The sequence below is a fragment of the Arachis ipaensis genome, chromosome B6, assembly GCF_059453495.1.
Source record: "Arachis ipaensis isolate K30076 ecotype BB chromosome B6, ASM5945349v1, whole genome shotgun sequence".
NCBI classification, from domain to species: Eukaryota; Viridiplantae; Streptophyta; class Magnoliopsida; order Fabales; family Fabaceae; genus Arachis; species Arachis ipaensis.
In genome coordinates this window covers 150,981,251-151,053,339 of record NC_142441.1, presented here as the reverse complement: position 1 = coordinate 151,053,339, position 72,089 = coordinate 150,981,251, and the positions used below count along the sequence as shown (strand labels likewise).

Sequence of the window (72,089 nt, the reverse complement as noted above, 5' to 3'; positions counted from 1 at the left end):
TTAGCCACTAATAAACCATCAACAGGTGTTTTGAATTTGATTTTATATAATGGATAATGTTCCGTTTAGTACTATACAGTTGATTCACCTTAATAACGTGTTTGGTTCATTATGCAGAAAGCTATTTTGAATTTGATTTTACATAATGGATAATATTCTGTTCATTTAGTACTATACAGTTGTTTCACCTTAATAACGTGTTCGGTTCATTATGCAAACCAGGTGTGTTGTGGATGAACAATTTGTCCCAAAGGTCGGGATGACTTTCAAGACACTAGAAGAAGGTGAAAAGTTCTACAAAAATTATTCCAAACTTGCTGATTTTTCTACCAAAATAAGGAACAGGACTCGGAAGGGAGACGAGATTAAGAATCAACTAATCGTATGCAACAGAGAGGCGATGTGGAAATCGAAGATATCTCCAATTCTAAATAGTCACTTTTTTGTGTTAGTCTTTATTGAATAGTCACTTTTTTGTGTTTGATATTAGCTTTATGAAATTCTTTATTGAATACTCACTTTTTTGTTTATTGAATAATTAAATTATTCTGTTATGTCAAAGAGTTTAGGTGTTTCTAAAATTAAATATTGATAGCAATATTTTTTTAAAATTTAGCTCTCTGCTATATTGATATATGAATTTTTTCGGTTCATCCAATGTATTAATTTTGGTTCATTTATTTTTTTGAGGCTCTTAATGTTTGATAAATACATTGATTTCATTCACTGTGAACTTGAAACAAAACAGCAGCCAGACAGTTTCAACAGATATATACATTAACATTTCAGACCGACAGGACAAGGACTAATCAATCTTAAATCAGATATATACATTAACATTAGATTTGCAATAACATTACATTAATATTCACATATATACATTGAAAGAAGTAGTATTTGCTTTTTTAAACAAGTTAAACAAAATAATCCTAATTACAATCAGTCAAACAAATTATATCCTATTTACTATCTATATCCCCACTTGTGAAATTACAATAAGGGTTGGAGATGACAGCAGATGGCTTTGGGAGTCTTATTGCTTCAGATGCTCGAATTACTTGGTCTCTGATTTTGGTGATAAATATATTTAATGTGTGCATATGCTTACGTTATAGCGCGGTTTTTCCTTCTTTGTCACCATTGTCTTCTTTATTTTTGCTGTAAGGACAAAAAAATTTGGCCAATACTTCACTCAATACACCGATAAGCACAAGCATGCATGTTTTAATCAAGTGAATTAAATTGGTCAACCCAACTGAACCGAACACCATTCATGTGCTGAATAAAATGTGATAAACATTTAATCATCAAGAAAAACTTTTCTGCATGCAAAAGAACTTAACTGAACACATAACAATAAAGTGAATCAAAATGACCAACACTACTAAACCGAACATTAATCATGTGCTAAATAAAACGTGATAAACATTCTATCATCAAGTAAATCATTTCTACATGCAAAAGGACTCAACTAAATACACTAACAATCAAATGAATGAAAATAACCAACTCCACCAAACTGAATTTCATTGATGTTCTGAATAAAATTTGATAAATATTAAATCAGCAAGAAAAATATTTCTGCATGCCAAAGAATTCAACTGAACACACCAACAATCAGGTGAATCAAATGACAAACACCAGTGAACCGAACACCAATCATGTACTGAATAAAACATGATAAACATTCAATCATCAAGTAAATCATTTCTGCATGCAAAAGGACTCAACTAAACACACTAACATTCAAATGAATGAAAATGAGCAACTCCACTGAACAAAAAGAAAATAAGAACACATTTCCATTCCTATGCCCTAGTTACGCCAAAAATTGGAATCAGATTAAATCAATCTACTAAACGAAGTAACTCAATTCAGTAAACCTAAAATGCAACTAGGAGAAATGCGAGATTGCAATATTTTAAATGAACAGTAGTTTTTATCATAGATTTCGCAGTCTCTGTTCTTGTTTTCATTCGTTTTTTCTTTTTCCTTTCGAAATCTTCTCGTGATTCTTTTCCAATAACGGTTTTCGCAGAGAACACGAGTGAAATTTGAGAAATTTTGAGAGAGATTCGAAGTTCTTGAATAGCAGTTTCAATGTTGAAGAAGGAACATTGTTTCATATTCAATGCGCGAATGAATATATTAACGTTTTCTGTGCTCTGGGCGCGTGTAATACACGCTTATTTAATGGTAGGGGTGGCAAAACGGGTTGAACCCGTCGGGTCGACCCGCTAAACCTGCTAAAAAGGTCGGGTCGGGCTAGAATTTGGAGCCCGCCAAATTCAAAAAATCCACCAAACCCGCACCGCCAAATTGGCGGGTTTTGGCGGGACAGGGCGGGCCGGTCCGCCGGGCCGATGATTTTTATTTTTTTATTTTTATTAAATAAAAGAGTGATTACTATTATAAAATTAATAATTATAGAATTTTCAAACACATTTTTTTATTTTTGTTTTTATTCTTCTTTTAGTTATTAACTTTATTTATTTTATTTTACAATTTTCGATATTTGTTCGAATTATGTGACTTATTTTTTAAAATAAAGATAGTTCTATTGACAAATATTATTTTGAACAATTTTATTGAGGTTAAAAATTAAAAAAAAAAGATAATAAAAAAATTATATTATAATTTGACTATTTTTTATTTGTATTTGATTTTTTAATTATTATTTTTTAGTTAATTTTAATGAATTTTATTTAAAAAAAAAAAAGAGCCAAGCGGGCTAACCCGCCGACCCGCCAATCCGCCATAAAGCGGGACGGACTAGCATTTTAAACCCATTTTAGTTGGCGGACGGGCCGGTCTGTCCCGTTTATGGGGCGAGCCTAAGCAGAGCGGGACTGGTTGGGGTGACCTGCTTTACCACCCCTATTTAATGGTATTGGATTTTTTTGGTATTGGATAAGCTTGGATGGACTTGGATAAAAAATTATATAGATGTGTAGCATGACTGTTATGTGTTTATGTTATAGTTTTTTATTTGTTAGTTATAATTTCTGTGAGTTAGGTTAATTATAATTATAATTATACTTTATATTTGTTAATTTATATTTATCTGTGATTTTTGTAATTTATGTGGTTTTGTAACGTCTGTAATTTAATTTTTGTGATTTTCTACAAATTGTTCTTTATAATTTGATTTATGTGATTTATTGTGAATTGTTGTGTATATGTGATTATAGTTTTATTGTTCTGTGACTCTATAGAATGTCTCTTCTAATTTATGTGATATTAAATGTTTGTTGCTGTTAATATTTTTGGAAACTATTAACACGATGTTTATAATGACAACAAAGGATTATTTAGTTTTTTTTAGTTTTAATTTTTTTTATTTTTTATTTTTAAAAAATTTGCGAATATTTGTGGATTTCCGGTCCCCGACAAATACAAAATTCCTGTTATCTGTTGCGAAAATAGGACAAGAACGAAATTAAATATAGAGATGATCTCATCTTTGTGGATATCCATTGCCATTCCTATTTAAAATTAGTAAAAAATATTTATATCTAAACCAACATTATATTTTTTATTATTTTATTAATATCTTATAATTTAAATTAAAAGATAATAACAATATTTTTAATATACTATTATATTGGTCAACTAAAGCTATAAATATCAACCTTTCTTTTTCCAAAGTTAGAATCAGACTCAAAGAGCTGCAGGTATTATTTCTGTGCATGCTGCTTCCTTGAATGGTATAATAGTACTTGAGATTGAGACTGATCTTTTAATGTTATTTATTTCATATACTATTAATGGCCTGATATATAGTATGTGCTGGATTGGATAAATGTGTCAAATGTAATTTTTGACTTGTAAAAGACCCCTTTGATTGGAATAATGTACATATCTAAATGATATTGGGTTTAATTTATATTCCTCGTAAAAGATTCAAGGTTTGATGTCTAGACTTGAGGAACCACTATGGGTTTGGTTCCAAAATTCATTGATTAAGGAACCACAATGGGTTTGATCAAGTGTTGTTGTGTTGTTAAAGTGTAATAAAAAACAAAAGAATTTTCTTTTTTTTTTTGTTGGTACTGCGCGGGCTGTCCCGCCACTATTGTCCTTATAATTATTAAAATTTAATAAATAAAATAAAATTTTAAAATTTATATAATTATTATTATATACATAATATAAATTAAAATAAAATTTTAAACATGATATAATTTATTAATTATTTTATTAATTATTTTACATATATTATATATATTATATATTAAAATTATATATATTATATATATATCGAAGTGGTTATTACCTAAACTCAGTCTCGTCCTGTCCCGAGTGGGTAAGGACGGGTGGATACCGAGTTCGGATAGTGTTACCATGGGCCAATGTAGGAAAAATAAATAAATAAAATATTTAAAATAAAATATTAATGTTGATTCGGTCTAATTTAGGTAAATAATTTAAATAAAATCTTTTAAAAAAAGAACTTAAAATATAAGGATTTTTATTAATAGTAGTTTATAAATAAATTATTTTATTTTTGAATTATTAGTTATAGAAGTACTTGTTTTAAAATTATAGCGTTTGGATAAATAACTCAAATAAATACAATTTTTTTATACAAGACAATAAATATTAAAATAAGGATGATAACAAATACCTTCTTATAAAATTCTAATTCACAATAATTTTTATGACAATGTTAAAAAAATTATTGTGTAGTTAGTGCTTGGTGTTTTATTATGTATGATATAATAGGCAAAAATTAAAAATAAATATAAAATATGTGTCATGCATGTTTTGTTGTTGTTTTTTTATGAAATTGCCATTTTTTTTTTTGCTTAATATGCATCCCTTATGTTCAAATAATTAAAACGGTAGCATATATTATGCAGTGACGTGGAATTATGTATGAGTTGCTAGGTTTTTCTATATTTTCAGTTTTGAAGGATAGATACTGTGAATGAAATAATCAATATGCTGATTTGATCCTCAAAAACACATTTGTCAATATATGTTAAGCCTCAACTTTTTTTTTGGTACTAAAAATAGGGAGACTTGAATTTGCAAACTCTTAGATGATTATGGAAAGATTATACTATTTGAGCTATAATTCATTGGCATGTTAACCCTCAACTTAAATTAAGTTAATCTTTGTTTATATATATATAAACACTAAAAATTAATTATTAAAATAATTATTTATATAATATATATATTAAAAATAATTTAAATAATATATGTATATAAATAAATATATATTAATTAATTTAGTAACTAATTTTTCTAATATATATATAAAAAATGATTTTGGTAGGGAACTAAATAGAAAGATAATCAACTAGAGCTAATTAATTGAAAAATAAAAAATCTATTATAAAAAAAAACTTTTCACTAAATTTTTTAAATTTTAAAACTAAAAATACAAAGAATTGACTTATGGTGACTTAGATCGTAGTTAATTCTCTAAATTAAAAAAAAAATCAAAAAAAAAAACCACGAGAAACAAAAACATGGCCCATGCGCCCCCCTCCCCCTCTTATTCAGCACCAAGGAGTGCCTTCAAATAAAAATGTTTAGTCACTATGGTCTGGTAGAGCACAGGATTAGACGAAGGTTTGAGCTAAGGCCAATATTCACATATATTATTCACATATAGATTACTAATCTACATGGTATACAGCGACTAAACATGTTTGGTGGTGAACAAATATTTTATTCAAACAAAAACCAGCCGAACGCACGTAAATTTTATCATTATCTCTCACATTCTTTTTATTTTTTGTACATCCTTATTATGTATCAGAATCTACAGGTTGAGCCAAAGCTATGGCCTTAGAAATGCAAATACAATAGATAATAACAAGGTTTTTTCTTATGTATATAAATAAAAAACAGAATGATTGAGCTCCCAAAACTAGTTTATGTGTGTGGTTTGCTTTCTACTGAAACACTGAAGGACTTTTTAAATGGTTTAATTTATTTATGATTAAAATATATGTAATAATCAGCTATTCATTCTCCATTAACGAGGTCTAACACAAGTGATAATTGTTTGGATTATTTTAAGTCCAATCTTTGGAGGCAGCAAAACAACGTGTGTGCAATAGTTTTCATAACTAGGATTAGTAGTAGTTGGCTTCTGATCTTTGGATAAATGATGGTTTATACCTTTTAAAGAGCAGAAAACACAATCATTCCGCTGAAAAATAACAATCACAACTATTACAAAATGTACATGCTTGTGTATAATGTTAGGAAATTATTTGATTTTCTAACTTATTTGTGGACAATATATATATTAATTATAATCACAAATTATGCTATTTCAAATTAAATGACTTATATAATGGTGATCTCATTTATTGTTATAAATGCTAAATTGAATAAGTCATTATTACTTTTGATTTGGAATTAAATGAGAATAAAACCGGATATTATCTTTTTGTTCCTTAGATAATTATCTTTTTTGGATTTTAGATATATTATCTTTTGGGCTTTAGATACTATTTTATTTGGGTTTAAGGGTTTAATGGGTGCCATGCTCAAATATAAATAAACCTTCAGGTTTCGGTCCCCAATATACCAAAAGCCGCCTTCGTTACTCTTTCTCCATCAAAAGAGTTGCAGTTCAGCCTCCTAGGAATACAGAAGGCTTTGGTTGAGGAAGATCAAAAAACCACAAGATCCAAACTCTTCCAATCGTATGATTTATGTTTATGAATTCAGGTACGCTTCCGCATTATGATATATATATATTTTTGGTGATTCAATATGGATGATCTAAGTTATTGAAATTAATTTATTCCAACAAGTGGTATCAGAGCCATCCATGATTTAGTCATAAAAAATATCAGCGTTATATTATTTTATTTGGATCGATATATGTATGTGTGTCATATATAATTGGTATTGATCCACGAGCACAAAGATTATTTGTTTTAACGCAAACGCCCTGGATTGCAATTATTTGTATATATACGTGTAACATCATATATATATTATTGCGTGCTTATAACAAGCATATTTTGGTTACCTTCTTTTATATGATATGGCATTCATAATATTTATGTTCATTGTGACCGTATATGAACTCTTGGCATTTGGTTTCAAAATATATATGTTATCATATCCAATTTTGATATAATAATAATTGATTTATTTTTAAAATATTAATAGAGTATTATTATGATTGTTTTAATTTTAATTCTCTGTGCTATTAATTTAATACAAATTAATAGATTATCCTTTTGGGATATAAGGATTATTATACCCATCTGTTTTATAAAGATTTGGTTTTGAAATAGATTGATTGAACATTATGCGCCTCTTTTGTGAAAATTAATTTATTCAAAACATTAGGAATATGATGATATGTAATTCATGCGAATATTGGTCAGCCCAAAGGAAGGTCTATATTTGGCCGAATTACATACACATATTGATAGTAAATACATGTTTGGGTATAACCAATTAAGAATAAAGTAATACTTATTATTTATGCGAACAATAATCGGCCCAAAGGAAGTTTATTGTTTGGCCAAATAATAAGCATTGCACACTTCTGTTTATTTTCTATTAATTATGCGGTTAATAATCGGCCCAAAGGAAGGTTATTGTTTGGCCAATTAATAGAAAATATATGCGGTAATAAATAGGTTGCGAAGTTTAAGTTTCCATGTGCACATTAAGTCGGTCCAAAGAAAGACTTAATGTGTGACAGGAATTTTGACAATATTTGATTACTGCAATGAGAGTATCACTTACAGTTAATTTTTCTATCCAAAGATTGAAAATTAATGTTGTGCTGGATATCTCAATATGGATTTTTTACCCATTAATTAACTAATATTTACTGCATGTTCTTTTTGTTCTAATCTAGAAACTATGGCTTTAGCTACCAATGTTTCTGCGCAAATTAGCAGTATTCCTATGCTGAATGGTACAAACTTTAAAGTTTGGAAGGATACCGTGGAGATTGTCCTCGGTTGTATGGATCTGGATATAGCACTTCGAGAGGAGAAACCCACTTCCACTTCGGAAAATCTCAATGAGATTAAAATAGAGAAGTGGGAGAGATCCAATCGAATGAGCATTATGATCATGAAACGCTCAATTCCTGAGGCGTTTCGGGGCTCAATTACTGAGGATAAAGATGCCAAACAGTTCCTAAAGGATGTTGAGAAATTCTTTACTAAGAAATTCAGTGCTCACATGGCTTTATCTTCTCAGTATAAAAGAAAGCGTGATACTACTGCGGATGCGCCTTCTCAACAGAAAAAAGGCTAAGAAACAGGATCAAGTTTCAACCTGTTTCTTCTGTAAGAAGGTGGGACACATGAAGAATGATTGTACTAAATATGCCACTTTGCGTGTAAAGAAGGGTATAATTCTTACTTTCGTTTGTTCTGAGGCTAGTTTAAGTTATGCACCTGTTGATACTTGGTGGGTAGATTCTGCTGCTACTACTCATGTAAGTGTCACTATGCAGGGTTGCCTGTTGAGCCGACCGCCAAGTGATGCTGAAAGATACATCTACGTGGCAGACGACAATATAGTTGCAGTCAAAGCTATAGGAACCTTTAGATTATGTTCCACGAGTGGATTTTACTTGGATTTATTAGAGACATTTTATGTACCGTCATTTAGACGAAATTTGGTTTCTGTTTCTCGTTTGGACAAATCAGGTTATTTTTGTTCATTCGGAGACAATAAAGTCAGTCTCTTTTACAATTCGAATAATATTTGCTCTGGTCATTTGGTGGATAATCTATATAGGCTTAACTTAAATTCCTATAATAATGAAATACTGCAAACGGGTACAAAACAAAAACTGAATGAGAATTCGGCATCATTATGGCACAAACACCTAGGCCACATCTCTAAACAGAGAATTCAGAGGCTCGTGTCGGATGGAATTATCGAACCCCTAAATTTGGCGGACTTTGAAGTCTGCATTGAGTGCATAAAGGGGAAAAGGACAAACGAAAGGAAATTAGGTGCCGAGAGAGCTAAAGATGTCTTAGAACTAATACATACCGATATATGTGGCCCATTCCCTACTGTCTCTTGGAATGGACAACGGTACTTTATTACGTTCATAGATGATTACTCTCGTTACGGGTATCTATATTTAATTCATGAAAAGTTCCAAACCTTGGATGTTTTCAAGTCTTTCAAAGCTGAAGTTGAACTTCAACTTGGAAAGAAAATTAAAGCTGTCAAATCTGATCGTGGTGGTGAATACTACGGAAGATATGACAGTTCAGGAGAGCAACGTCCTGGGCCCTTTGCTCTTTTCCTAGAGGAGTGTGGTATTGTTCCGCAATACACTATGCCAGGCAAACCTAGCATGAATGGTGTTGCAGAGCGAAGGAACCGAACTCTTAAGGACATGGTGAGAAGTATGATTAGTCATTCTTCCTTGCCTGAATCACTCTGGGGAGAAGCCTTAAAGACCGCAGTGTACATCCTTAATAGGGTGCCAAGCAAAGCAGTTAACAAAACCCCATATGAAATTTGGACTGGGAAAAGGCCTAGTATAAAGCATATGCATATTTGGGGATGTCCAGCTGAGGCGCGACCTTATAGGCCGCATGAAAGAAAATTGGACTCAAGGACAATTAGTTGCTACTTTGTTGGTTACGCTGAGCGTTCACGGGGGTACAAGTTTTACAATCCTGCATCAAGGTCTATTTTTGAGACGGGAAATGCGAGATTTCTTGAGGATGTTGAGTTTGGAGGGGAAGGAAATATTAGGAATGTTGCTTTTGATGAGGATTCTATAACTGACAATGATCAGGACCTTGTGCCTATTATTGTTCAAGATACAGTTATTGTACAAAAGCACAATGAGAATCCTGTTGTAAATCCAGCTACAGTACAAGAGAACAATGAGAATATTGTTATTGCTCAAGATACTGCTACAGTACAGAAAAATAATGAGAATCCTCCTCAAACCCAACCCATACAGCAAGCTCAACAACCTCAAGAAGTGCCATTAAGGAGATCCATAAGAGAAAGGAGAAGTGCAATTTCGGATGAATATATTGTCTATCTCCAAGAACATGAGGATGGCATTGGTTTGACAGAAAATGATCCAATCAATTTTCTTCAAGTCATGCAAAGTTCTAACTCTGAAAAGTGGATCGATGCCATGAAAGAAGAGATGAAGTCTATGAAAGACAATGAGGTTTGGGATCTCGTGGAATTACCTGAGGGTGTGAAACCAATTGGTTGTAAATGGATATTTAAAACCAAAAGGGATTCCAAGGGTAATGTCGAGAGATATAAAGCTCGTCTAGTCGCTAAAAGCTTTACTAAAAAAGAAGGCATATACTATAAAGATACTTTCTCTCCAGTATCATCGAAAGACTCTTTTAGAACCATAATGGCACTAGTAGCTCATTTTGACTTGGAGCTACATCAGATGGATGTAAAGACAGCGTTTCTCAATGGTGACATTGATAAAACGATGTATATGGTACAACCAGAAAATTTTGTATTAGGTGATTCAAAATCTATGGTTTGTAAGTTAAAGAAATCCATCTATGGTCTCAAACAAGCTTCCCGTCAATGGTATCACAAGTTTCATCAAGTCATTACCTCATATAGTTTTGAGGTGAATATCATAGATGAGTGTGTATACCGCAAGTTCAGTGGGATTAAATATATCTTTTTGGTCTTATATGTTGATGACATTCTACTTGCCAGCAACGATATAGGCTTGTTGCATGAAACTAAGAAATTTCTATCGAACAAATTCGAAATGAAAGATCTTGGTGATGCCTCTTTTGTATTAGGAATCGAGATACTAAGAGATTGTTCTCAAGGTATTCTTGGATTATCACAAAAGAACTATATCGAAAAGATTTTAAGTAGATATGGCATGGAAAATTGTAGACCAATGGACACACCCGTAGCTAAAGGAGACAAGTTCAGTCTCAAACAATGCCCTAAAAATAATCTTGAGAGGACAACAATGTATGATAAGCCTTATGCATCAGCACTAGGGAGTTTAATGTATGCTCAAGTCTGCACACGTCCTGATATATCATTTATAGTGGGAGTGTTGGGTAGATACTTGAGCAATCCAGGCATGGATCATTGGATAGCTGTTAAACGCGTAATGCGTTATCTGAAGAGAACAAAGGATTACATGCTCACTTATCGGAGATCAGAAAATTTGGAGATCATTGGGTATTCTGATTCCGATTTTGCGGGATGCCAAGATAGTAGACGCTCAACTTCAGGCTGTATCTTCACTTTGGCTAGAGGATCTATTGCATGGAAGTCTAACAAACAGACTCTTGTAGATTCCTCAACAATGGAGGCAGAATATGTTGCTTGCTTTGAGGCAACCAAACATGGCATATGGTTGCGAAACTTTGTCACTGAGCTTCGTATAGTAGATGACATTGAAAAGCCATTAAAGATATTCTGTGACAACAAGTCAGCAGTATTATACTCCAACAACAATAAGAGCTTGGCAAAATCGAAGCATATAGACATCAAGTTCTTAGTTGTTAAGGAGAAAATTCAAGAAAAACAGATTTCCATAGAACATATAGGAACAGAGTATATGCTAGCAGACCCATTAACCAAGGGATTGATCCCTAAAATCTTTCATGAGCACACTGCTCGGATGGGTGTCAATAGTTGTGATGTCTTGGTTTAATTTATTTATGATTAAAATATATGTAATAATCAGCTATTCATTCTCCATTCACGAGGTCTAACACAAGTGATAATTGTTTGAATTATTTTAAGTCCAATCTTTGGAGGCAGGAAAACAACGTGTGTGCAATAGTTTTCATAACTAGGATTAGTAGTTGGTTTTTGATCTTTGGATAAATGATGGTTTATACCTTTTAAAGAGCAGAAAACACAATCATTCCGCTGAAAAATAACAATCACAACTATTACAAAATGTACATGCTTGTGTATAAAGCCAACAAATTGAGTTTCTTAATTAAATTATGTTTTTTTCACTAACTAAGCCTTAATTTGATATTTGTTTGTCTTCCTAAAGAAAATATTTAATTTCTCATGCTGTACAATTCAATTAAATGCCAGTGCCATTTTTTTTCTTAATATGCTGAACAAGGTGGTTCGAATACATTTTTTACATTAGACAAGTATTAGAGTTTATATAAATATCTCTCTCTCTCCTACTCAAGTTTATTACTTTTCCTTTCTCTTCTCACTTGTGCTAGATACCTTACACCACATGTTAAATTTCTTTTTTTGGTATTTTATTAAATCTGTTCTTGAGAAAAAAATATTTTGCCTTGGGCTAAGCCCAAAATACCCTACCCAAATTTTAAATTTCAACTCACACGAACTCAAAGTCCCATTCTGAAATGGTTAGGTGATTGGGCCTAGAGCAAAGTTGATAAAAACTTTGTGGCTCCTTCATGGCAAATAAGTTGGAAGTTGAGGGATACAAAAAAAAAAATAACTTGGAAGTTTAGGAACTTTTATGTCAAAATTAGTAGGTATGTGAATAGGTTAATGTTTTTTTCTTCTTATTACATCAAAAATCCCTTATGAAGTTTAGATGAGAGCATTTAAAATTTTGGACCACTTATCAGTGGATCTAAGTAGGAATAAGGTCAATATTATTAGAAAAAGTAAAGGTAAACAACTTCTAATCACCTAATTTTAAACAATTTTAATTATTAATAATAATTATATATTTTAAAAAATAAATTATCACTAATTAATGATAATTAATTAGTTTAGAATGCAATTCAAAAATATTTGTTGATTTGTAATTGACTAGGCCCTATTGATTATTTAACGAGATTGATATTATTAACTAAGATATACCAATAAATAAATTTCATTAGGTCTCTCACTCTTACGGTCATCTTCCTTCACAGCATCTATCCTGTACGATCATCCTTCTTCACAGCATCTAGCCTGTAGTTAATTCTTACTCTTACATATATAACTAGCGCGATATCTTCGTATCCGTTTAAATCACGTGCCTTAAAGACCCAAACTTGCCAACACGTTCGCGTGTTGAGCTTGGAGGGTACTAGGACAAGCTCACAACCATCATGAGGTATAGCGTCCAAAAACTAAGCCCAACTTGCTCGAGTATAAACAACTAGCAAGTTAAGTTTGGGAGCTGTGATTCGTACCCAAATAGCTCAGATATATAACACTACATATCGGAACTAACTTTGAAATTCAAATCATTTCCCCTATCAAAATAACTAATCTCGAACACTTTCGCAATGCCGACGCATATCTCGGGCTTTACAGACACACAACGGTTGCCATTATGTAACAATATATACAGACCAAATAGGGTGATAGAGGCATTCAATTCTATTCACTCTTAAGCAAGAACCCTAAAGAGTATTTACGAAGATTGGTTGATTGATTACTGACTTGAGCGTCAAAATCCTTTTTGTAGGTCCAACGCACGAGTCAAGCCTTTGGAGAGTACGCAATTCGCTCAAGGATCTTTTAGAGGGAGTCTCTTGAGTGACAACGAGCTATACTTCGAAGGATAAGTTTCTGATCGGAACATATAATATCAAGACAAAGTTGACGTAATTTCAAAAGATTTATATTTCCGTAATAACATTATGGGCAAAAATACTAGTTTTATAACTAAGTTCCTACTGTGAAAACATTGAAATTAACAGAATATTCTATTAAACTATACAAAATATTAAGTCAAGTATTAGACATATTCATTTTGTTTAACAGAATATTATGTTAATTATAGTATTTTTGCCACGATAAGGATTTAATTATAAAATCTAATATGGTATAATGACTCAATTGGAAAGAAAAAATAGTATTGGAACTTAATTGAAAATTCAATAAAATTATAGGAATCGACAGAATAATTAAACCAATAAAATATAGTTTAATTTTTTATGCTCTGACAGTGTAAAATATTTTACACAATCGTGCAATCACATATATATATTTTGGATGACCAGTATCAATGAAATAGTAATTGTTTTTTATGATGTGACGTTCATAATTAAATGCATGTGTAAAATTGCTTTACATGTAATTAAATGCAGGTTTAAAATTGCTTTAAAGTTATGTTTTTAAATTTAAATAGAAAAGTTATTTGTTATATTATACACTTAAAGGTATCAGGCCTTAGTAGAAAAGAAGGAGAGAAAGAAGAGAGAAGAGTTAGAGTGAATTTTCTGTTCTGTTGTATTAGTGATTCAATTCATTCATTCTTTACAGTATAGTGTAGTCTATATATACACAAGGACAGTTGGAAGGGGTGTTTAACTAACTATTGGGAAAGCTAAGCTAATAGACTAAGACTAACTAACTGAAGTCCAGCCTGACACTTATAACAGTAATCTCTAACAGACTCCAACTGAATCAGTTGAAGCTTTAACTGCCTGAATGAACTATTACTCTATCATGCTCTCTGCTCTGAGATTCTTTTACTTTTTCCATCAATTTTGAGTGTTCTTCGTACTTACAAATTCTTCTTCCCATACACAAATTAACGAAAGCAAATATGTAAATATTTTTTATTTGAATATAAATAAAATACTAATAATATTGTTATAGTGAAAAATTTAGATAAAATATACGATATCTTAAGTTTAAATTTTATCATTGTCAGAGTCTTATTCTAATTGTTATATGTTACATTGTTTCTATTTGAGATTATTCAAAAACATTTTAATTTTACGCTATTTTATGTTTTTTATATTAATATTTTATTTGAGTCAAATAATTGTATAATTAATTATAATGAGTTTGACTATGTCCATATTAAAAATATTATTTTTGTGAATAATTAAATTTTATTAACTGAAAATAAATCAAGTGATTTAATAAAATAAATATATTGAATGATTTTAATAAATACAAACAAAAAACATTGAATATTAAATATCTTATTATTAAAAAATAAAAAGTAAAAAAATATTATATTAATATTAAGCCAGGGACAAATCTATTTATATTGTAATGGGATATCATTACAATTTAAAATTTTTTTAATAGTATAAAATAATTATATTTATTTGTCCTATTAAATTATTAAATTTGATCTTATAATAATTTTTTATTCAATTTTTGACAATTGATATTCAATTTAAAAAGTTTATATAGATATGTATTATAATGATAAATTCTCAAATTTAAATCACTTGTGTTCTTTCTCAAATTTAAATTTAAATTATCAATTTAAACGTGTATTATAAGCCCAAAACAGTTCAAATGGATTAAAATTTAAAATTATTACATGTTCCTAACGTTTGGTTTACCACTTCAATTTAACCGCATTGAAGAATTTAATATTGAATGCTATTGGTCAACAATAGACGAAAAGAATAAAAAAAATTACTATTGATATCCGTCTAAAGTAGATAACGTTTTGTGTTACAAAAAAATATGTTGTAGTTGTTGTCATTCTTATTTTTGTATTTTTTGTATTATAGTTGAGATTTTAAAAATATTTTATGTTTTTTTATTTAGGTATCGACTATGTAATGACAAGTACATACATTTTATAAGAGTGTGACATAATCATTAGACAAATATTTACCTTTTTGAATTATTCGTTATACTAGTTGAGTTAGGTGGACAGAAGGGATGCGATAAATACCTAATGAAGTAAAAAAAAAAAAAAAAACGTATTTTAATATTTAAAGTTGGGATAATTTGTTTTTGAAAATAATGATTTTTTTTATTTTGTTTAAAAAAAATCCTATAATTTTGTTGCATATAAAAAAAATGTTTTATGGCTGAAAATTATATTTAAATTAAACTGTGAAAATTGGGCTATCTAATTTTGTTAAATTGTTTGAAATCTTGTATTAAATATTTAATTGCTAGATATATAAGTTTGAAAAATTATTTAAAGTAAAATTAAAACCATCTTTTATCAATGAAGACAATGTAATTTTAATGAAAAAAAATACAGTTCATATACTTTGACTAAATTATATATGATGTTAGAAACTTAGAATATATAGTTTCCGTTAATTAATAAAAGTTAAACATAAGTGTGATAATGTCTTAATTTTATTTCACATGTTTAATCGTTCCCATGTAAAGATGAAAAGAAAGCAAACTAATAAAATGTTAAAATGTTTATAACAAATTAACAATACACGTTATAATTATTTTTTTAATATATACTTATAAATGAATATTTAACCATTTTTTATATATCATACGAATACTATTTTTTTGTAATTATCATTTAAAAAATTGTGAATAAAGACGTAAAGAAGAAAAATAAAAAAAATGTATTGTTATGGTTTAAATGGTTATATATGTATTATTTTACCATCATATAATTATAAATTATGTAATCTATTAATATATTACATTAGAAAAAGAAAAAGAAAAATAAACTTAAGTCAATAGTCCAAACGGAAAAAACTAGGGTTATTGTATTGCTTGGAAGTTTTTTTTACGTGAATCCGACTGATAAAAAAAAGTAGTATAATAAATCTTAACAATTTTTAACTGCTTAAATCAATTTTAAACGGAGTTATTAGTCACCAAAAAAAAAATAGTCACAAAAAAAAAACGGAGTTATTAGTAATTAATATTTAATAATCCGCAAATAATTGTATGGTACTCCAATTACAATCTTTGTATTTACATTGGAACTCGGTCTAATATAAAAAAGGACACATGTCACTAATTTTAACTACAAAATATATTTGTATAAAATCTATAAAGTGAATTTTTTTTTGTGACTGAACATAACACAAAGAAAAAATACCTAAGAGAAAGAGTAACACTCCTCTCTAATAATAATGTCTAAATTATTAGGGGGTTGTAACCACTCTAGGTACACCTGCTTGTTTAAAGCAGCAGTCTTAGCCATTAAATCAGCCGCTCTGTTTGCTGTACGCTGGATGAGCACTAAAGTAGCTGTCCAATTGCGCTGAAGTATCTCTTTGATTTTGCCAAGCAGATCAGAGTCATTCGTAATCATGCTGGTTGTGCCTCGCGAAACAAGAAGAAATGCATCAAGATTATCAGTTTCACATATGACCTCTTTACACTCGCAATCCCAAGCCATAACAAGCCCTCTCCAAATAGCATGAAGCTCACAAGAGAGAACACTAGAAAGAGGTATACTGGCAGAACAACCTTTCATCCAAATTCCCATGCTGTCTCTAATAATACATCCAAAGCCCGCTAATTGCCCATTTTCAAAAACGCTTGCATCGCAGTTCACTTTACAGACATTCATTGGAGGTGGTTCCCAGTTATATTGCAAAGAGGAAGGAATAATATGTTTTTGGTTGGTAACAACCTTAGAGAAATCGCGAGCAGCATGTTGAACTAAGTGAACAATTTTCTCCTTACTCCATGGATCATCTTGATGGAAGATGTCATTGTTCATATCCCTCCAAATCCACCAAAAGGCCGCTGCAAAGAGAAACTCATTTTTGTTGAGGTTAGAACGAATCCAAGACACAAAATCCAAACTAGAGTCCTCAGCGGTCATTCCCAAATTTAAGCTAATCCAAATCTGACGAGCTTTTTGGCAAGTCCTAAAGCAGTGGTTAATATCCTCTAGAGCAAGATAACATCGCTGATAAAAATCAGAAGTAGCAAGACCTCTTTGAAACCGGTAACTAGCTGTGGGAACTCCGTTGTTGAGACAAAGCCAGAGCAGACACTTTATCTTCTCCGGTATTCTCAAGCGCCAAAGCCAAAGCCAATTTTCATTATCGTTCCAGCCAAATTTCTTCTTCAATAGCCATTCATACCCGCTTTTAGTCGAGTAGGTGGGAGTATTTGAGTTTGTCCAAAACCAACCTGTTTTATCTCCTGCCTGCTTGATAGGATCAAAGAGCATCAAATCAAGTTTAACTTCTTCCGGAATCATTGTGCAAAGAATATCCCACCGCCAATGTCCATGATACCAGACATCTTCTAGCTTCAAGTGAGAATCAGAGATGTGCACAAAAGGAACCAAAGGAGCTAGCGTTCCACATGGTCGCCAAGCATGATACCAAAAGGATTGAGACATCCTGCCTGTACACCAATCAAAACCATCACGAAGCTTTTCTATTGTCTTATAAATCGCTCGCCAAGTGCTTGAAACATTATTAGAAAAACTGGATGAAAAGCAAGACCTCCCAGATAAATATTTTGCCAACATAATTCTTACCCAAAGCTTATCATTATTATGCAGTAATTGCCAAACAAGCTTTCCTAATAAAGCAAAATTTACACACTGGGTATCTCTAATTCCCAAACCTCCATATTTTCTTGGAGTGACAACTTTGCTCCACTTGACATAATTTAAGCATCGCTCCCCCACCTTTCCCTTCCACAAGAATTGTCTAAGTACAGAATTAATCTTTTGACAAATCGAAGTAGGAAAAAGAGTCACTTGCATCTGATAAATAGGAAGAGAAGAAGCAACAGATTTAATTAAGCAAAGCCTGCCTGCTCTGTTAAGGAGCCGACCTTTCCAACTAGCCAGCCTATTCTTGATCTTCTCTAAAGAGTCCGAAAAAATAGACCTAGCAGCTCGAGGATGGTTAAGGTTCACCCCCAAGTATTTGCCTAGGTCACTAGTAAAAGGAATATGAGAAACACCAGACAACATTTCCTTCCTTCTATTAGAGATATTTCTAGAACAAATAGCTTTAGATTTTTCAATGTTAACCTTCATACCTGAAGCTTTGCAGAACAACTCCAATGTGTGCACAACATTCTGAACTTGATTTTTCTTCGCTTTACAAAAAAGGAGGAGGTCATCTGCAAACATCAAGTGAGAAACTCTAGGTCCTCCTCTAGAAACAGCCACACCATCCCAAATACCCTCATCAACTTGTTTGGAAATGAAGCACGCCAATCTCTCCATGCACAAAACAAATAAATAAGGAGAAATTGGATCTCCTTGCCTGAGTCCTCTGCGAGGTTGGAAGCTGTCCAATCTATTCCCATTCCAAAGGATAGAAAGATTTGAAGCCTGAACACAATTCATTACAAGCCAAATAATTAGAAAAGGAAAGCCAAAAGATTCAAGAGTGTGCTCAAGAAAATTCCAATCAACTCTATCATAAGCCTTTTCTAAATCAATCTTAAAAGCCATAGCTCCTTTTCTAGACTTTGTCCGCTTAAGAAAGTGAAGAACTTCTTGGGCCACAATAATATTATCAGGCGCTCCTCTACCATGTATAAACCCTCCCTGAGTTGGGCTAACAATCTCATCCAAAAAAGGTCGTAATCTATTAACCAGCACTTTAGTCACTAGCTTATAAATTACATTACAAAGACTTATTGGCCGAAAATCCTTCAATATAGTTGGAGGGTCGCATTTCTATAAAGTGAATCTTTACATTAGTACGACCCTATTACTAATATTTGTGAAAGTTTTAAGAATCCTTTTAAAAAAAGATTACCTGATATGCAGTTTTACTGATATAATTTATTTACCTATGACTGGATTAAGAAAGAAGTCTCAAAAATCTTTTCACAAATGTCAATTTTATCAGAAGAAAATTGAATAAAAAAAAATATGAGTTGAAGATCATCTATAAACTACTCAAATTGCACACTCACAACATACTTTTCACCTCAATCTTGACCCTTAATATTTTTTATATTAAATCAAAATAATTAAATAAATAAATTAGAACGGAAAAGTTCCACATTCGTAGGATGGAATAGGTGATAAGCTTCCTAATATCTTTTTTAGAAAAATTATCAAGTGTTCCGGACAGAAAAACCGGAACATCACATTCTAAGTACGGATAAGTTGCCTGGAGCTTTTTTGTCTTGTAGTCAGAGATATTTTGACGGAAATAACCCTGAATATGGTTATGATTTGTCCCTAATGACCAGCTGAATACAACGAGAATGGGTAATAGCTAAAAAACGTTACGAAGGAGAGCTTGCAGCTTGTGGGCCGAATGGTGTTGCTCAGAACACTGGTTCCAACCCATTTTAAAATTTAATTATTTTAGATATTTTTAAATTTATAATTTTTATTATTATTTAATTTATATAATAAAATTCAATAATTAAAAAATCGATTTATAACATCACTCATTAAATTTTAATATCTTAAAATAATCTTTTTAATATTATTATTATTTGAAATTATCGTCATTTTTTCTATATCTTTTCAATTATCAAATTTTTTTTCTTAAAGTTAATTTGTTAAAAAAAAATTTAAACTAAAGCAAATATAGAAAAATTAAAATGGGAAACTAATAATAGATTGGACTAAAATTTAGATGAAAATTTTTAAAATAATTACTATATTTATTTAATAAAATCTAAAAAAATTAACATTTTTAATATATAATTAATAATAGTTTGATAAAATTATTTATATAAAAAAATTTTACTATAAAAGAACTAAAATTTAAAAAATATAAAATATAAAAATACAAATAAAAATAATTTTATAATAATTTGATTATTTTTATTATTTTATCTAAACAATTTTGTTTATTAAATTGTAAAAAATATTATTAAAATTAATAAGATTAAAAGATATTAAAAATATAATATTATGAAAAAAAATTTCAAAAATGTATTTGATTATTAATTTATTTAAAAATGAATTTAATTATTAATCCTTAATTAATTAATTTCTTTTTTATTTTTTTATTTGACAAATAATCAATTTGTCATGCATGCATTTAGAACCATTTTCGTTAGGCGGTTAGGCCCTTGTTGCCTCTACGTTTGACAAAACGCACAAAAAATCCCCCACTAATATCTACATCCGTTCGACTTGCGCTCTGACTCAGCTTTACATAAATTTATGGCTACGGAGACCTTTCCTGAATTCAACTTGGACATAGCTTCACATAAATTCGACTTACTCTTGTTATGCTTACCTTTCTAACCGATTGCACGCCCTTGATGTTCTTATTTGGTCTGTGTCTACTGAAATCGCGTGCTGTCAATCTACACCTTTTACATTTTTTATTTTATATCTAAACGGTATATAAGAATGGAATATCATGTTCCAGCGTCGTACAATGCCATACCGGAATAGCTTCTTTTATTATTTCCGTGTCAGCTGCACTAGTATATATAAGATATAAGCCTAGCCCTGAGTGACAAAATTCAAAAGCTTCAGACTCTGCACCCTCAAACTCTCAGCCTTTCCTCTCACCATTCACGAACGCACGCACGCTCACCTGGCTCCCTCACCGTCACGCTCACCTCGCCGTCTTGCAGTGGTCATCGTCTTCTCTTCGTCGCGTCTTCGCTGGTCTGCCCCTATTCTTTGTCGGGTAAGTCAGCTCATTGATTTTGAACCATTTGTTATAATGTCTAGAGTTAGGTTAATTATAATTTATATTTCTGATGCTGATTCTGATTTCTATGATTTATGTGATTCAATCTTTGTGGATTCTGTGATTTATGTGTTTATGTTATAATTTTTTCTTTGTTAATTACAGTAGCAGTGTTATAATTTCTGTGAGTTTCTGGGAACGATTAATCAAGAAGAGAAGATGATCGAGGTGGTTCTGAACGATCGATTGGGGAAGAAGGTCCGCGTGAAATGCAACGACGACGACACCATGGGAGACCTGAAGAAGCTGGTTGCAGCTCAGACAGGAACGAGGGAGTGGTACCCCATCTACAAGGATCACATCACCCTCAAAGATTACGAGATCCACGATGGCATGGGCCAGCTCTACTACAACTAAAATCCCTCTTCAAAGGTCTCTTTTTTCTTCCCTCCAAAGTCAGAATCAGACTCAAAGAGCTGCAGGTATTATTTCTGTGCATGCTGCTTCCTTGAATGGTATAATAGTACTTGAGACTGATCTTTTAATGTTATTTATTTCATATACTAGTAATGGCGTAATATATAGTATGTGCTGGGATTGGATAAATGTGTCAAGTGTAATTTTTGACTTGTAAAAGACCCCTTTGATTGGAATAATGTACATATCTGAATGATATTGGGTTTAATTTATATTCCTTGTAAAAGATTCAAGGTTTGATGTCTAGACTTGAGGAACCACTATGGGTTTGGTTCCAAAATTCATTGATCAAGGAAGTGAAGGAACCATTATGGGTTTGATCAAGTGTTGTTGTGTTGTTAAAGTGTAATAAAAAACAAAAGAATTTTCTTTATTTTTTTGTTGGTACTGCGGGCTGTCCCGCCCCTACTGTCTTTATAATTATTAAAATTTAATAAATAAAATAAAATTTTAAACATGATATAATTTATTAATTATTTTATTAATTATTATATATATATATATAGAGAAGCGGTTGTTACCTAAACTCAGTCTCGTCCTGTCCCGAGTGGGTAAGGACGGGTGGATACCGAGTTCGGGTGGTGTTACTATGGGCCAATGTAGGAAAAATAAATAAATAAAATATTTAAAATAAAATATTAATGTTGATTTGGTCTAATTTAGGTAAATAATTTAAATAAAATTTTTTGAAAAAAGAACTTAAAATATAAAGATTTTTATTAATAGTAGTTTATAAATAAATTAATTTATTTTTGAATTATTAGTTATAGAAGTACTTGTTTTAAAATTATAGCGTTTGGATAAATAACTCAAATAAATACAATTTTTCTACACAAGACAATAAATATTAAAATAAGGATGATAACAAATACCTTCTTATAAAATTCTAATTCACAATAATTTTGATGATAATGCTAAAAAAATTATTGTGTAGTTAGTGCTTGGTGTTTTATTATGTATGATATAGTAGGTAAAAATTAAAAATAAATATAAAATATGTGTCATGCATGTTTTGTTTTTTTTTTGTATGGAATTGCCATTTTTTTTTTTGCTTAATATGCATCCCTTATGTTCAAATAATTAAAACGGTAGCATATATTATGCAGTGACGTTTATGTATGAGTTGCTAGGTTTTTCTATATTTTCAGTTTTGAAGGATAGAAACTGTGAATGAAATAATCAATATGCTGATTTGATCCTCAAAAACACATTTGTCAATATATGTTAAGCCTCAACTTTTTTTTTTGGATACTAAAAATAGGGAGACTTAAATTCGCAAACTCTTAGGTGATTATGAAAAGATTATACCATTTAAGCTATAATTCATTGGCATGTTAACCCTCAACTTAAATTAAGTTAATCTTTGTTTATATATATATAAACACTAAAAATTAATTATTAAAATAATTATTTATATAATATATATATTAAAAATAATTTAAATAATATATATATAAATAAATATAAAAAATGATTTTGGTAGGGAACTAAATAGAAAGATAATCAATTAGAGCTAATTAATTGAAAAATAAAAAATCTATTATAAAAAAAACTTTTTACTATCTTAATTTTTTGAATTTTAAAACTAAAAATACACAAAATTTACTTATGTTGACTTAGATCGTAGTTAGTTCTCTAAATTAAAAAAAAAAACCGAAAAAAGAAACCACGAGAAACAAAAACATGGCCCATGCGCCCCCTCTTATTCAGCACCAATGAGTGCCTTCAAATAAAAATGTTTAGTCACTATGGTCTGGTAGAGCACAGGATTAGAGGAAGGTTTGAGCTAAGGCCAATATTCACATATAGATTACTAATCTACATGGTATACAGCGACTAATAAAAACTAGCCGAACGCACGTAAATTTTATTATTATCTCTCACCTTCTTTGTATTTTTTGTACATCCTTATTATGTATCAGAATCTACAGGTTGAGCCAAAGCTATGGCCTCAGAAATGCAAATACAATAGATAATAACAAGATTTTTTCTTATGTATATAAATAAAAAACAGAATGATTGAGCTCCCAAAACTAGTTTATGTGTGTGGTTTGCTTTCTACTGAAACACTGGAGGACTTTTTAAATGGTTTAATTGATTTATGATTAAAATATATGTAATAATCAGCTATTCATTCTCCATTCATGAGGTCTAACACAAGTGATAATTGTTTGGATTATTTTAAGTCCAATCTTTGGAGGCAGCAAAACAACGTGTGTGCAATAGTTTTCATAACTAGGATTAGTTCGTTGGCTTCTGATCTTTGGATAAATGATGGTTTATACCTTTTAAAGAGCGGAAAACATAATCATTCCGCTGAAAAATAACAATCACAACTATTACAAAATGTACATACTTGTGTATAAAGCCAACAAATTGAGTTTCTTAATTAAATTCTGTTTTTTTCACTAACTAAGCCTTAATTTGATATTTGTTTGTCTTCCTAAAGAAAATATTTAATTTCTCATACTGAACAATTCAATTAAATGCCAGGGTGCCATTTTTTTTTCTTAATATGCTGAACAAGGTGGTTTGAATACAATTTTTTTTTTCATTGAGGTATGCTACACATACAACATACAAGTCTTTTTAGTTTACAAGTCTTACAAGTCCAATAAAACACACGCATTACACTTAATTAACGCATTACACACTTCCACATTCAATAGTAAATAAAATGCACGTTATTCAACAACTTCCTGTTTTCAAAGCGCGCTACTCACCATGTATTATGAACGACTCTTCTTCTTCCTCCATGAAAACAATTTTCTTGCCAAATTTGAAGATAATAGAACTTCAAAATTACATCCAATCGATTACAGAAATACACTCAAAGGATTACAGAAATACACTCAAACGGTTACAGGAATTCACCTAAACGATTATAGAAATACACCCAAAAGATTATAAGAATACACCCAAAGAATTTAAGAAATACACCCAAAATTCGTTGAAGTACACCTTATGCATATTTCAGAACTCTTTCTCTTTCTCCTCCTCATCTTCTGCTGTTTTTTCTTCTTCAAAAATAATTTCAGAGCTTGATGTCAAAAAACAATAGAAATCGAGAATAACGAATAAAGAAAACAGAGAGAAAAGCACGTAAATGAAGAAGAATAACAGAAAGAGGAAGAAGAACGTGCAGCAATGAGAAGAAGAAGGAGAAAGAGAAGGCAAGAAATGAAATAGAAGAAGAGGAACGAGAAAGAGAAAGCAAGAAACGAAAGAAAAGAAGAAGAAGAAGATGATGATGAAGAGAAAGAGGAAGAAGAACGTGCAGCAAGAAGAAGAAGAAGAAGGAGGAGAAAGAAAAGGCAAGAAACGAAAGAAAAGAAGAAGAGGAAGAGAAAGAAGAAGAAGAAGAAGAACGTAAACTTTGCATCGCGTTTTTTGAGTTTATTCGTTAATTAACTTGTAAAGCATACAAGCCCTAATGGCTTGTGCTTATATGCAGAGCTTTTCTATTTTACATTATAAAGTATTAGAGTTTATATAAATATCTCTCTCTCCTATTCAAGTTTATTACTTTTCCTTTCTCTTCTCACTTGTGCTAGATACCTTACACCACATGTTAAATTTTATTTTTTTGGTATTTATTAAATCTGTTCTTGAGAAAAAAATATTTTGCCTTGGACTAAGCCCAAAATACTCTACCCAAATTTTAAATTTCAACTCGCACAAACTCAAAGTCCCATTTTGAAATGGTTATTTGATTGGGCCTGGAGCAAAGTTGGATAAAAACTTTGTGGCTCCTTCATGGCAAATAAGTTGGAAGTTGAGGGATACAAAAAAAAAACTTGGAAGTTTAGGAATTTTTATGTCAAAATTAGTAGGTATGTGAATAGGTTAATGTTTTTTTCTTCTTATTGCATCAAAAATCCCTTATGAAGTTTAGATGAGAGCATTTAAAATTTTGGACCACTTATCAATGGATCCAAGTAGGAATAAGGTCAATATTATTAGAAAAAGTAAATGTAAACAACTCCTAATAATCTAATTTTAAACAATTTTAATTAATAATAATTAAGTATATATTTAAAAAAATAAATAATTACTAATTAATGATAATTAATTAGTTTAGAATGCAATTTAAAAATATTTGTTGGTTTATTATTGACTAACCCCGTGTTGATTATCTAACGAGATTGATATTATTAACTAAGATATACCAATAAATAAATTTCATTAGGTCTCTCACTATCACGGTCATCTTCCTTCACAGTATCTATCCTGTACGGTCATCTTTCTTCACAGCATCCAGCTTGTAGTTTATTCTTATTCTTACATATATAACTAGTGCGATCTCTTTATATCTGTTTAAATTACGTGCCTTAAAGACCCAAACTTGCCAACACGTTCGCGTGTTGAGCTTGGAGGGTACCAGGACAAGCTCACAACCATCATGAGGTATAGCGTCCAAAAACTAAGCCCAACTTGCTCCGAGTATAAACAACTAGCAAGATAAGTTTGGGAGTTGTGATCCGTAACCGAATAGCTCAAATATATAACGCTACACATCGGAACTAACTTTGAAATTCAAATCATTTCGCCCTATTAAAATAACTAATCTCGAGTATGCGCACTTTCGCAATGCCGACACATATCTCAGGCTTTACAGGCACACAACGGTTGCCATTATGTAACAATATATACAGACCGAATAGGGTGATAGAGGCATTCAATTCTATTCACTCTCAAGCAAGAACTCTAAAGAGTATTTACAAAGATTAGTTGATTGATTACTGATTTGAGTATCGAAATCCTTTTTGCAGGTCTAACGCACGGGTCAAGCCTTTGGAGAGTACACAATTCGCTCAAGGATCTTTCAGAGGGAGTCTCTTGGGTGACAACGAGCTATACTTGGAAGGATAAGTTCCTGATCGGAACATATAATATCAAGACAAAGTCGACGTAATTTCAAAAGATTTATATTCCCATAATAACATTATGGGTAAAAATACTAGTTTTATAACTAAGTTCTTACCATGACAAAAACGTTGAAGTTAATAGAATATTCTATTAAATTATGCAAAATATTAAGTCAAGTATTAGGCATATTCATTTTGTTTAACAGAATATTATGTTAATTATAGTATTTTTGTCACGATAAGGACTTAATTATAAAATCTGATATGGTATAATGACTCAATTGAAAAGAAAAAATAGTATTGGGACTTAATTAAAAATTCAATAAAATTATAGAGATCGACAGAATAATTAAACCAATAAAATATAGTTTAATTTTTTATGCTCTCACAGTGTAAAATATTTTACACAATCATGCAACCACATATATGTTCTTTTGGATGACCATTATCAACGAAATAATAGTTGTTTTTTATGATGTGACGTTCGTAATTAAATGCATGTATAAAATTGCTTTACACATAATTAAATACAGGTTTAAAATTGCTTTAAAGTTATGTTTTTACATTTAAATATAAAAGTTATTTGTTATATTATACACTGGAAAGGTATCATGCCTTAATAGAGAAGAAGGAGAGAAAGAAGAGAGAAAAATTGAGTGAATTTTCTGTTCTGTTGTATTAGTGATTCGATTCATTCATTCTTTACATTGTAGTCTATATATACACAAGGACAGTTGGAAGGGGTGTTTAACTAATTGATTGGGAAAGCTAAGCTAACAGACTAAGACTAACTAACTGAAGTCCAGCCTGACACTCATAATAGCAATCTCTAACAGACTCTAACTGAATACAGTTGAAGTCTTAACTGCCTGAATGAACTATTATTCTGTCATGCTCCCTGTTATGAGATTCTTCTACTTCTTCCACCAGTTTTTAGTCTTTTTCATACTTTGAATTCTTCTTTCCATACAAATAAAATAAAATACTAATAATACTAATAATACTTTTATAGTAAAAAATTTAGATAAAATATACGAGATCTTAAGTTTAAATTTTATCATTGTCAGAGTCTTATTCTAATTGTTATATGTTACATTGTTTTTATTTGAGATTATTCAAAAATATTTTAGTTTTACGCGATTTTACGTCTTTTATATTAATATTTTATTTGAGTCAAACAATTGTATAATTAATTATAATGAGTTTGACTTTGTCCATATTAAAAATATTATTTTTGTGAATCATTAAATTTTATTAACTGAAAATAAATCAAGTGATTTAATAAAATAAATATATTGAATGATTTTAATAAATACAAACAAAAAACACTGAATATTAAATATCTTACTATTAAAAAATAAAAAGTAAAAAAATTATATTAATGTTAAATCAGGAACAGATCTATTTATATTATAATGGGATAAGTGTTCTTATTACAATTTAAATTTTTTTTGAATAGTACATAATAATTATATGAAGATGTTGAGATGGATGGGTGGTCATACGCGATTGGATAAAATAAGGAATGAAGATATAAGGGAGAGAGTTGGAGTAGCATCCATTGTGGAAAAGATGGTTGAATCGCGTCTCAGGTGGTTTGGATATGTGAGAAGAAGACCGATAGAACATCCAGTCAGGAGGGTGGATGAGATGGAAGATGGACAAATGGCGAAAGGCAGAGGAAGACCTAAGAAGACCATCCATGAGGTGGTCAAACGAGATCTACATGTAAACGGTCTCTCTGTAGACATGATACATGACAGAGCACAATGGCGTCGTTTGATTCATGAAGCCGACCCCACTTAGTAGGACAAAGCTTTGTTGTTGTTGTTGTAGTACATAATAATTATATTTATTTGTCCTATTAAATTATTAAATTTGATCCTATAATAATTTTTTATTCAACTTTTGACAATTGATATTCAATTTAAAAAGTTTATATAAATGTGTATTATAATGATAAATTTTTAAATTTAAATCACTTGTGTTCTTTCTCAAATTTAAATTTAAATTATCAATTTAAATGTGTATTATAAGCCCAAAACAGTTCAAATGGATTAAAATTTAAAATTATTACATGTCCCTAACATTTGATTTACCACTGCAGTTTAACCGCATTGAAGAATTTAATATTAAATGCTATTGGTCAACAATAGACGAAAAGAATAAAAAGAATTTACTACTGATATCCATCTAAAGTAGATAATATTTTGTGTTACAAAAAGGTATGTTGTAGTTATTGTCATTCTTATTTTTGTATTTTTTGTATTATAGTTGAGATTTTGAAAATAGTTTATGTTTTTTGATTTAGGTATCGACTATGTGACTACGAGTGTGACATAACCATTAGACAAATATTCACTTTTTGGAATTATTGATTATCCTAGCTGAGTTAGGTGGACGGAGGGGATGCAGCAAACTTAGTGAAGTTAAAAAAAAAACTTATTTTGTTATTTAAAGTTGGAATAATTTGTTTTTGAAAATAATGATTTTTTTATGTTGTTTAAAAAAAATTCTATAATTTGTTGCATATAAAAAAATGTTTTATGGCTGAAAATTATATTTAAATTAAACTGTGAAAATCGGGCTATTTGTTAAGTTGTTTGAAATCTTGTATTAAATATTTAATTGTTAGATATATAAGTTTGAAAAATTATTTAAAATAAAATTAAAACCATTTTTTATCAATGAAGACAATGTAATTTTAATAAAAAAAATACAGTTCATATACTTTGACTAAGTTATATATGATATTAGAATATATAATTTCCGTTAATTAATAAAAGTTAAACATAAGTGTGATAATGTCTTAATTTTGTTTCACATGTTTAATCATTCCCATGTAAAATTGAAAAGAAAGCAAACTAATAAAATGTTAAAATGTTTTTAACAAATTAACGATACACGTTATAAACTTATAATTAATTTTTTAATATATACTTATAAAATAAATATTTAACAATTTTATATATATATATCATACGAATACTATTTCCTTATAATTATCATTTAAAAAATTGAGAATAAAGACGTAAAGAAGAAAAAATAAAAAAATGTATTACTATTGTTTAAATGGTTATACGTGTATCATTTTACCATCATATAATTATAAATTATTTAATCTACTAGTATATTACATTAGAAAAAGAAAAAAGAAAATAAACTTAAACGGAAAAAACTAGGATTATTGTATTTTTTGGAAGTTTTTTGTGTGTATCCGACTGATAAGAAAAAAAAGTAGGTGATAAGCTTCCTATCTTTTAATATATCTTTTATTGTTTCCGTGTCAGCTGCACTAGTCTATATAAGATTAGGGGTGCACATGGCCGGGTGAAATCGGGTTTGATGTGATTCAGATCCGGCTTGAAATATACACCGGGTCTATTTATTAGACCCGAACCCGACCCTAAACCCGATGAAATCAATACACTTTCGGGCCACAATTATACCGGGCCGGGTGAAGCCGGGTTTGATGTGATTCAGATCCGGCTTGAAATATACACCGGGTCTATTTATTAGACCCGAACCCGACCCTAAACCCGATGAAATCAATACACTTTCGGGCCACAATTATACCGGGTGAAAATCGGGTAAAACCGGGCCGTTAATATTACATTACGTTGATACCTTCTTGTAAGCTAGCATGTAAAAATATCCGAATTTCCAAGACTCCAACCATTAGTTAACATGGTAAAATTCACTTAGAAAAATATAACAAGAACCAACCCTTCTTCAAAATTAAAGCATAACCACAATCAATACTAAAGCATAACCACAATCAATACTAATATTGTCTAATAATACCAAATATTTAAATCAATACAAATAACATAATCTTATGTATTAGTCTAAAGTCTTATGCATTCTAAACATAAAACATTAATTTATAGTCTTATAATGACTAATAACACAAAATATTAAGGTTTACAATACTTAAATTCCACATAAAAATAGTCATGATCCATCACTAATAACACAAAATATTAATTGTGTATGATGACCGGGCCAACTTCGGGCGACCCGAGCTATGGCCCGGACCCGACCCGAAATAATGACCGGGTCTATTTTTGAGACCCGTACCCGACCCTAAACCAGATAAAATCACATCAAATTAGTCCTTAAAGTGTTCGGGCCGGGCCGGGTCTGTGCACCCCTATATAAGATATATGAGATTGAGTTAACCCTCCACGTCAGTGACAAAAATTCAAAAGCTTTCCCTCAGCCTTTCCTCTCACCATTCACTAACACACGCACGGTCACTCTAGACCTCAGTGACAAAATTCCTCGCACGGTCGCGTCAGAGCGTCTTCTCCTCGTCGCATCTTCGCCGGTCGTCGCGTCTTCGCCGGCCTTCGCGGGTAAATCGCCGGGCTTCGCTGGTCTGCCCCTATTCTCTGTCGGGTAAGTCAGTTCTTTGATTTTGAAGCATTTGTTATAATGTATAGAGTTAGGTTAATTATAATTTATATTTCTGATGATGATTCTGATTTTTATGATTTATGTGATTCAATCTTTGAGGATTCTGTGATTTATGTGTTTATGTTATAATTTTTTTATTCTGATTCTTTGTTAATTACAGTAGGAGTGTTATAATTTCTGAATTTCTGGGAATTTCTGAGAAGATGATCGAGGTGGTTCTGAACGATCGATTGGGGAAGAAGGTCCGCGTGAAATGCAACGATGACGATACCATCGGAGACCTGAAGAAGCTGGTTGCAGCTCAGACAGGAACGAGGGCTGACAAGATTCGCATTCAGAAGTGGTACACCATCTACAAGGATCACATCACCCTCAAAGATTACGAGATCCACGACGGCATGGGCCTCGAGCTCTACTACAACTAAAATCCCTCTTCAAAGGTTTCTTCTTTCTTCCCTGTTGTTGTTTATTTTAAGGTTCCCATGGTTTTGCGTTTATTTAACAATTGGCTTGTTAAAATTTACCTTTGTTGAGCATTGTGGATTCATAATTTTGTTCATCACTAGTAAAGGCTATTTCCTTAAGGAATTGCCCAATTTATGTGCTCATGTTATTGTTTCTGTGCTTGATATTTCCTTGAATGGTATAATAGTACTCGAGACTGATCTTTTGCTGTTGTTTGTTTCAGGTGCTATTAATGGCGTATGTGCTGGTAACTGGATAAATCTGTGAAATGTAACTTTTTGACTTTTTAAAGACCCCTTTGATTGGAATAATGTACATACCCAAATGATATTGGGTTTAATTTGCTGTTGGAACAATTTGTTATATAACATATTGACGTGTTCTTGTTGGATTCATATTAATTGAAACCTCCCCTTCTTATCTTCCTTGCATAGTGTGCTTAATTACAATTTTTGTTTGATTAGACAATCTTTTGAGGTATTGTTCTTCTAACATTCTTCATAACTGAGAAAGAAAAGATAGTTCTGTGGCCTGTAAATAATCAGTAGTTTCTTATTCAATGGTTGCTTCCCGATATATGGTTCTGTTGTGCATGCTTTAAATTGTTATGTAGTTAGGTTTTCTGTTGATTCTGCTGTGGGGTTCGTTACTGAGCAGGGATGTCTCAGATTTTGTTAGATTTTGCTGGCCTTGCTATCCTTCTATGGCCATTGGCAGTTGCTGGGGCAGTAGAAATAATTTTTTAGGGTTCCAGTCAAGGTTCGGATGACAAAAAAAAATGTAGAAATAGAAGGCCCTTGATTGAGAACTTAAAAAAATGAACAAAAATTTTGTATATAAAAAATATATATTTTACTCTTATCCGAAATTCCTGATTTAATTAACTAGTTACATAACTTGTGAGTGAGTGATTAATAAATTGATGATGATGATGATGAGTGGTGGAAGCAATATAGGCATGAGCCAAACGCATTCCTAAGTGAACTTGAGAGACTGTAGTAAGGTGAAGTTTATCTGTTTTGAGGGGCAAACCCTTTGCATCAACACACTTCACATTTGGAAGCTTCAACCCTAATTGACCCTTTCTCACTTTCTCAATGTATTTTCCTTCCCCTGATGCAAGTGCTACCTGCATACATTAATTAACATTTTTACATGCCATCTCCTTCATTCATTAATTTCATTTCTTAAACATTATTATATATATTTCACCTTTTTAAAAAGATTATTATTTTAATTTTTTATACATTAAAACATCAATGTCCTTATATGCAAAATAGATTGATTATGTATCAAAAAGGGAAAAATGACCATTACTTTAAAACGAATGTAGTATTCTGTATATTTCTTTAGCTTTACTCTCAAGCAATAATCATAGCTTTTCAATTTGTGCATTTAATCATGTTTCAGATGGCATTATAATTTATTTAATTTAAGTTAAAATATCTAAAAGTGAATGTTAATAGAACGCTCACATAATACAAAATTTTTAGAATAATTATCCAAATCGGTCTCCAAGAATTTTATAAGTGGACATTTTAGTCCCCAAGAAAAATTAATACTCAATCCCTAAGTTTTACTTCGGCAGACAAATCAGTTCGTAGTTTATTTTTCGACAGAGTAATTACCCATATCAGTGCCCCCAAAGATTTTAAAAGTGGACGTTTTAATCCCTCAAAAAAATTAATACACAGATCAATCCCTGACATTTTTCTCTGTTAGACATAATAGTTCTCTGTCTAAAAAAAAGTAAAATAAAATTATTATTATTAGTAACTCAATAATAATAATAATAATATTCAATAAAATTATTAGAGATTATTCTATAAAAAATTTAAGGTTGAAATTATTTAATATTTTTGTATTTAATATAATCAAAAGAGGTCCTATTTTAAAAAATATGTTTGTAATAAAAGAAATATTTTAATTTAAATTTTAAAGTATCATTATTCACCTTCCTTGTTTCTAACAAAAATAGTATATTAATATGCTAGTGTCATCGTTGATACATAAAGTTAAGTTAATAATAATAAAATTCGACATATAGTAAAAATAAAATGGATTATGGACTGTTATATCTGACAAAAAAACGTTGAGTATTGATTTGTGTATTATTTTTTTTTATGGACTAAAATATCTACTTTTAAAATCCTTGAAGACTAATCTAGATAATTACTTTGCCAGAAAATGAACTAGAGACTGATTTGTCTGTTGAAATAAAACCTTAAAAATTAATCGGTGTATTAATTTTTTTTTGAGACTAAAATATCCGCTTTTAAAATCCTTAAAACTGATTTGTGATTTGGTAATTACTCAAATTTTTAAAAGAAGCATTATTTATTGAACCAGGATGGAAGAGTTACAAAATATGACAATATAAATTTCGTAAAAAAAAAAAGCTTTCTTTCTTTGTTTTGTCCCACACATTAAACAAAGGAACATTTGAACTTCTTGTTTGACTAAACTATTATATTATATTGCAAAATTTTAAATAAATTGAGCCAACTTTTTAAATTTTTGAAAGAAGAATAATAATATAGTAATTTAGATACAGACGTCATTCCCACACTATTTTACTTTTTCTATTTTTGTCGACTTTGAATTTAGTAAGTGATTTAAATATGGTGCGCCTTCAAATGTACACTACTACACTTCTTTTATTGTGGAAACTGTATTGATGTTTTTAGTTCAAAAATAGAAAGGATGATAATTCATACAAGTTGATGAGTGGGCCAATTTATTGAATTAGAGCTGGATGCCAATTGCCATTTCTAAGTCTTTTGGAATTACATGAACGGCCACAAATTTGAATATCAATAATGTTTGAGACCATAAAAGATAAACTCAAATAATCTAAAATTATTTTATTTAGTATTTATTTATTATTATTATTAAAATAATTGCATAATTTTAAATATTACATAAAATTATAAATATTAAATTAAATAAAGTAACTTTGGTTATTGTTTGTTTAACATTAAATTAAATAAAATAATTTTGATTATTGTTTGTCTAACGTAACATTAAGAGAGTTCTAGTATGAAAATAGATGTTCTTAATTTTTTTTATCTCAATTAATTTTATAAAGTGTGATATTATATCATATAAAATTTAATTAAAATAAAAAAAACATAAAAAAAATTACAGAATATAAAAATCATACTTTATAAAAATTAATTGAAAAAGAATTAAAAAAAATCCATTCCAAATAAGTACAAACACAAAGAACCGTTTGGCACATACAACAACTAAAATAAAAACATACATATGTAAATATGTATTTATATTATATATGATCATAATTTAGATTATTAAAATCATCTTTAAAGGTTGTATAAAATAAAAAAATTAAGTATATTAAAAAAAAAATCTGTGTTATTTTATTGAATAAGATAAGATAACAAGAGAGAAAAAAGAAGAAAGCTAATGAATTATATCTCAAATGGCATAGTCTTTTCATACTCATTTAAGAGATTGCGAGTTCGAGTCTTCTATTTTTGGTAAAAAAAAAAGAAAAAAGAAATAGGCAAACCTGGATAACAAGAAGATTTGGAAGATGAAGATCAGAACGAAGGTCCATAATAAATTTCTCCATGTTATGGCTATAACCTTCAGCATCCTCTTCTCTAACAGTGTCACTCTCACCTTGATACCACAAAAGTGCCCTAATTGTTCTTCCACTATTACCCTTCACTGACTCAATTGCCCTTCTCACCAATTCATTGTACAAACTTGTCCCTTTACTCCATTCCCCAATCTTAGTCCCTCCCTTTGCACAAGGCACCAAACCCATCACCATATTAACACTCTCACCTGTTAATATACATATATATTAGAAATTAAATGTGCATTCTATCCTATGATTCTGTTAGCTAATTATCTCAAAACAGAAATATAGAGACAATAAATAACATATTTGTTTAGACTTTAGAAATAGGAAAAGAGACAATTTTTTTTTTATGCATTTTCTGTTCTAAAACACTTGTCGAATAAATTAAAGTAAAAAATATTATATGTTTTTAAGGTATTTTTACCTTTGATCCTGAGAACTTCGTTTGCGAACGCCAGACCCGGTCCAACCCCACAAGTCTTGCCAAGGTCGATGTCTAAATGGAGAGGCTCATGGGCCTCTTCCCATTGTAGACTCGCACTTAGTCGCAAGATAGAAGGGTTGGACCGGCACTCTGGTGGGACATTACCGTCCCAAAACCTCCCGTTTTTGACGCCGCCACGACCAGCCATGTTGCTTTGTCCGGCAAGGATGAAGATGTCCATGTTTGAAGAAGAGAAGCCACATTGCAAAAACAAGAATAACAAACATGATAACATAGGCATGGAGTTGTCCATGGTGGCAATAATATGGCACACACCAAAATGGACTTTATATTAAATGAAGATAGAGTGCGGAAATTAATGATTTGCTTTTCTTATTGACTTTTTGAGTTTTGTGCATGTGGGTGTGGTGAACTATGTTGGAAGAATCCATGTATTGGGGGCAAGGTAGGCAATGATCATTGATTGAATTGATGTGGCATCGTTTAGACACATTAGGGGATGGGAACATTTTAAATTTTGGATTAATCAAGTATCCAACTCTTGACTTTTCGGATTCAGAGCTTTAATACAATGTCATGATACCACTCATCCCAAAAATTTCAGCTGATGAAAAAAGGTAACACTAATGATTATATTTCTAATACTCTCTAAACTTCCATTGTACACATTGTATAAATATTCCATTGGCTCCTCATACTTTTCCATCTCTAATACTCTCTAATCTTCCATTGTACACATTGTACAAATATTCCATTAGCTCCTCATACTTTTCCAACTGAGAATAATATATCATGAATGTTGAGGTCGTGTAAAAATGAAAGAAAGCATAGTGATGAATGCGCTCTATTTTCAATTGCTACTATTTCAAACAAGGGTTTTTGTAATGCATTAAAGTAAAAAATTTTGGTGGATTTTAACTTGAGTGTTGCTATCTAAGTTCACAACAAAGAAAATAATACTTAAACTTACATAGAGTGAGGTGGGTACAATGTCACCGAGACTATAACTATGACAATTACTTATATCAATTCCTATTTTTTTTTTTTGGAAAAAAAATTAAGCAAAATGTGGTATTAATTAATTATTATGGCCAGATATTGTAGAATTTTTTAAAGTTTTTTATAGGCAATACTTATAAATTATTTTTAAAGTGATTTTTTGTATATGTAAGGGTTTAATTTAAATGTTCTCATAGTGTAAAACATTATATAATCATTCAATCAAATTCATGTATTTAGACATTTTTTAAATAATATATTTAAAAATTAATTATTTTTACTTATTAATAAAACGGAAAGAGTACATAAAAAGTATGCAAAGATAATAAAATTGAGAAAGAATAAAGAAAGAAAAGAAAAGATGAAGAAATTTTATTGATTGTTAATTGATTGAAATTGTAAACTATGAAAGTAAAATTAAATATATATAAAGTGTTGACCTATAAAAAATAAAAGCAAATAAAGATAAGATAAGGATAAATAAATTAAAGATAAGATAATAATAAAGAGTAAAATTATAATTAAATTTGTGTATCCTATGTTGGGTTAAATTTGTAGACCGTGAGACTTCTTTATTGTTGTCATGAGCTAATGTGGAAGAGTGGTTTAATACGCCCCACAAGCTTGTCAAGAACACCAAACTTATTCAAATTAAGATGGAATGGTTGAGAAAATAAAGGCTTGGTGAAGATGTCAACTAGCTGCCCAGAAGAGGGAATGGGAAGATGTTTCATCACTCCAGCTTGAACATTTTGTCGAAACAAGTGACAATAAACCTCTAAATGTTTGGTCTGCTCATAAAAAACTGGTTTAGTAGCAATATGAAGAGTACTCTGATTATCACAATATAAAATTGGTGGGCCGATAGAAGAGATGAGATACGTAAAAATTGTAACACATTTAATATCCATTTGTATTAACAAATGCACGATATTCTGCTTCAGTGGATTAGCGGGCACCGGTGGTTTGTTTCTTGGTCTTCCAAGAGACTAAAAAACTGATGATTTATTGATTGTCTTGATGAGAGCTATTCTATAATTTAATTATTATTTTATTCTAAAACGTTTTTTTCTGATTGAATCACGGTTGGACCAGTAAACCCGTGATTAGGGGTGGCAAAGCGGGCCGGTCCGCCCCAACTCGTCCCGTCCCGCCAATTAAAATGGGTTTAAAATACTAGCCTGCCCCATTTTACGGCGGATTGGCGGGTCGGCGGACTAGACCACTTGACTCTTTTTTTTCTTTTTTGAAAAATAAAATTTATTAAAATTAACTAAAAAATAATAATTAAAAAATCAAATACAAATAAAAAAAATCAAATTATAATATAATTTTTTTATTATTTTTTTTAATTTTTAACTTCAATAAAATTGTTTAAAATAATATTTGTCAATAGAACCATATTTATTTTAAAAAATAAGTTATATAATTTGAACAAATATACGAAATTGTAAAATAAAATAAATAAAATTAATAACTAAAAATTAATAAGTTATATAATTTTTTTTAATTTTGCGAATTCCAAATCCTAACAGAATCCGTCTTTTGTAGCAGATTTAGTGGATTAGTGCGCAACCCATTTTGCCGCTCCTACCAACGGTTTAATAACCAGTACGTTGCTAGTGCCACCTTCTTCGACGGCTGCAACAAAATTGAGCTTATAGCCAATAATGCCCCTTTGGTTGTCTTCGTTACCGGCGGATATATGGGTATCCGCTATCCTGTCCAGTGTGGCCGCCGCCACAGTCACGGCCGCATCCATCTTCTTAATCTACAAGTCTCACCTCTGCCCCCACAAAGAGAACATCATAACACTCCATCAAGAACAACCGAAACGCAATACATGTGGGAAGATCCTATTCGTCTCCCAGATTGGAACCTCAGAAGCGTTTGCGAAGCGCCTCTACGAGTTTTTAGCCTCGGGAATGCACTTCCGTAATTGCGTGTATCTAGAGTTGGTAGATGCACGGAATTATGAGCCCGAAGAGCTACCCAAAGAGAACATCGTCCTCCTCGTTGCTTCAAATTCGGAACATTGGAAACTAGCTCTGGGATCCAGCTACGAAACTTACGGAGCGGAGGACTTCCGCAGTTGGATCCAGGATAACGCGGAGAACTTTGGGAGTGGGGTTTTTGTTGTGAACGCTTGCAGTTTCAGTGTGTTTGGAGTAGGCAGTAGTGTTTCTGAAGGTGGCAAGAATTTGATGGCTAAGGCCGCCAATCGCATTAGGGATTTTGGTCAGGCTGCGAAATTCGACGCTGCTTTTGATTTTGACAACTGGTGGCAAGGGGTTGTTGCGGTTTTGAAAGGTGCAGTTCTCGGGGATACCGTTGCTGATGACGAGTGCGAGCAATCTGAACCCGAGGTAGATTTCCGCATGCTCTTATCCTTTATATATCAAATGTATATATATTTTTTTGTTTCAAATCCTACCTCGTCAAGTCAACCACTAATCTATTTCTTATGAATGCTTACACTGCTGAAAAGCTTTCTGATTGATAGATAATTGTTCTAAACTTATGGTGATCTAGTTTTGTCCTAAATATTATGAATGTTTTCTTAGTTCCAGGATCATGCTGGTTGTTGTGATCCAAAACGCATATATATGTTGGTGGAAAATCTGGGTGATGGAGATAGTACAACCTCCAGGCGCCGGATGCTAACTATCAGTGAGGCCAACTTCATGAAGAATGGCACTGTTGATCTTGAAGACGTAGGTCTTGTGACTGCCCAATGGCGTCTTCCAGATGGTGCAACAAGCAAGTCTAGATTACCATTTTTTGAAGGATTTTGTTCCCTTGGTCTCAGTTTATTCTTTGCTGGTTGGGACCTGGATCATATTGAAAGAGGATGGAAGCAACTGGCTTCTGGTGAGGACACAAAACTGTGGTGCCTCGAGTATGATGGTTCTGCTTGGATTTGGAGTTTATGCAGAAGCATGTTCTTCCCCTGCTCAACGGTTTGCCCCATGGTAATCCCATACGATGGCAAGTTGTGCATCATTCAGGGTAGAAGAATATGGGTTGATATCTACCATCCAAAATCAGAATTTTGGGAAAAAAGGGAAGTACCCGAGAGTGTGTACTTGTGGCCTCACTCTTGCTTTTTCTGGGAAACCCTCATTGTGTATTCGGTTGATCATGAGAATCAATGGCTCATGTCATATGATTTGAATGCCAACATTTGGAGCCCCATTGAGTGCAATTTTCCACATTACTGGGGTTGTAGAAAACTCGTTCGTTTGGGTTGCAGTGATTATCTTCTTATTATTGACTTTATCACTATTTGGTACATCTATGATTTGTCTAAGAAGAAACTCGTGGCAATTGTGCATATGAATGAGTTGGATGAGATTGGGACAGTGACTGACGTTTTCTGTTGTCACCACACAAGCAAGGAAAGTCTGATCTATGTCTTCATTGATCCAGATAAAATGGATCTTGAGGAAATGGATATTGAGAAAGAGTCATTCACTTATGATATTAACATTGTTCCTTATGCCAAAGTCAAGCTCCAAACCGATGGTAATTTTTCTGCTAAGGTTGAATCCAAGGGTAATCTTAAAGTTGGTCCCTATTGGAAGTACAATGTGTAAGCATGCACCTTTCTCTTCTCGCTGTTCTTTCTATTATTATATTATAATGTCTCAAACTTAATTAATTCATAACCCTTTCCATTGTGGACAGGTTTGCTGCTGTAGACCAAGACATTAAAGGAAAGACTACTGCAGCATAGATGTTGCTGTTAGGAATATGTTTTCTTGAACAGAGTAGATGTATTATTCTTATCACATAGTTTTAAGACTGAGTTACTTTTTTGTGTCTCTTATGATGAGGATTGAGGATGTAGAGACTTTTAGAGTTAGCTAGTACTCAAAATATTCATAGCATTCATAGGTGGGAACCAGCATGCCCTAGTGGCAATTGTAATGGTTTATGTAGGGTGGGATATTAATGGGGACGTAGCGCGGAATTTACACTAATTTGTCTAAATGCATCAACAAAAACATCATCTACTTTCTCTCTCCCCGGAATAATTGGACACATTGCTCTGTCCCACTAAAATCTTAGCAGAGCCAACTTTTGTAATTTGTACATATCCAATTGTCTTGAAACAGCTAATGATGCTTACAATTTTAAGCACAATTATTATGCAGATAGGGTGAGCTATGCAGTATTGAAATTAGTATCATACTTTGTAATTTTTTTACCTTTTTTTTAATTTATTTTTTTGTCTAATTAAATTGACCATTCATAAAACACATTTTTTTTATAGGGAAGTATGTACCCGAGTTAGAACCCCTGATAAATGATAGGAACCTTTCCCTTAATCTCAAAGGTAATGTTCTAAGTAGTGCATAAAGAATTTTGTTTTAGTAATTAAGTGAAGCTAAGAATATTTCCCTTATTTAGCATCTTGATGTCTTACGTCTTACACTTCTCTTATTTTTATTGTATCTTTTTTTTTACAAGTCTATTTGTGTTTCAATAATTCTCTATATATAATTCTGTTTTGAAGACAAGTGCATCTTTGAAATTTACTTATTGAACCCTAAAAAACACATTTAGACCATGGTAAATAGAGAGGGTGGAAATGTTGTAAATGATATTGTAGTTTGCAATTTTTGTGGATTGCAACATTTAAACAAAGGCAACTATATTGTTACTTGACTAACTCTTAGTCGTTATTTGGGGACTAATATACTCCTTATCTACTAGATTGGTGGCATTGCAAAATTCCTTACAAAAGAAGTGTTAATTATCTGCATTATGATTCTTCATTTTGTTGAACAATTGTACACTATCATAAACCAAAATAGTTAGATATAGAATACATAACTGAATATAATATAGTTAGTAATCATTATCTGTGTGATTGTAATAACAATGATTCGTATCAATTATTTAATGTTTTTTTCATGTAACATAATGTTACGAATTTTATTTAAATACAAGTATGTAATAGCCTTTTATCATATCAGGGTAATTCACTAATATGAGTTTAAAAAAGATTATTTGGGCTATTAAAAATAGAGAATGAAAAAATTTTTAATTAAGAAATATATAATGGATTTTTTACTTTTTATGCACGTACCTTTTTTTTAACATAAACGAAACAAGTATTAGTATTAGTGATATGATATCAACTAATTTTTATATTGGATCAACATTTGGTCCAGGCGTATTGCGAATTTACATTCGATTGTCTAAATGCACCAACAAAAACATCAACCTTCTCCCCCTGGATAATTGGACACATTGCTCTGTTCCACTAAAATCTTAGCAGAGCCAACTTTTGTAATTTGTACATATCTAATTTAACATTGAAGAAAATTCCTATATGATCTTAAAAGCAAGAAATCTCTAATTATTAGTTTCTAATGCAACAAACTCACCAGTCCAGAATGAAGATCTCTACGCAAACCTAAGCTACAATGAATATAAAGGAATATCTCTGTTCAAGAAAACATATTCCTATTAATATAATGTCCACCACACCAGTATGATGCACAAAACTAAGCTACAATCCTCCCTTTAATTCAATGTCTTGGTCTCCAACAGCAAACCTGTACAATGAAGCTCAATGGATTGAGTGAGCAAGTTTCAAACAGCACAGTAATTATAAACAAAGAAAGCAGAGAAAGGTTCATGCTTACATATAGAGTTTGCTATAGGGACCAACTTTAAGATTACCCTTGGATTCAACCTTGGTAGAAAAATTACCACTTGTTTGGAGCTTGACTCTAGCATAAGGAACAAAGTCAGGATCACCACCATATTCCTCAACAACCTTTTCATCTGGTTCCATGAAGACATAAATCAGACTTTCCTCGCTGGTGTAGTGGCAACAAAAAACATACGAAACCCGTCCCGTCAGCTTTTCCAATCCATTCACGTGCACATCTGCCATGAGTTTCTTCTTAGAAAAGTCATAAATGTACCACATAGCGGCAGAGTCAACAATGAGGAGATAATTACTGCATGCCAAACGAATTAGTTTCCTAGGACAAGAATCACGAATTGGCGGGAAATCGCAGGGAAGGTATCCACTCCAAAGGTTGGCCTCGATGTCATATGAGATGAGTTCCTGATACTTACCATAATAAACATAAAGCATAATGAGGGTTTTCTTAGGAGGCTTTGTTCTGTCCTCCCACAAAAAGTAAGATTTAGAACTCGACCAAAAGTCCACATGGGGCGCTTCCCTAGGCACTTCCCTTTTTTCCCATGACTCTGATTGTGAATTGTAGATTTCAACCCAATCTTTAGTATCACCCCCAAAGATGTACAAGTTGCGATGGTATGGGACTACTATGGGATTCATTCGGTAGTCGATCATGCTTCCGCATAAACTCCAAATCCAGGTCGAACCATCATACTTGAGGCACCACATTTTTGCAGGGAAAAAATGTTCCAATTCTAGCTCAAATTCAAATTTTGATCCATTGTTACACATGATACCACCAGCAATGAACAAGCTGCCACCAAGGGAACAAAATCCTTGAAAAGTTGGTAAGTTGGAATCCATTATTAGATCATCTCCAACAGGCCATTGGGCAGTCACAGGACCTCCATCTTCAAGATCAACACTTCCATGCTTGATAAAGTTGGCCTCAGTGATAGTTAACATCCTGCGCCTGAAGGTTCTTTTTCTATCTACTACATCCACATTTTCCACCAACATATATATGCTTTTTGGATCAGAACAACCAACATCATCCTAGAATTAGAACAACAATCATAGTGTTTAGAATAAAATTAGATAAGAAATTAAAACGTCATAGTTATAAACTGACCTCAGGTTCAGATTCCCCGCACATGCCATCAGCAACCGTATCTCCCGAAACCGTCGCAACAACACTTCCCCACCACTCTTCAAGATGATCATAGTATTGAACGTGATCCAAATCCCTAAAATGATTGGCGGCCTTAGCCATCAAATTCTTACCATCCCTTTTGCCCACGACAAATGCAGTGAATATGCAAGCCTTCACAACAACCGCTCCGATCCCAAAGCTCTCCGCGTTATGCATGAGCCAACTGGCGAAGTCCTTTGCTCCTTTGCTGTCGTCTAAGGCCAGTAGTTCAGGTGGTTCGGGAGGTTGGTACCAAAAATTCGAAGTTGAATCAACGAGGAGGATGAGGTTCTCCTTGGGTAGGTCTTCGGGATCATAATTCCGAGCATCTACGACCTCCAAAACGAGGCCTTTCGACTCTAACAAATTGCGGAGGCGCTCCGCTAGGGCTTCTGCAGTTGAATATCCGAGTCGCGAAACGAACAGGATCTTGCCACGTGGATTGCGTTTCGGTTGTTCTTGATGGAGTGTTATGAGGTGAGACTTGCAGATTAAGAAGAAGGTTGCGGCAGTGACCGTGGCGGCGGCCACGGTGGACGAGATAGCGGATACCGATATATCCGCCGGTAACAAAGACAACCAAAGGGGCATTATTGGCTTTTCCTGTTTGATGCAGACGTTTCAGTTAGAAGAAGGTGGCGCTGGGGCACTGGGGCAGTGATTCGACAGTGAGAGAGGCTGAGCTTAATTAAACTCGTTTTTAAAAATGGCTTAAATAATATAAATATTTATATTAAAAATAATTTATAAATAAATTATTTTGTATTTTAATTTTTTAGTTTTTAAAATATTTATTTTAAAAAAATGTGATAAAATAATTATTATAAAAAAAAGTTATTTTTTTAACTTTTATTAAGCACTTAAATAACTTTTTAAAAATTATATCAAATATTAATATTACTACTATTCAAAAATTAAAAATTAAAAAAAATAATTTTTAAAGCTTTTTAAACAGGCCATTAGTCCATCTAAATGTATTGAGCCTTCCTAAATCCCTAGTAACTAATTAATTAATACAACTATCTTATTTAAAAAAAATTATATTTAGAATGATCAATTAAAATATAAAATTTACATTTTAATCACAAAACTATAATTTTAATCTGGATTGAGTCTGTTTGAGACGTGTTTCGAACTTGATTCAAAATTATTATTGAATACAAATAATGAATTCAATCCAAAAAATATATTTTAGACAAATAAATTTTTGAATACATTAAGACGATTGATGAAGATATAAAGTATGAAAAAAGATTTTTATTAATAACACAAAATTATCTATAAAAAAATTTATTATTTTATTCTCTTCATTAAAAACTAAAATTACTTTTTGAATCTTATAAAACATATGCAGCTCTTTCGATTTCTATACATAGATTAACTTGTTTACAAGTGTTCTTATTAATTAATAGTATAATTATCCCTCATTCTATATATATTTTCTGTTATAATTGTCGGAGTTCTAGGTATGCTTCTAGTTTTTTCGAGATTTTTTATATATATTAACTACGTGGGTACTTTTATCATACTGAGAACCTCTGGTTTTCATTTTATACATATTTCTGTTGTTTTCCAGATGCAGATCGAGAGGCATCTTGTTGAGCATTTGGAGACCATCCTTACAAGCGAATAACTGTCTTTTGAGTTGTTATATTATGTTTTAGACTATGTATATATGTATATAGAATCTCCGTATGTATATTTTGTATTTTGGCCCTCCTAAAGGTTGACTTGGAGAAATAGATATTTATTCTGTAGTTTGATTTGTATTTTGGGTTGTATAAATATACATAATTACATATTTTGGCCGGCCTTAGCTTCGCAGGTCGAGTCTGGAGCTTGATATCTGTATTATGGAACTCTGTTCTGAATATTATGTTTTTAGCCTTCTTTCGATCTTTCCTATCCGTTTTACGATTAACCTTGCGAGTATGACATGATTTTCTGTTTTCGCTTTTGCTTAGCTTTTTCTTCAAAGATCCTAATTGTAAATTCTTTCAACTATATTTATGTACATATTTTACTTTTAGATGTCGTAATACCTCGCCACCTCTTCTTTACGGCTTAGAATAAGAGGATAGGGCGTGTTGGTAAGGCATACATAGTCAGTAAGGTATGGTGGAAGGTGATGGGTTCTGGAGGATTTCCGGGGCGGGGGTGGAATTGAAGGAATGTTGGAAGTAGTAGCTGGTGCCATGGAACGTTGGGTAGGCATTGGAATTGGAGAGGAATCTTGGGGTGTAGGGTCTTGTGCTGGGGTAGGTAAGGCAAAATCGGCAAACAAGTCTTTATGGAGTTGGAGGTGTGGGGAATTGCTAAAGGGCATGACATGTTCATGGAAGATCACATCTCTGGAGACAAAAAACTGTTTGGTCTCAAGGTTGTATAGTTTGTAACCCTTGTATCCAAGGGGATAGCCAAGGAAGATTGATGGAACTGCCCTGAGACAGAATTTGGTTCTGAAACTCGAATTAGTTGCTGCATAGACTAAACAACCAAAATTTCTTAAACCATCATAGTTGGGAGCTTTGTTGAATAGTAGTTCGAATGGAGACTTCAGGTTTAGTAAGGGACTTGGGGTTCTATTAATGAGAAAGGCAGCAGTGGTGATGCACTCTCCCCAAAAAGACACGAGCAGTTTAGCTTGAAAGTAGAGAGCTCGAGCCACATTAAGAAGGTGTTGGTGTTTTCGTTCTACCACGGCATTTTGCTATGGTCTATATGGACAAGAAAATTGGTAGAGAGCTCCCTTTTGCTTCAAGAAATCTTTGAGTGCAAGTGTGAGGGAGAGAGAAAGAAAATGAAGGCTAAGAAAAGGAAGGCTAAGAGTTATTATATGAAAGTTTTATTTCTATCCGTTGAAATTATAGCATATAACCACTATATAAACGTTTGTAGAATTTCAATTCAATAATTATCAACAATAACAACTACATTCACATCTTCTTTTCATATTATTATTATTATTTTATTTTATTTCCTTTTCTCTTTAGTAATTATATAGCAAGTGCATTATTGTGAGTAGTATTCAATTTCATATTACTTTGTAGCTATTAAAAGTCAAAATTCCGCTGCAGACTCAACAATTGGTATCAGAGCCAACGTTATATTATTCATTATTTGAGTGGTAAAATTCAATTTTGAATATAATGGCTTCAACTAGTAGTAATGTCAAAGTAGACAAATATGAAATCGAGAAATTCAATGGGAAAAATGATTTTTCCTATTAGAGGATGCAGATGAAAAATCTGCTTATATCACAAAAGTTACACAAGGCACTAGCAGGAAAAGAGAAAAAGTCAGAAGGAATGAAAGATGAGGATTGAGAAGAATTAGATCTTGAGGCACGGGCTGCAATAATCTTATGCCTTGAGAGGTGTGAGGGAGAAAGAAAAGGAAGGCTAAGAGTTATTATAGGAAAGTTTTATTTCTATCCGTTGAAATTATAGCATATAACCACTATATAAACGTTTGTAGAATTTCAATTCAATAATCATCAACAATAACAACTACATTCACATCTTCTTTTCATATTATTATTATTATTTTATTTTATTTCCTTTTCTCTTTAGTAATTATATAGCGAGTGCATTATTGTGAGTAGTGTTCAATTTCATATTACTTTGTAGCTATTAGAAGTCAAAATTTTGCTGCAGACTCAACAGCAAGTTCTTTTGCATTGTCCCACCTGAAACACTTAATCTTGATGCTAAACTGAGTTTCTATTAAGAAATATAAATTCTTTAAACAAGTTGTAGCATCTGATTTATTAGTCAGTAAATAAATCCAACAAAATCTTGTGGCATCATCAACAATAGTCAAGAAAAATCTTTCCATTATAAGTTGAAACTTGGTAAAGTCCCCATACATTACAATGAACAAAATCAAAAAAATTTAAAGATAAATTATTGCGGGAATCAAAAGTAAATTTTTGAAATTTCGCAAGTGGATATATCTCACAACCACTGCAATTAGCTTTATTTTGTAAATAAAGAGTATTATTTAAATGATGCAGAATTTTAGATAAAACATGACCTAAGCGAGTGTGCCACAATTGTGAGTTGCACAAATTTATTGAAATATGACTAGAATCAGAACTTGAAAGATTTGGTGATGTCAGCGACTTTGAGCAATTAGTTGGGGATGATGCCTTTAAAATGTATAGTCCTTGATGCAAATTACTCTTCTCAATCCTCTTCGATGTGAAGTTATTCTGAATAGTAAAGTATGTTGAGCCAATAATTACAGTAAAAACAGGGTTGGATAAAAAAAAGCATGTTTCTTTTTTTTTTTTTCCCTTAAAATAGAATTAAGTGAAGATGTAGGTGAATGAGGTGTAGAAAGCGTAGCAAATTCTGAAACAGACATAGACAAAGTAGTAGAATTTGATGAATGACTAGTAGTAGATTGCAAAGAGAAAAAGGTACTTACCATAGGTGGCTGAGATGTAATTCTTTCCTGCACTGTTAGTATTAGAGGAAGATAGAGATAGAGTCATGAGAGAATAGAGTTTTATAGGGAAAGCATTTTTCATCCAATAAAATATTTCTAGCTATCAAACAGTACATGATTTACATATATTTTAAGGTACATGATTTACATCTATTTATACAAATAGTATTTTAATTTATCCACCTATATATATATATACATATTTTTGTAGGATTTTTTTTAATATAAATTATAAAAAATATTTATTTTTTCAAAATTCATTTCTGAGCTTTATTTATCGAAATGTACATTTTTTTTTTCTGTATTTGGGCAAGTTCGGCGCACTCCACAGCTAACTCTATAAAAATGAGCAAATTCACCTTATTCTCCGACAAATTCCACTCTAAATACATCAAATTGAGTTTGAAAAGTTAACAATGATAAGCATTATCATCGTCTCCAAAATACATAAGAGTACACAGAAATAAGTCGTATTTTATTTTTGGGAAATAGTTATTTTTTTAATTTATAATTAAATTTTTTTTTGTTAAATATGACTTATTCCAGTATATCTGTATATTTTTGGAGACGATGATAATAATTGCTATATATCCAAAAAATTATAATAGTAAAAGAAAAAAATTTTGCAGATATTTGTGAAGTCCCTGATCCCCGACAAATACAGAATTTGCCATTCCTATTTAAAACTAGTGAAAGATGTTTATATCTAAACTAACATTATATTTTTTATTGTTTTATTAATATCTTATAATTTAAATTAAAAGATAATATAAAATTTTTTAATATACTATTATATTGGTCAACTAAAGCTATAAATATCAACCCTTCTTTCTCCAAACTCACAGAATCAAACACAAAGTCTGCAGGTATTGTTTCTGTGCATGCTGCTTCCTTGAATGGTATAATAGTACTTGAGACTGATCTTTTAATGTTATTTGTTTCATGTGCTATTAATGGCGTAATATATACTATGTGTTAGAACTGGATAAATGTGTCAAACGTAATTTTTGACTTGTAAAAGGCCCCTTTAATTGGAATAATGTCATTATCCGAATGATATTGGGTTTAATTTGTATTCTTTGTAAAAGATTCAAGATTTGATGTCTACACTTGACTACCACCACGGGTTTGGTTCCAGGATCCATTGATCAAGGAAACGACTATAAATCTATCTCTGTTATTATGGTGATGATTTTTTGTTGATCAAGTGTTGTTGTGTTATTAAAGTGTAAGCAAAAGTAAAGGAATTTTCTTTTTTTGTATTAAGCAGCTTCCTGCCTGCTTGCACGGGCACCTGCCCTGTTCTGTTCCTATCTGTCTTTATTATTATTAAAATCTAATAAATAAAATAAAATTTTAAAATTTATATAACCATCGTTACATACATTATATAAATTAAAATAAAATTTTAAATATGATATAATTTATTAATTATTTTATTAATTATTTTTTATATATATATATATATAAATCCAGTCTGTCTCGTCCTGCTGAAAATCTACTTCGGTGCGGGGTGAATAATTACCCGCTCCGAACGGAAAGGGACGAGTGGTACGGCGAATTCGAATCGTGTTGCCATCCTTACTTTCTGCCACGGACTAGTGTAGCAAAAATAAATAAATAAAACATTTAAAACAAAATATTAATGTTGATTCGGTCTAATTTGGGTAAATAATTTAAATAAAATCTTTTGAAAAAATAACTTAAAATATAAGAATTTTATTAATAATAGTTTATAAATAAATTATTTTGTGTTTGAATTTTAGTTATAGAAGTACTTGTTTTAAAGTTGTAGCATTTGGGTAAATAAGTCAAACAAATACAATTTTTTTACATAAGACAATAAATATTAAAATAACGATGATAATAAATACCTTCTAATAAAATTCTAATTCACAATAATATTAATGACAATGCCAAAAAAATTATTATGTAGTTAATATTTAGTGTTTTATTGTGTATAATATAATAGGTAAAAATTAAAAATAAATATAAAATATATATCACGTATGTTTTATTGTTTTTTATGGAGATGCCATTTTTTTGTTGCTTAATATACATCCTTTGTGTTCAAATAATTAAGACGATAGCATATATTATGTAGTGATGTGGAATTATGTATGAGTAGCTAGGTTTTTCTATATTTTCTGTTTTGAATGATACAAACTGTGAATGAAATAATCGTTATGTTAGTTTTTGACGCTCAAAACACATTTGTCAATATATGTTAACCCTCAACTTAAATTAAGTTAATCTTTATATATATATATATAAACACTAAAAATTAATTATTAAAATAATTATTTATATAAAATATATATTAAAAATATTTTTTAATAATATATGTATATAAATAAATATATTAACTAATTTAGTAACTTAACTTTTCAATATATATAAAAAAACGATTTTATTAGGGAACTAAATAGGAAGGTAGTCAACTATAATTAACTAGTTGAAAAAACAAGAAGTCTATTATAAAAAAGAAAAAACAACCTTCCACTATCTTAATTTTTCGAATCAAAACTAAAAATACAAAAAATTGACTTAAGTCGACTTAAATTGTAGTTGGTTCTTTAAACTTTTTTAAAAGAAGTAAAAAAAAAATACGAGAAACAAAAATATGACTCCATGCCCCCTCCCTCCCTTCTTATTCAGCACCAATGAGTGCCTTCAAATAAAAATGTTTAGTCACTATGGTCTGGTAAAGCACAACATTAGACCAAGGTTTGAGCTAAGGCCAATATTCACATATAGATTACTAATCTACATAGTATGCAGGGACTAAACATGTTTGGTGGTGAACAAATATTTTATTCAAATAAAAACTAGCGGAACCCACATAAATTTTATCATTCTTTCTCACATCCTCTGTATTTGTTGTACATCCTTATTATGTATCAGAATCTACAGGTTGAGCCAAAGCTATGGCCGCAAAAATGCAAAAACAATAGATAATAACAAGGTCTTTTCTTACGTATATAAATAAAAGAACAGAATGATTGAACTAGCAAAACTAATTTTTGTGTGTGGTTTGCTTTCTACTGAAAATACTGGAGGACTTCTCAAATGGTTTAATTTATTTATGATTAAAATATATGTAATAATCAGCTATTCATTCTCCATTCATGAGGTCTAACACAAGTGATAATTGTTCGGATTATTTTAAGTCCAATATTTAGAGGCAGCCAAACAACGTGTGTGCAATAGTTTTCATAACTAGGATTAGTCGTTGGCTTCTAATCTTTGGATAACTGATGGTTTATACCTTTTAAAGAGCGGAAAACATAATCATTCCGCTGAAAATAATAATCACAACTATTACAGAATGTGCATGCTTGTGTATAAAGCCAACAAATCGAGTTTCTTAATTCAATTCTTTGTTTTTTTCACTAACTAAGCCTTAATTTGATATTTGTTTGTCTTCCTAAAGAAAATATTTAATTTCTCATGCTGTACAATTCAATTAAATGCCAAGAATTGGGTGGGTGCCATTTTTTTTCTTAATATGCTGAACAAGGTGGTTTGAATACATTTTCTACATGATAAAAGTATTAGAGTTTAAAGGACAAATTTATAGATAGTTAAGTTAGTTATAGTTTTAGTTTAGGTAATTATGACAGCTGGCACTCTAATCAGCTATAAATACAAGCTAAAGTCGTAACTAATTTTATTCTTCTTAGGCACTATAAAAATCTCTCTCTCCAGATTTTCACTACTCAAGTTTATTACTTTTCCTTTCTCTTCTCACTTGTGCCAGATACCTTACAGGCTTACATTACGATGTTAAATTTTTTTTTTTGTATTTTATTAAATCTGTTTTTGAGAAAAAATATTTTCCCTTGGGCTAAGCCCAAAATACCCTACCCAAATTTTAAATTCCAACTCCCACGAACTCAGAGTCCCATTCTGAAATGGTTGTCCTAGATTGGTTGAAGTGATTGGGCCTGGAGCGAAGTGGGCTAAAAACTTTGTGGCTCCTTCATGGCAATTTGTAATTAGTTTTCTCTTCTTTGGACTTTAGTCCCATTTCAATACAAAAAAAAAGTTTTAAGTTGAGGAATACAAAAAAAAAAATGAAAGTTTAGAAACTTTTATGTCAAAATTAGTAGGTATGTCATATGTGAATAGGTTAATTTTTATTCTTCTTATTGCATCAAAAATCCCTCGTTAAGTTCAGATGAGAGCATTTAAAACCTTGGACCACTTATCAATGGATCTAAGTAGGAATAAGATCAATATTATTAGAAAAAATACAGTTAAACAACTTCAATTAATAATTATTAATTATATATTTTTAAAAAAATAAAAATTAAAAAATATAATTTATGATCCTGACAAATTAAAATACATAATTTTCTATCATAGTAAAAATATATATAAGAGTACTTTTGGAGTACCGTATTTATACTTAAATTATAGAAATAATATTAATATTATATTAATATTATATTAATAATTTTGGAGACGATAATAATGATTGTCATAGACCCAAAAAATTATAATAGTTGAGACAAAAACTAACATTTCAATAAATAAAGTTCAGAAATAGATTTTAAAAAAAATAAATATTTTTTATAATTTATATTAAAAAAAATCTTATTTTTGTAGGTTAACTTTCTCATGGATATTCATAATCTCTTCCTTCACCGTTATGAAATTTTGTTGCCTAGTATAAAGCTTACAATGAAATTTGTTGGGAGGAGCGTCAGAATTTTTTTGTTATGTTCAGCTATCATCGCTTAACCGCATTTTTTGTGGAAGGAATAGAGATTTAATATATTAAAAAACGGTTAGTTTTTTTTTTTTTTTTTTCTTTTACTCGATCATCTTTTTCATAGAAATACATATTAATAATATTTTTATAATTTAAATATAAATATGGTACTCCAAAAGTACTCCTATATTAATATTATAAAAATATTATATTAATAATCTTTTAAATGTATATTTTTTTATTCTAGTAAAAATATACATAAGAATATTCTTAGAGTGTCGTATTTATATTTAAATTATAGAAATATTATTAATATAATATTAATATATATTTCTATAAAGGAGATGATCCAGCAAATTTCGATATATTAAATATGTATTCCTTTCACAAAGAATGCGGTTAAGCGATGATAGTTGAACATAAAAATAAATAAAATAAGACTACAAAAATAAGGGAAAAATTATAAATTAATTAGCAAAATTAGAAGATTACTATCTAAACTTTTTCTCGTGCCAACAAATCTCATTTGTAAGCTTTATACTGGACAACAAAATCTCGTAATGTTGACAGAAGAGATTATGAATATGCGTGAGGGAGTTAACCTACAAAAATAGAATTTTTTTTAATATAAATTATAAAAAATATTTATTTTTTTAAAATTTATTTTTGAACTTTATTTACCGAAATGCATGTTTTTGTCTCTACTATTATGATTTTTTGGTTCCATGACAAATTGACAATTATTGTCATTGTTTTCAAAAATATTAATATAATATTAATAATATTTTTATAATTTAAATATAAATACAGTACTCCAAAAGTACTCTCATGTATATCTTTACTAGAATAGAAAATTATGCATTTTAATTTAACTGTTTTTAGAATAGAAAGAGATTAAATTTTTTATGGATTATATTTATTATGTATTATAAATATAATTAATTAGAATAAATATAAAAAAATTTAAATTTAAATTTATTTATAAAATTTAAATTATAATAAAATTAACTTATATTGGCTTGTAGAAGAGTTGTTTACTTGTTTCCATACTTCTCCTAAACCAATTAACTAAATATGGTTTGTAGGGAAATCTTTGATAATATATGACAAATCACGAAGAGGCACCATCATAAGAAAAGTTATGGGCATAATTGCGCGGTGTCTTGGAGCAAAAAGCCTAAAACGGAAGGAAAACTGTGTTTTTTGTTTTAATTTCTAGGTCAAGATCTTTTTTTTTTGGGAGAAATCAGTTGAGAGATCTATATTCTGTGTTTATAATTTTTTTTGTTATAATTGGATCAATTATAAGGTATATTGGGCTACGATCTAAAGAGGAAACCCATTTAATGTATGCCAACCCAGCCCATACCTATAATGGGTTATAGAAGATAATTAACAAACACTAGAAATCGCGCATGAAAAAACAAAAAACACTAAAAATCACGAAGCAGCAAGAAATGTAGATGGAGAGATTTCGAGGGAAAGGTAAAAGAAATTTTAATTTAATTTTTTAAAACCTAGAAAATTATACAATTTCATTCCCTGCCAAATTCTTGACTTTGGTTTTTGTCATAAATCTAATGCTTATTTTATTAGCTTTTTTTTATTATTAATTTATCGTAAGAGTTTAATTTTAATGTATTGACAGTGTAAAATATTTTACACAATCATTAATATGAACTCGATTATTCTAAACAGTAACTCAATTAGACCAAATGACCAAACATCAGAGTAGAAGAGTACTATAATAAAGAAACAACCGGCATAGATAAAAGATTATGAAATTTAGTGGGTGCATTACAGAAAAATAATTTTATTAGCGACTTAGTTATAACAACTTAGTGGATGGTTGATTTAAAAGAGAGGCAAGAGGACAAAAGAGGAATGCCAAAAATTATACTGTGTTAGTGGAGCCTCTCTTGCTCATCTCTTATTGTTTCATACATTAAAGATTGTTGATATTGCTGCTTGTATTTTACTATTGATTTTGGAAATTGCTTTAGAAATTGATTGTTCTAACAGATTTATCAGTGATTCAATTACATCTGTTCTTTTAAATAATTATTTATGTGATTAATATAAAAAAATATTATTTTTACGGGTAAAGTATATTTTTTGTCCCTGAAGTTTCACAAAAGTTTCAAAAATACCCCTAGGTTTTATTTTGTTTCAATTTTGTCCCAAAAGTTTTCGATTTACATCAAATATACCCCTGTCGACTAATTTTTCAAAATATTTAAGACCAATTTAACAACAATTTCATAAGAACAACCCCCAATATAAGCAAATCAAGCATAATTTTCATGTATTATTGTTAGATTGATCTTAAATTTTTTAAAAAATTTAGCTGTCAAGGATATATTTGATGCAAATCGAAAACTTCTGGGACAAAATTGAAACAAAATAAAACTTAGGGGTATTTTTGAAACTTTTATTAAACTTTAAGGACAAAAAGTATACTTTACCCTATTTTTACTTATATGACATTATATAACTAAATACATGAATATAATTATTTTATACGAATAATATATTAAAATTAAATTTATAACTATAAATATAAAAAATTAATTTTCATGTATTATAAAAGTATTTTACACAAATATCCAGTGATACCATGCTAATTCAAGTAATTAGTTTTCAAACTCAATGGTCATAAACAAATTAAATGAATTGAATGAGTTGCATGAAATTAAAGCCACCAACGATCTATATAGTATATACTACTTGTTCATACCCTGACTCAATACGATGGTCTAGGTCCAAGTAAGTCAAAAAGATTCAACTTAAAGATTGGCCTTCACCACTTATCCAACTTCATTCGAAAGAGGTCGGGCTCCACATAGGCTCCTCCCCAAAGAGGTCGGGCTCCACATGAGTTGGCAGATAACACTTATTCAAATAAGTAACTGTCCGCCAAAGTCTCTCATCCACTTCCAGAAGAAATATCTCAATAACCCTAAGATAAAGGGACAGTTATCCACCTTCAGAAGTGGAACTACTCCAACGGGTGAGGGATATTATAAGGTATCTGACTTGAGTGGAGCCGAGCTCCCAAGATCGTGGCATGCTTGCAACATGAGGAGGTATTATAGCTAGAAGTGAACTCCATTTCCAGATGTACTCTTTTTTCCGACTTCATGATTTTTTCGCAAAGAGGGTTTTCCTAAAGGGGATTTTAACGAGGCATCAAAGTGGGGACTAAGGGTTAATAGTCTTGAAATCCCTTAGTAGCTAAGTTAAATTTTATAAAATTTACCTCCATCAATAAATAAAGATTTTATTCTACCTCTTTATAATTCTATTATTGTCATCATTATTCTATGAAACGCACCGATTTAAGCTCGAAAAAGCGTAAAAATTCCATGACCGACCTAAGTGACCGGCAGGATAAAACGACGAGGTACAAGTCGGTATAAAGAGGTTACAAAGACGATCATGATAACTCGGGAACAATACCACTAAACGACTTACTAGTCGAAAAATCCGAGAGAAAATCGAAATGCATCGCAAAAATAACCTAAGTCACGAAAACAATTCAATAAGCAAGAATTGAATATGTAAGGAATACAAAAGAGATAGGAAAATCCCAAGGGTAGAAGCGAAGGCTTTCTCAAATTTTCAAAAAAGAGTTTTTTTAGCAAATGAAATTGTTTAACTTAGACAAAACAACCCACACGACAAAAGTTTTTTTCGCAAACGGTTTTAAAACCTCAAGAAGACAAAAGCGTCAAAACAATCCACAAAATATGCATAATCAAAATATTTTGTTAAAGGCCCTTATCCAAAAAAAGACCAAGAAAACAAATACCTTTTTGTTAATGATCCTATTAAGGATCAATATGTCAGAAACCAACACCACACAATCACATAAAATAAATTGTTCAAAAAAAAGGCCCACAAGCCAGGCGCTAATAACTGAAATCACTGAGAAGGAAGATTGGAGTCATCAAGGGGAATAGAGCTCCGGTCTACTGCAGAAGTCGGAGGGGTCGGAGCGATCTCTTTGGCGGCAGGAGTCGGAGCTTCAGAAGAACTCGGCCGGAATCTCTCCTGTTGCTCCTCGTGAGGAGGAGACTCAACAACACGTTGCCCACGAGTCTTCAGCTCAGAATCGGTCTCAGGGCGAGGAGGAGAAACAATCACTGGACCATTAACTTCTTTTCCCTCTCCTGAAGCTTGGCCAGCTCCTCCTTCAGCCAGACATTCTCCCCCTGAAGCCTCTTCTCTTCTTTTTGATACAGGACAATCGTCCCCTGAAGGTCCTCCACAGTTTTTTGGAAAGAGCTCAAAGAACTCAAGGGAATTTTGCCCAAGATGTCAAGAAGAGCAGTGCAAATTCCAGCAGTCCAAACTCCCCCCCGAACCAAAATCTGAAGATAATTTCGAAGGGAAGCATCATCCATAGCAATTTGGCTATGAAGAAAGATGTGCTTCTGAACGAATTTCGGACCGTCCAAGTTGGCCTCCCTAGAAGGGGAAGAACCCGTCTCCGAGGTCTTACGTTTCTTTTTTTTCGGGTTCAGAAGGAGGTCGAACTGGGGGGACAGGGGCAGGAGGAGGAAGAGGAGAAGCAGAGGCAGAGGTTACCAAAATTGGGAGAGAAGAGGTCCCCGAGTCATGAAGAGGAGGAGGAACGCCAGTAGTTTCGACCTTCGCAGCATCAGCTCGGGTACGAGCCTTCCCCTTGGCTTCCTAGACCTTTTGATAGGCAGCACTAGACCCACTTTTCACCATTTCTGAAAATATACGAAAAGGCAATCAACTTACAAAATCGGAGGAAAACACGTTGCAAATCAGAACTTGTTAAAAATGGCTACAAAGAAAATCAAAACTACCTAGCTCGGATTGGATTAAACTTGGAGAACTAAGAAAGAATTTTTTAGTGTCCAGATTCGGATCTCCCCCAGGCCTCTCGAAAAAACCCAATAATGGCCTCCTCCACCTCATCCAAATCATCCAAACTATATTTTTCAATAGGGGAGGCCTCCAACCAGTACAGAGAAAATCGGGGCTGGCTATTCTCATCTAAGAAAAAAGGATGGTGGCCCTCTACAGCCTGGACCTTGAAGAAAAAGTTTTTAAAATCGTAGAAGGATTCGTCAAAAATGGAAAATACCTTTCGATCCTGAATAGCTCGGAAAGACACCCATTGTTGTGTGTTTTGCCTACTAAAAGGTCGGGTAAGGTGGAAGAGATAGAAAAAGATTCTTAGAAGAAGTCGGAAAATCAAGCTCTTGGCTTACAAGTTGGTAGATCCTCATGAAACCCCAAGAATTGGGATAAAGCTGGGTAGGGACAACTCGGCAGTGGGATAAGACCTCCATTTCAAAATCAGAAAAAGGGAAGAAAACCCCTAAGCGGGTAAAAAAGGCAGTCGTACATTGTTAGAATATAATTAGGATCAATTAGTATTATTTAGTATATCTGAATATTTATTATAGGAGATTACGTTTTTATTATTACGATTCTCTTAGTACCTATAAATACCCTTTTTATATTGTATCATTCTAGACAACTTAAATTGACAACTTGAATAGACAATTCGAATACACTAAATAATATACAAATTCTTTCTCCAATTTAGTCTCTTGTTTCTAACATGGTATTAGAGCCATGATATCCTCCTTGAAGAGGATATGTTGTTTTTCTTGCGGTGAAATCACCGTAGTTTTTTTATTTTTTCTATGCCATTCTTCTTTCCCTTTTGTCACTCTTTTGATATTTTTTCATCTCACCGACTAGCCTATTTTTTCTGTCTTGTGTTTTTTTCGAGTCGTATGATCAAACACCATTGTCATCCGCTGCTTACCTATTTTCATGAAGAAATCATATAGTTTTCACTCTCTTTCGGCAGTTCTATCTGCGTTCTCTCGTGGCAGTTTTGTTTGCGTTCTCTCGTGGCAGTTCCATCTGCGTTCTCTTGTGGCAGTTCCGTTTGTGTTCTCTCAGTTCCGTCTGCGTTTCGTTTGTGCTTTCTTGTGGCAGTTCCGTCTGCGTTTCTTTCTGGCAGTTCCGTCTGCACTTCCTTAATATAGTGGCAGTTTTGTCTGCGCTTCCTTCAGACTAGCGGCAATTCCATCTGCGCTTCCTTCAGACTAGCGGCAGTTCCATCTGCGCTTCCTTCTGATAGTTCCGTCTGCACCTGTTTTATCAGTTTATGCAGTTTTTTTTCTCTTTATTTCGTTGTTTTAAATAACTTTCAAACTCAAGTTGCCACTTGAGTTTGAGGGGATGTTAGAATATAATTATAATCAATTAGGATCAATTAGTATTATTTAGTATATCTGAATATTTATTATAGGAGATTACATCTTTATTATTACGATTCTCTTAGTACCTATAAATACCCTTTTTATATTATATCATTCCAGACAACTTAAATAGACAACTTGAATAGACAATTTGAATATATTCAATAATATACAAATTCTTTCTCCAATTTAGTCTCTTGTTTCTAACATACATAAAGAAAAAGTGAGGGTCGGAATCAGCAACCCTCCCAGAACAAACCCAGTCCTCAGGATCTGGGGCCACTAATTTATACTTATGCTCGTCAGCCTCCAAACTACAAATCCTATTATGGGTACGAAACTCGGTAATAAAATCTAAAGGCTTCTCAATAAGCACAGAATCATCTACCCATTTCAAAAGGGTCTCAAGGATACGGGAAGACATTTTTCCGACAAAGGAGGAAGAGGTATAAAAGCGATAAGACCTACAAAGAAAAATGAAGTCATCAAAAACAGGGTTCTCAAAGACAAGGCAGTTTCTTCCAAAAGCAAATAAGAAAAAGAATCATCAGGCGGCAACAACTATATCTAATAAACATGCAAAAATCCTAAAGCCTCGCATTACAAACTAAGGAATGATAAAGGCATGAAATTCTCCTCAAACGTACAAACGTGCCAAACAGAAATAAAGAAAGCACTATACAAATGATAAAGGAAGGTAGATAAGAATTAACATTTTTCTGTAGAATCGAAGAGAGATAGTCGCAACAGCAGAAAATAATGAAGCACTCGAGAATGAAAGACCAAAAGGATTTTTTGAACGAGAAAGAGTGAGAGTGCAGGAAAAAAACTTCGAAAGAGAAGACGAAAGAAAACAAAGAAAGAAAATGGAAAAGTATTTATAACATGCCAGGGGCACAACAGTAAAATAACGCGATCATTAAAGAAATGCGCCGATACCAATGTAACTGCTCCCACGTGTAAATGTGAAACCCCAAATGGACGCAACGTTTGATTAGACACGACGGTTGAGAAATTTGGAATCACGTCGGTTTTTAAAATCACGTTGGTTTCCGACTTGAACGAATCCAAATTTAATTAATACTCGAATCCAAATCATAGCAAAGAGATCGGACTCGAGTAGGTGCACTGTTCATACCATGGCCCAATACTATGGTCCAGGCTCATGTAAGTCAAAAAGGCCCAACCTAAAGATTGACCTTCACCACTTACCCAACCTCATTCGAAAGAGGTCGGGCTCCACATAGACTCTTCCCCAAAGAGGTCGGGCTCGACATGAGCTGGCAGATAACACTTATTCAAATAAGTAACTGCCCCCTAAAGTATCTCATCCACTTTCAGAAGCAATATTTCAACAACCCTAAGATAAAGAGACAGTTATCCACCTTCAGAAGTGGAACTACTCCAACAGTGGTTCTTGGATCACCACTATAAATACACTGATACACTCAGGTAAAACTAAGTTTCAATATATTCTAAAATTGCTTAACCAATTTAGGCATCGGAATGTCTTTGCAGGTACCACCCCCCATTCTTCAAACACACAACTCGGACGACGGCTTCTGAATACATACAAGTTGGAGGCCACCTTCTATTAACGTTTGGGCTAGGGGTGCACATGGGCCCGGTGAAGTCGGGTTTGATGTGACGCAGACCTGACTCGAAATATACAACGGGTCTATTTATTAGACCCGAACCCGACCCTAGACCCGATGAAACCAATACACTTTCGGGCCACAATTATACCGGGTGAAAACCGGGCCCTTAACATTACATTACATTGATACCTTTTTGTAAGCTAGCATGTAAAAATATCCAAATTTTCAAGACTCCAACCATTATTTAACATGGTAAAATTCACTTAGAAAAATATAACAAGAACCAACCATTCTTTAAAATTAAAGCATAACCACAATCAATACTAAAGCAAAACCACAATCAATACTAATATTGTCTAATAATTCCAAATATTTAAATTAATACAAATAACACAATATTATGCATTAGTCTAAAGTCTTATGCATTCTAAATATAAAACATTAACTTATAGTCTTATAATGACTAATAACAAAAAATATTAAGGTTTACAATACTTAAATTCCACATAAAAATAGTCATGATCCATCACTAATAACACAAAATATTAATTGTGTATGATGACCGGGCCGACTTCGGGTGTTCCGAACTATGGCCCGGATCCGACCCGAAATAATGACCAGGTCTATTTTTGAGACCCTTACCCGACCCTAAACCTGATGAAATCACACTAAATTAGCCCCTAAAGTGTTCGGGATTGGGCCGAGCCGAATCTGTGCACCCCTAGTTTGGGCCAATCTTACAACTCTAATTCACCTATCTCAGGTTACCTAAGTAACACCACCCATGGATGACTTTTCAAACTTAAATAAAAAATGGAAACAATACAATTTTATAGTTACATTGAATCAAAATTTATGGATTCATACGTTAGCCCAAACCAATAAAGACATACCTCTAACAATCAATCAATTAGGTTGAAGCTATACGTCAGTATATTTCCTCATTTATTCTCTCTTGTCCGTTATCACCTGCCTCATTTTGAAATGACCCTTTGCCATTTCAGTTAAACATCTTATAAATTCTCTTTCATCACTCAAACAAATGAAACAATCAATATCATGCGTAAATGCTTGTCAGAATTAGTTACTAATTCAAATATGCCCGTAAAAGTATACAATCAACCCGCTGTATTATCTATCAATTTATTATTTTATTTTTATTGTTATGCAGCTGGAAATAAATAAACAACTCCGTTTTGTCCCATGTTTAATATGTAAATATATAAATATGTGTTGGCTTAACCACTCAAACGGTCATTATCAAAGGGGTGGGAGATACTTGTTAGTTGTGGGCGAGTGGTTTCTTCTTTCAAACACCAAAATAATAAGAATTTAATTTTATGCACCTAAAATATGTTCTATAATTAATTGTGTATTGATGTATTAGCTAAAATAACTAATTTCAAATTCACTATTTATAAATATTTAAACACATATATCGAAATTAAATTCAAATAATAATTAATAAATAAATAAAATTCGCTTGACAGAATGAAAATTTGAAGTAGTTTAAGCAGAACAGTAGTTAGTACTAATCAGTTACTAAACACTAACCAACCGAGTCTTAAATAAAGGCACCGATAGCGTGATCATACGTGTAACCGTTACCCCAACCGCGTGTTAGTTTGACAGCTGTATCCTAGTAACTGCCTCCAATAACCGCCACGACCGGTCACTTTCCACCGGCCCAACCGGTTATTCTTATCTTTCCGTTTTCCCCAGTAAACGAACTCTTATTAGTTATTAATATTCTCTCTTATAAATATTTATTTGTTCTTCAACGTCTCATATTTTCTTTATAATAAGACTCAAAGAATCACAGAGCTTGGTGCTCTGTTTCGCTTTTGTGTTGGAATTTGATTTTATTCTTATTGCAATGGATCGAGTTAAGGGCCCGTGGAGCCCGGAGGAGGACGAGACGCTGAGGAGGCTGGTGGGAGCCCACGGGCCGAGAAACTGGACTATTATCAGCAAGTCCATTCCAGGCCGATCCGGCAAGTCGTGCCGGTTGCGGTGGTGCAACCAGCTGTCACCGGAGGTGGAGCACCGCGCATTCACGCCGGAGGAGGACGATATCATCGTCAGAGCCCACGCTGAGTTCGGAAACAAGTGGGCCACGATAGCCCGGTTACTTAACGGAAGAACCGATAACGCCGTCAAGAATCACTGGAACTCTACGCTCAAAAGGAAATGCCGCTCTTCTGCTTCTGACGCCGTCACCGTCGCCGTTTACCCCGACGCGCAGCCTCTTAAAAGATCCGCCAGTGTCGGCCCGTGCCACGTTACCACGCCTAGCAGCCCGTCGGGCTCTGAGCTCAGCGATCCGGGGCTTCCCTCTCTGTCAGCTCCGGGTTCGGATCCAAGAACGTTGCTGAGCTTGTCGCTGCCGGGATCATCGGGATCAGGCGCAGGCTCAGATTCGATTAAAGATGGGCTTGGTTCTGGGCTTAGTCCTGATCCTGACCCGGCCCAAATGTTCAGTCCGGAGTTCTTGGCGATGATGCAAGAAATGGTGAGGAAAGAGGTTAGGAATTACATGTCGATGGTTGAAGAGAACGGGGTTCGCATGCAGCAGACGGAAGCGATTCGAAACGGTGTTATGAAACGAATGGGAATTAGAAACGGAATAGAGAGGTAAAAAGACGGTGTTGCCCCTTGGAGCAGGAACAGTTTTCTTTTTCTTTTTCTGTGCTTTCTTTCCGAACGGTTATTAGATTAGTTTTCAACTTTTCATTTTCATTTCCCTTCAGTCCTTCACTCGAGGGCAAAACAAAAAAAAAAGAGTTGGAATAATTTTGGTGGTGTACAGAATGAACATAGAACTGAGTGATGATTCAATTTTAATTGCGCATTTTGCTGAGGAATGATACCGTGGCCAATTATGAATATCATATGATGAATAAATAAATAAAACCGCCATACGTTATTTAAAAATTGAAGAGAAATGATTGTGATGAGCGTGCATAATGAAAATGATGATGATGAAGGGGTGGGTCAGAGATTGGTGTATTGAACTAAAATTGCTGATTCTGGTGGAAAACAAGTTGGTGATGGAGACAGAAAGTTTAAAATTAAAAACAAAAAAAAAAAAAGAAAAGAAACTGTTTTTGTTTGGATTCGGCAAATTGAAGGAAGAAGAAACATAAAAAAAAGTGGGGTCAGAGTTGGAAGGTTTTTGTTTCTTGGCGGTGGGAACTTGTTGGGTAAGTGATTGACAGATTGAGTGATGCCAAGTTGCCAACCCATTTAGGGCATGTGATAAATAAGGAAAAACAATACTCTCTATCTATACTCAATTCTACCTCATTTTTATCAGTTAATTTAGTTTGGATTTTGATTTCCTCAAATTTAAATCACTTCAAATCATACCCAGCTTCATCATTCATCAACTCACTTACGGCATTCAGGTTAAAATCTTTTAAATTAATGCATGTTGCAGTCTAGATAGCTGGATTTAAATTTGATTCAAAACAAAATATTTGCATATATTTAGTTAGATATATCAAGTTACTTAAGCTAGTAAATTCTTTATATTATAATTAAGTTGTTCAGGTTCAAATTTTAAACACTGTAAAAATATTTTTTAATAAAAGAATATTATTTATACACTAAAATTTGTTATTAAAATCAGTCATTATATATTTGTATATAAATATATATATAATTTATTTTATTTTTAATATATATTTTATATTTTAATAAATATTTTACATTGGTGATTATTTTTAGTGGTTGATTTTTTTATATATATTATTCTAGATATTTATTAAAATTTATTTTAGCTTAAAAAATTATTTTCAGAATCAACTTTCGAACCCGCAACAAATTTGGAAAAAATAGAAGACTCAAACTCGCAACCTCTTAATTGAGTATGGAAAATCTATGCCATTTGAGCTATTACTCATTGGCCCATTCTATTCCCCTTATAACAAAAAAGAATCAAACCTGAATAAATTATAATACTACGATGAATGGTAGATTGACACATTTTACATAAATCATAAGTAGTCTCATCAAACCCTATAATTTAATAAATAAATAACAAATTAGTTTTTTTTTTTTTTAAGCAAACACCAAATTAGTTGATTTGAGTATGCTATGCTGGTAACTTGTAAGTTGTAACTGTCAAAGTAAAAACTAAAAACATCCTAGCAGTTAGAAAATCAAGGACTTTATTCGTAAAACTAACAATATTTTTGTTAATGAGTTTTTCTCAATTCTGCCGTTTTGATCATTTTGTAAAAGAATTAACGAGTTTGGGCTTTAAAGTTACTCGATGGGCATGTCAAAAAGTTTTTTTTTTTTTTACAATCATATTAAGTGTATATTAAAATCAATCACTAAAATTAATTATCGTATATAAATATTTATACAAATATAAAATTTTAAAAATTAAAAAAAATTCACTCTCACTTATAGACACGCACTTCTCCCACTACCATATTTATCTACAATGCCCACTACTATTTTCATTGCGATTTTTTGTCACATCTATTATAATCAAACAAAATTTCTTCATCTGATTTTCACTACAAATCAAATACTGTGTACAAATATCTATACAAATACAAAATGAATAAAATCTCAAATTAATTTCCAACTTTTAAAGTGGTTTTGTTTATTACTTATTGATTTTTACAATTTTTGAACTGTGAGACAAATCCAATTAGTTGCTAAACTTGTGAAACGAAACATTTTAGTTAGCTAATATGTCATGTAATTTAAAATATAAAATTTAATTACCAATAATCAAATAATTACATTAGTAAGTCACCAAAAAAATAGTTACATTAATTACATCTCAAATATTAATTATTAAATCAGTTATTTGTATAAAATATATATTAAAAAAATTAAATAATATATATTTATATATAAATATATAATAATTAATTTGATAATTAATTTTTAATATATATTTAATATTTTTTATAATCAAATATTAGTAACTAAATAAATTGCTAAGAAATTTTAAAAGCAAATCCAGAATTTTACTAAAATAAAATATACCGACCATATACAACACTGGCCGTTGGCAATGGCAGTGCATGGAATGATGAGAATGACTTGAGTTTTGGAAGTTTGTGAAAATAAAAGTAATAATAATAAAGAATGGAAAAAAAATGAGAAAAAGAGATTTCAGAACTGGACCTCATATTCAACGAAGAACAGCTGTATTAGGTCAGTACTCAGTAGCACTTAATTGAAAAAAATAGTTAGTTACTTAGTTTAATTTTTTAATTTTTAATTAACTTTTTAGATTGTTCTAAATTTTATCATGCTAAGAGAATAAATTAGGTCACGATAGTAGAAAATATTATATGTATATATTACACAAATATCAATCATCAAATTAAATTATGGAACAAAATTTTAAAATCATTTTAAATAAGTTAAAATTTAAAAGACTAAATTTAATCTTTAAGTATTTACTCAAACAAAACCATCAGTTGAATATCCGCGCAATTAATAATATAATATAATTTTTTTTCTAATACAAGATTCACTAATAATGTAAAAAAATCTTATTATTACAGGAAAGAACAATTCACATACGATTCTAAGAGCATCTAAAGTTTGTAGACCTCAATAACACGTGCTCCAAACCACTTCATGATTTGATTTTTTTTTTTCCATCTAAATTTAATTTTATTATTTTTACGGGTAAATTATAGTTTTTTTCTTAAAATTTATTAAAAATTTTAAAAATAATTTTATTTTATTTTATTTTAATTTTATCATAAAATTTTTTTATTTATATTAAATATATTCTTGAGATTATTTTTTTAAAAAATTTTGGATCAATTCAGTAATAATTTTATAAAAATAACCTTTAACACAAACAAATTATTGTCATACGTTATTATTGAATTAATCTTAATTTTTTTAAAAATTTAGATGTCAGAATATATTTAATACAAATTAAAAATTTGAAAAATAAAATAAAATTAAAAAATATTTAAAAATTTTAACATAATTCAGAGACAAAAAAAAATATAATTTGCTCTATTTTTAAACAAAAAATAATAATAAACAATGATATATGGGACATATCCTAAGGTCAGGTGCATGCGTTATTTCGTCCTTTTGCGAGTACAACTTTTCCACTTCACAACCGTCCTCTTGCGTACACTTCAAACTTCAAACTAATCAATCTTGTACTACATCACATGCCCATTTAATTATAAATAAATATTCTCTTGGTATAGTAATAATTAATAAACTTAATTGATTTTCATCTCATTTTGAGTGATTAGGATCTTGGCAAGTTTTAAAACATATCTCCCCCTCTTCTCTTTTCAAGGAGCATGTCTATTACGTAAGATCAGATCTCTCTTTGTAAATCAATTAGTATAATTACATTTAAAATTTAGACTTAGCTAGCTAAAGATATATTGATTAAGGGAATAATCAATTTTTAATATATTAAAGAAATTAAAATGAATATTTATTTTTACATTTTCTATAAAATAAAATTTACTTAATAAGATCCTAAAATTTTGATAACACAAAATGGTCCCAAAACAATGAAGTGGGTATATATATGGGTAGGCTAGCTTTATTGATGAACATTATTAATCTGGGCATTGGATTCCAACAAGGTACATGAACCTATGCAAAGGGATTAATGTTATAGGGTAGGGTCACAACAACATTATATTGTTATTGTGTCAGTTAGGTTTCATCTTTTCTTAGAATAGCAATTCCCAAGTACACCTTTTGCTACGGACTGCTTCTTTAATCTATTGATTATTTAATTTATTTACTATGCTATATACATACATGTGGCTAAAATTTTTAGATATGGATAATTTTAATGTGAAATACGACAATATTTGTTCATTTTGGTATTTTACAATGCTATGATGGTAGTACAAAACGTCACTAACATTTTGTAAAACAAATATTTTTTTAAATATAAAAAAACAAAACGTCACCAACGTTTTGTAAAAAAATATTTTTTAATTATAAAATGAGAAAACGTCATTGACGTTTTGTAAAAAAAATATTATTTTAATTATATAAAGTGAAAACGTCACTGACGTTTTGTAAACACCCACAATAACGTTTAACACCTAATTTAGATCACTTTTAAAGACTTCACCACTCATAATCCAATATACAAAAATAAAAGTTCACATACATGTATCATGTATGCTTTATTATTAAAGTGATTCCATTCTCAATAACCTTCAATTAATCAATTCTCACATGTTTGTAGAATGAATGGCGAAGGTTCCTTGCTCCTTAAAATATAGCCCTTGCATATCTAGCTAGCTAGTAGATTGAATTTGCACGTGTGTCTGTTCCACTACGAACCACATTAATGATTCGTTTCTCTTCCTAACACTCTCTTGAGCCTTCATTGTGTGTATGTTGAAGAAGCATACAATTCCTCCAAGTTCGTAACAAAACTAATATAAGTTTCTTGATTTCTAATCTATCTGCTACTCTCAATGTTTGGTTTCTTGAGTCAATTTTGAATTTTGTATTGATATATTAGTTCAAATTTCTTCGTTTTAGGTCCACTAGGTGTAAATCCAAGATGTTTGCCGACCTAATTTGTATCCTAATTCTAATATGTAAAATTTCACCTAGATTAAAAATAAAAAATAAAATATGTCTTATAAGGATATGGAGGTCTTTCTTCTAAATGCGTTTTGATGGGTTAGGTTAGGTCTAGTGGTTGTTAGTTGTGTTTAGGGTTAATTGTTGTGTGGTTTTCTACCCTCCATCAAGAACAAAAATGTAAAATATGAAGTGATAAAGTGGTCAATATCTACAATTACATAATGGATCAAACTGGGCCAAACAACGATTACTTGTGGTAACTCTAGTGATTATTACTTATTAGTTGTGTTTTTAGTTGTCTATTAAGATTTGTATATTTTTTATTTATACTATATTTGTCTTGTTTATTACCCTTTCTTGTTTTTGGTAAAGGTTTATTAACATTTTTGTTTTGTTGGTTAAGAGACAAGCCCAATTCCATTTCATATTTCCTAAATAGAAGCCAAGCGCACATCAAGTGGGTACTTTGGGAATCCTGGGCTGAGTTTGTTGGTAGTGTATTTAGTGATGGCCATAAGGTGACCCAATGGGTTGTACTGAAAACTTCAAGTCCACTTTGATTTATATTTCAAAGAGTAATAACAAGTAGAATTTGCAGTTGAAGTTTTGATTGAAGAGTAAATACTCATAGTCGTTCCTGAGATTCACGCAAATACCCATAATAATCTCTAAGATCCCGATTTCCTCATTGTAATCCTCCAGATAGAGCTCCGAGCACTCAAACTGGTCCCTGACCATATTTCAGGTGATGACTCATCACCAGAGTGCTGACGTGGACTTTGATTGCCACGTGGGAGGGGTCCAAAACGTCGTCGTTTTGGGTTTGGCGCCCTTAAAAGCCAAAAACGATGCCGTACACAAACACTTCACTTCACTTATCTCTTCTTCTTCCACCCTCTGACTTCTTCTTCATCTCCCCATGAATGGCGTAGCCATAGGGTTGTATTCGCTGGGTTTAGGAAAATTTGAGAGAAGAAGTAATCCGATCAGAAGTTGTTATCGTTCTTCCCCTCCTTCACCACCATAAGCACGAGATTCTGACTTTGTGATTGGACTCAAGGTAACCTTCTTTTTTTTTTTTTCAATACAGTGTTGGTTGATGATATGCAAGTTGTTAGTATAGTTGAGGTTCTGGAGTTTTGGTCTCATTGTAGTGTCTAGGGTTTGAAGGCTGGCTGGGGTTTGTAGGATTGCTCTATTTAACCTGAATGAAACACGGATGAAACAGGGAGTTGTATGCAGGATTGGAAAAATATGTTTTCTTGTGGTGATTAATTTTTTTTAATGCATTAGTAGGCTTTCTTTACATTTTGTCTTAATACACGTTCCCTTGTATTTTCTTTTTGTATTTTCTGTAGGTAGCACCTTATGAACGTCCTGTACTAAGCAAGACTTACCTTTTTCCTGAGTGTAAGTTGTGATATTCTCTCTCCCTCTATGCTATAATTATCTTGATGTGACAATTGAATTTTGCAGCCCCTGCTAGACTTCCTGGTTTCCATGTTTGTGTTGGAAGTGGAAGAGAAAGATTGCTTCCTGAGTGGTATAATGAAAAAGGTGATTATTACGTTTGGTTCATCACAATTATTGGATAGTTTCAAGGACAGCTAGGCTCTCATGCTAAGTGAAAACAAGAGTAAATTAGAAAAATGATCCCTAACAATGATTTTCCAAATGCAAATTTAAATGTTTGATTGCAGGTATAGAGTTGATTCTTAGCACATAAATGGTGAAAGTAGACCTTGCTGCAAAATCTCTATTTTATTTCATGCCATACTGTTTTATTTCTTTATATGTTTTTAAAGAAGTGCATTATAATCTGATGTAAAGTTGCATAATTAACAATGCAAAAATACTTTACATATAATTGATCCTCAAAAACTATGTTGGGTACTCAAACCAAGTTAATTGAAGATTTATATGCATATAACAGTCCTAAAACTATCATTGCATGATTTGAAAAGGTTTCAACCTTGCTTTTTCAGGTGAAAGATTGGGGGTGTGGCTTGTTCTCTTTCTAACTGTTTATTTATCAGTAGGAATTGCAACTGCATTGATCCTTATAAGAGGAAAAACTATGAAACTCTTCTTCCAAATAGTTTGTGGTCCAATGTGTACCTCAAATCCTTTAGGTTGGCTTCTAAATTTTTTGAAAGGCATTAGTGCTGCTCGTATAAAAGAAATGCAACAAAATCTTTCCAAGGTTTGTATTCTGGGTTATGTACAGTCTTTTGCTGCTGAAACCTTGCAAAAACTTTCTACTGTTTTCCAATGCCAATGGCAAGTTTAAGCATAATTTATGCCCCGTGCAATATAACCACTAATCACCCTGCATATTTGTTATTTTTCTAAAATTGATATTTAGTTCAATGTCTTGCTTTCCTATTTGGCATTAATTGCTTTTATTTTATTTTTCAGTACTCAATGCATTTCCTGTATCCTTGTCCAGCTCAACCATTGGGTCCTGAAGACTTGGTATGGAGAATGGTTTGTTACTTTCTGTTTTGATATTTTTCGATATGCTTGACCCTCAGTATTCCTAGATTGCTTCTTTTAGGAACTGAATGGCATTGTTCTCCTTTAACTATGGCATTGTTCTGTTTATGATGATGCTACAGATGGCTGGGAAGGTGGTGAAGCTTCATTCCCGAAGATCACAACGTGTAGTTCAAGGGTATGAAAAAGAAGAAGAAGAGATGAAGTCGAAGAGGAGATGAATTATATGAAAATTTGGGGATTTAGGGTTACATATAATACGAAGGACCAACATGGGTACAAATTGAAAATTAGCCAGCTCAGCTAGCCGTTGGACCCTCCAGCGTGGCAATCCGAGGCCACGTCAGCGCTCCGGTGATGACTCATCACCTGAAATATGGCTAGGGACCACTTTGAGTGCTCGGAGCTCTATCTGGAGGACTACAATGGGGAAATCGGGATCTTAGGGATTATTATGGGTATTTGCGTGAATCTCAAGGACGACTATGGGTATTTACTCTTTGATTGAATAACAAAATATGGTATCTTTTAATACGTGGTATCCGAGTTCAAACCTTAAAAATAACTAAATAGTGGATAAAACTCTTAAAGTGTATGAATGTGAAGTGTGCGTGAGTTTATGATCATTTTGTCAAGCTCGTGAATTAACTCGTAAACTTATATAAATTTAGGAAGTGGAATCGAATTAACTCATACACAAATTCGTTTATGAGTAAACTTGACTAGATTCACATAAACTCGATCAAAATCGCGAGTTTAAGCTCGAGTTAGCGAATTTAATGATGGTGCCTGTGAGTTTTGGCCCACAACAGTGTTGTTTTGGCCGAAAATAAAAAAAAATGTAACCCTAATGGCTTGGGCTCGTCACTCACTCTCACTCTCTCACTCTTTTCCTCTTCATTGTTGTGACATCTCACCTCTATCATGTCTGTCGTCCGCCGTTCGCCATCAATCAATCACCTGTGCGCATGTCGCTCCCTACTCTCTGTTCTGCTTTTCCTCCTCGCATTCTTTATTGAATTTGTTCTGTTCGATTTCACTTCAAGTGGAGCATATGCCGTCTTCTGTGCTGCCGTTGTTTGTTGCGTTGCCGGTTGCTAGCGTTTCTCAATTCTTCTGTCGTCCGCTGCGTTTTCATCTTCTGTTCACGCATTGCCGCCGCTGTCTGACTGCACAATAGTGACAACACAACTACCTGGGACTTCTTCTCCATTCAGGTATGTTTTAAAAAATTCACAACTTAATTACTTCAATTTCTTACTTGATCTGTTTTATGTAATAATTATTACTTGTTACTGAACTCTGCAATAGTTGTTAATTCATTGTTAAACTTAAGTTAATTCTGTGATAGTTGATAGTTGTTACTGCATTTTTTATTTGTTAGTTGTTACTTAATTCATTGTTAAACTTAAGTTGGTTCTGTGATAGTTGCTAGTTGTTATTGTATTTTTTATTTAGGAATAATTCTGAATTTAATTATCCTAAAAGAAATAATATTTTTGATAAAGATGGTGAAGATGATGATGTTGATACTATAGAAGATGAAGATATTAGAGGATTTCAGTTTTGAATTTTTAGTTTATTAGAGTATATAGTTATTGTTTTTTTTTTTTCTGCTGTGTTTTATATTAAACTAAATGCTTTATCGTGA

General features: G+C 31.6%; 5 protein-coding genes and 1 pseudogene across 8 annotated transcripts; 4 read left to right on the top strand and 2 right to left on the bottom strand.

Moving 5' to 3' along the window:
- The first annotated feature begins 21,067 nt into the window (after positions 1 to 21,067).
- On the top strand, positions 21,068 to 21,671 carry LOC107605632 (ubiquitin-like protein 5 pseudogene; annotated as a pseudogene). Its single transcript, XR_015886121.1, has 2 exons — positions 21,068 to 21,206; positions 21,375 to 21,671. The product of XR_015886121.1 is annotated as a ubiquitin-like protein 5 pseudogene (transcript).
- A 9,076-nt stretch (positions 21,672 to 30,747) lies between these two features.
- LOC107605629 (ubiquitin-like protein 5) lies at positions 30,748 to 31,863 on the top strand. Of its 2 annotated transcripts, none has more exons than XM_016307571.3 (3): positions 30,748 to 30,955; positions 31,137 to 31,413; positions 31,662 to 31,863. In XM_016307571.3, exon 2 carries the CDS (start codon positions 31,177 to 31,179, stop codon positions 31,396 to 31,398), a length of 222 nt encoding a protein of 73 aa, XP_016163057.1. In that variant the 5' UTR covers positions 30,748 to 30,955; positions 31,137 to 31,176; the 3' UTR covers positions 31,399 to 31,413; positions 31,662 to 31,863. The 2 variants fall into 2 exon arrangements, with proteins under 2 accessions (XP_016163057.1, XP_016163059.1); XM_016307573.3 differs by having other exon boundaries at positions 31,134 to 31,413.
- A 376-nt stretch (positions 31,864 to 32,239) lies between these two features.
- Positions 32,240 to 35,884, bottom strand: LOC107605628 (putative carbohydrate esterase At4g34215). Its single transcript, XM_016307569.3, has 3 exons — positions 35,473 to 35,884; positions 34,971 to 35,251; positions 32,240 to 32,567 (listed from the first exon to the last, which is right to left on the bottom strand). The coding sequence occupies exons 1-3, from the start codon at positions 35,783 to 35,785 to the stop codon at positions 32,319 to 32,321; spliced, it is 843 nt and encodes a 280-aa protein (XP_016163055.1). The 5' UTR covers positions 35,786 to 35,884; the 3' UTR covers positions 32,240 to 32,318.
- A 2,156-nt stretch (positions 35,885 to 38,040) lies between these two features.
- LOC107647760 (uncharacterized) lies at positions 38,041 to 40,648 on the top strand. Of its 2 annotated transcripts, none has more exons than XM_016351808.3 (3): positions 38,041 to 38,858; positions 39,057 to 40,084; positions 40,180 to 40,648. In XM_016351808.3, exons 1-3 carry the CDS (start codon positions 38,163 to 38,165, stop codon positions 40,226 to 40,228), a joined length of 1,773 nt encoding a protein of 590 aa, XP_016207294.1. In that variant the 5' UTR covers positions 38,041 to 38,162; the 3' UTR covers positions 40,229 to 40,648. The 2 variants fall into 2 exon arrangements, with proteins under 2 accessions (XP_016207294.1, XP_088345489.1); XM_088489363.1 differs by having other exon boundaries at positions 39,063 to 40,084; positions 40,180 to 40,371.
- A 970-nt stretch (positions 40,649 to 41,618) lies between these two features.
- On the bottom strand, positions 41,619 to 44,045 carry LOC107605627 (uncharacterized). Its single transcript, XM_016307568.3, has 3 exons — positions 43,290 to 44,045; positions 42,150 to 43,213; positions 41,619 to 42,059 (listed from the first exon to the last, which is right to left on the bottom strand). Exons 1-3 carry the CDS (start codon positions 43,938 to 43,940, stop codon positions 42,014 to 42,016), a joined length of 1,761 nt encoding a protein of 586 aa, XP_016163054.3. The 5' UTR covers positions 43,941 to 44,045; the 3' UTR covers positions 41,619 to 42,013.
- Positions 44,046 to 62,086: 18,041 nt separating this feature from the next.
- Positions 62,087 to 63,304, top strand: LOC107605626 (transcription factor MYB44). The gene has a single exon (XM_016307567.3). The coding sequence runs from the start codon at positions 62,247 to 62,249 to the stop codon at positions 63,006 to 63,008; it is 762 nt and encodes a 253-aa protein (XP_016163053.1). The 5' UTR covers positions 62,087 to 62,246; the 3' UTR covers positions 63,009 to 63,304.
- Positions 63,305 to 72,089: the final 8,785 nt, after the last annotated feature.

Coding starts and splice junctions, on each gene's coding strand:
- LOC107605627 (XM_016307568.3), bottom strand. CDS start 43,940: ATGCCCCTTTGGTTGTCTTTGTTACCGGCGGATATATCGGTATCCGCT. Junction 43,214..43,289: donor GCGGGGAATCTGAACCTGAG/GTCAGTTTATAA, acceptor TTCTAATTCTAG/GATGATGTTGGTTGTTCTGA. Junction 42,060..42,149: donor CCCTATAGCAAACTCTATAT/GTAAGCATGAAC, acceptor TTCATTGTACAG/GTTTGCTGTTGGAGACCAAG.
- LOC107605626 (XM_016307567.3), top strand. CDS start 62,247: ATGGATCGAGTTAAGGGCCCGTGGAGCCCGGAGGAGGACGAGACGCTG.
- LOC107605628 (XM_016307569.3), bottom strand. CDS start 35,785: ATGGACAACTCCATGCCTATGTTATCATGTTTGTTATTCTTGTTTTTG. Junction 35,252..35,472: donor CGAAGTTCTCAGGATCAAAG/GTAAAAATACCT, acceptor GTATATTAACAG/GTGAGAGTGTTAATATGGTG. Junction 32,568..34,970: donor CAAATCTTCTTGTTATCCAG/GTTTGCCTATTT, acceptor TAATGTATGCAG/GTAGCACTTGCATCAGGGGA.
- LOC107605629 (XM_016307571.3), top strand. CDS start 31,177: ATGATCGAGGTGGTTCTGAACGATCGATTGGGGAAGAAGGTCCGCGTG.
- LOC107647760 (XM_016351808.3), top strand. CDS start 38,163: ATGCCCCTTTGGTTGTCTTCGTTACCGGCGGATATATGGGTATCCGCT. Junction 38,859..39,056: donor GCGAGCAATCTGAACCCGAG/GTAGATTTCCGC, acceptor ATGTTTTCTTAG/TTCCAGGATCATGCTGGTTG. Junction 40,085..40,179: donor CCCTATTGGAAGTACAATGT/GTAAGCATGCAC, acceptor CATTGTGGACAG/GTTTGCTGCTGTAGACCAAG.